The sequence below is a fragment of the Mauremys mutica genome, chromosome 2 (genome assembly GCF_020497125.1).
Source record: "Mauremys mutica isolate MM-2020 ecotype Southern chromosome 2, ASM2049712v1, whole genome shotgun sequence".
NCBI classification, from domain to species: domain Eukaryota; kingdom Metazoa; phylum Chordata; order Testudines; family Geoemydidae; genus Mauremys; species Mauremys mutica.
In genome coordinates, this window is record NC_059073.1 from 235,099 (window position 1) to 307,187 (window position 72,089).

At 43.1% G+C, this 72,089-nt stretch overlaps 2 protein-coding genes across 4 annotated transcripts in view; one reads left to right on the top strand and one right to left on the bottom strand.

Annotated features, from left to right (window-relative positions):
- LOC123365044 (isopentenyl-diphosphate Delta-isomerase 1-like) overlaps window positions 1-8,255 on the top strand; it is an 11,100-nt gene extending 2,845 nt beyond the window's left edge. Inside the window, exons 2-4 of the mRNA XM_045007666.1 lie at window positions 373-499; window positions 4,526-4,656; window positions 5,865-8,255. Of these exons, the coding sequence (XP_044863601.1) occupies window positions 373-499; window positions 4,526-4,656; window positions 5,865-6,182 (576 nt within the window). The 3' untranslated portion in view covers window positions 6,183-8,255. The remainder of the gene's footprint in view (window positions 1-372; window positions 500-4,525; window positions 4,657-5,864) is intronic.
- Window positions 8,256-10,334: 2,079 nt separating this feature from the next.
- LOC123363575 (GTP-binding protein 4) lies at window positions 10,335-37,239 on the bottom strand. Of its 3 annotated transcripts, none has more exons than XM_045004708.1 (17): window positions 37,217-37,239; window positions 28,587-28,757; window positions 27,084-27,187; window positions 26,868-27,004; window positions 25,402-25,502; window positions 24,883-24,975; window positions 20,254-20,445; window positions 20,099-20,164; window positions 19,203-19,292; window positions 17,481-17,591; window positions 15,993-16,070; window positions 15,816-15,867; window positions 15,087-15,187; window positions 14,392-14,589; window positions 12,981-13,046; window positions 11,386-11,529; window positions 10,335-10,602 (listed from the first exon to the last, which is right to left on the bottom strand). In XM_045004708.1, the coding sequence occupies exons 2-17, from the start codon at window positions 28,662-28,664 to the stop codon at window positions 10,450-10,452; spliced, it is 1,764 nt and encodes a 587-aa protein (XP_044860643.1). In that variant the 5' UTR covers window positions 28,665-28,757; window positions 37,217-37,239; the 3' UTR covers window positions 10,335-10,449. The 3 variants fall into 3 exon arrangements, with proteins under 3 accessions (XP_044860643.1, XP_044860641.1, XP_044860642.1); XM_045004706.1 differs by lacking the exon at window positions 37,217-37,239 and adding an exon at window positions 31,083-31,232; XM_045004707.1 differs by lacking the exon at window positions 37,217-37,239 and adding an exon at window positions 30,601-30,630.
- Window positions 37,240-72,089: the final 34,850 nt, after the last annotated feature.

Genomic DNA, 72,089 nt, shown 5'->3' on the forward strand with positions numbered 1-72,089 from the left:
GTTAAGTTTGGGATTTTAACAGCCTGTCCTACATTCTCTCTCTCTCATATAAAATCTCAGGTAATGACTAAGCCCTGGTAGTGACTTGCCCAAACATGCCATAGATAAACTTGCTTCAGAGACATTGAGCTTAATTGCAATAATATATTGGAAGCAGATACTTAGAGACGTGTGCATGTTTGGGAATAGGAAAAGCTAACATTTAACATAAGTCAAAAAACAAAATCAAGTGTTTCTTTTTTTCCACTTCTTACTTAAGAAAAGTTTCTAGCACATATGATTGAGGGAAAAAAACCTTTAAAAGATTAACCTATTCCAGTTCTGTGATCTTTACTATTCTACTTGCAGTTCTTTTTTAATCTTTTATTTCAGAGACTTACACTCATGGTTCTTATGTCTGTTTTAGGATTATTGCACCGAGCTTTCAGTGTTTTTTTATTCAATACAGAAGATAAGTTGCTATTGCAGCAGAGATCAGATGCTAAAATTACTTTTCCAGGTTAGTATGTAAACATTTCATGCTAAGGTAAAAAGCTGTGTTTGTGTCCTTCTCTCATTTCCCACCATTACTTCCTCTACAGACTTTAAGATCAGTTTCCTTGGGGAGAGGAGAGAGAGTTAATTTGATTTGGGCTTTTCCAGGAGATGAAATCAATGTATAGGCACATCAGTTTCTTGCATTAGAGAATAATTATACCATGGATTAGAGGCTTGTAGGGAGAGATTGTCCTAGGACATGTTACAGACATGTTTATGCAGGTGCAGAGAGTGTAATTAACTTTTCTCAGTAGAGAAGAGCTAGAAAACAAAGTGGGAAAGCCATGCAACTACCTGTACAAATGGAATTTGAGCCTTTAGATTCCACTTGGAAAGAAGTGCAACTGAAGTCTCTCAGGAAAAAAATATTTAGCTGTTGGAAGGTGATCCTGAGTTGAATCTAAAAACTGACTCCTTTTACCTGACCCTGCTGTTTTAGTAGTTCTTTTTCCACCCCCCACCCCCACCCCACAAAGTAGCAAAAATACTGCTTTTGATGAGAAGGTACAGTGCCCCTATCACACTGTCTAGAGTGTCTCACAACTGAGTGTGCCTATCTCAGGGCAGATTGTCAAAAATAGAACGGACATCCCAGACTGTTGGTATGTACTATAATTAGATTTCACCAAGCCAGTAACAAAAGTGAACTCCTGGATCACTATATCGGTGTTACCATGGAGTCACAGTCCCGTTAGACTGTTCAGTCTATCTTGCCGTCCAGGCGAGCTGGACTTAGTGATAAATGGTCACTTACACCAAAATATTCTAGTTGCTCCCAGTTCCAAGAAGCCAGTCACTTACCCCAGATCAGTTGGTACTCTAGATCTCATGTCAAAGACAATACCTGAAGGCAATTCTGTAACAAATTAACTAAAGGTTTATTACCTGGGAAAAAGAAGTAAGCGTTATTGACAGGTTAAAGCAAGCAAACATACCATATATACTCGATCTTAAGCCAGTTCGTTTATAAGCTGACCTCCCCAAAATGGATAAGTAAAAATGGAAAATGTTTATAACCCGTTCATAAGCCTACCCTATAATTCAGGGGTCAGCAGACTTTGGCTCCTGGGCCAACAGGATAAGCCGCTGGAGGGCAGAGATGGTTTGTTTACCTTGAACGTCCACAGGCACAGAAGTAAACCTAAGTAAACAAAGGGTCCCAGTGCGGCAGCTGCTTACCATGACGGGCCAGGACAGCAACTGGTGGGGAAATTTTTTTTGGGCCGGGGGGAGAAGCTGGGAGTCAGGGGAGTAATCCCTGTGACCACCCCCCCACATGACCCCACCCCTAGCCTGGGACCCCCACACTCTTCCCATCCCTTCCCACCTTATCTGGGGAGGGCCAGGGGAGGATGTCTCTGGCCTGGCTGGAGCTGTTCCGGCAGGCTCGGCTGCACTGGGCCAGCCAGGCAGCATAAGCGCAGCATGTTCCAGTTGGCTGGGCTGGGTGGCGTGGCCGCAGCGTGCTCCAGTGGCGTGGCCACAGCCTGCTCTGGGGGGCAGGGCTGAGGCCGAGTGCCAGGGCTGCAGCCTGCCAGCCCCAGAGCTACAGCTGCTTCGGAGGCTGTGGGGAGAGCAGTGTGGCCAGAAGCGGAGAGACTCTGGCCTCACCTCTTCCCTTCTGGCTCTGCTGGCTGTGCTGCCTCTCTTTGCTCCCTCTGTTGGGGGGAGGGGCTGTGTCCCACCTCTCCCTCTCTATACCCGTTCATAAGCCAATCCCCTTCTCTAGTGCTTCCCTTTTTTACTAAAAAAATTTGGTTTATGAACGAGTATATACGGTATATATGCAAATGAGTTGCAATCTAAATCCTAAGAGTGACAGAGCTGTAGTGATCTATCAATTCAAAGTATCTTTCAGGGTGGATCCAGGGGTAACCCCTGCAAGTCTCTGGCTTCAGTTTGGTATCTCTGGCCCTGTGAGAGTTCAAACAGCAAAAAGAGAGAAAATTTTCCTATATCTTTGTTTTATTTATTTCATTCAGCTTCCAGGTCCATCGGATGAGTTTCCTTGCACATAGAATTTCCAAGGTGTTATAGGGCCCTTCACCAATCCTTTGTATTGTAATGTTCCTTGATGTACCATCTGATTTTGATAGTTCTTCTGGGTCGGCAGGAAGAGACACTCTTCCCATCTGAGTTCAAATGTAGAGCAAATATTTTCAAAGTTATCAAGCAAAACTTATATATTTCCTTATAGCATGAAATACAGACATTACAAATAAAATTAATGCATGCAGCAACTAACAAACATACTCTAGAGTCTAAGCCAGGGATAGTCAGTAGGCGGCCTGTGGGCCAAATCCAGACCACCAGATGCTTTTGAATGGACCACAAAATCTTTTTATTTACTTAAAACTATTGTGGTGGTGGTGGTGTGAAAAGTGTTTCTTTGTAGTCTGGACCTTGACCAAGAAATTTGAACTTGTCAAAAAATAGACTAACCTTGGTGTAAGCACTAAATACATTCTTATAAGACTAATACTGATTTTGAGCAACACTTAACACATAAGTGAAATGGTCCGGTCTCTATAGCTGTGAGTTTGTCAGTCCTTAGCTAATGCCTGTAGCTTTGGCAAGAGCTAGCACCTGGCTTGCCAGCGTCACAGCCCCCTTGCAACCTCCTTCTTTTTATCCTTTCATGCTTTGGTCTGTTTTCTCAGAGTCTGGTTCTTTATTAATGTCAAAACAATAGGCAAGACAACTTACAGAGAAACCTAAATATGCCTGTTTCCATTTAGAACTCTGAAACCCATCTTAGACTTGAAAATGTCTAAATCTTGTCTGCTCTAGAAAAATCTCATTGTATTATGAGACTACTGCTTCAGTCAAAGCACTCAGGCATGTGATTTAAATCCCATTCAGGTCAGTAGGATTTAAGCATGTGTTTAAGTGCTTTGCACCTGGGTTTTAATGATTATTTAGACTGGTTTGGTCAACTCAAAGCATTTACCAACTCAAAGCATTAATCGGTAATTAATGTGAAAACATTCAGTGCAGTGTGTGGGTGCTCTTTTCTACCAATCTAAGGGCTTGTCAATGCAACTGCTTAGTTTGCTGCAAGCTAGGGTGTGACTCTACTCCTGCCATGGATTAAGTATCTATATGGACCCTGGTGCACCTTGATCTAACTCACTTTGAACTAGAGTAGATTAAAATGCACTGGGGAAATTTCAGTGTGCGGCACATAGATACTTAGAGTGCAGCAGGCTAGCATGGGGTATATTTACCCCCCCAGCAAGCTAAGGACTTGTCTTCATTACCAGGGTAAGTCGACCTAAGTTACACTACTCCAGCTACATGAATAACTTACTTTGGTGTTTTCGCTGCGTTGACAGGAGACTCTCTCCAGTTGACTTACCTTATTCTTCTCGGGGAGCTGAAGTACCAGAGTTGACCAGAGAGCGCGCTGCTGTTGATTTAGAGGGTCTTCACTAGACCGGCTAAATTGATACCAGCTGCATCAATTGCAGCAACGTTGATCAGCCAGTAGTGAAGACAAGCTCTAATTTTGTATAGGAAAGCCCTAAATAAGCAAGTAGCATTTGCAGTTCGTACTCATTTGTCCTGCCTCTTCAGAGCTGATTTGCACCATCTGCTGGAGAGTATCCTTTGGATTCTATTGTTTATCAAACTTTCAAACACTCCAGGTAAAGTCTGCAGGATTTTGCCTGCTGATCTTGCAACACTGGATGAGATCCTCTGGTGGGACAACATTTGTTATCCAAGGTGATACTGCAGCACAAATAAGGCACTAACATGCAAAGTCAGGTTAATTCTAACTTCTGTTAGAAATATTTGATTAGGGGGAATCTCTCTTTTTTGTCAAATAAAAACAAAGGGAGCAGGAATAGATGCTCGAGGTTTAAGGTAGAGGGTACTGCAGACCTTTTTTTCAAAACATGCTGACTGGTGATGCATTAGTTCTATACTGGATTTCTGCAACATATATTACTGTTCTGAACATTGACTGTACACAAACTTCTTACAGATTGTTTTACCAACACTTGTTGCAGCCATCCACTGAGCACCCCACTAGAACTGGAAGAAAATAATGCCCATGGTGTTCGGCGAGCAGCACAGAGGCGATTAAGAGAAGAGTTAGGCATTCCCCTGGAACAGGTAATAGAGGGTGTTGCTACAGATTATAACAGGGTTCGGCAACCTTTCAGCAGTGGTGTGCCGAGGTTTCATTTATTCACTCTAATTTAAGGCTTCGTGTTCCAGTAATACATTTTAACATTTTTAGAAGGTCTCTGTCTATAACATATAACTAAACTATTGTTGTATGTAAAATAAATAAGGTATTTAAAATGTTTAAGAAGCTTCATTGAAAATTAAATTAAAATGCAGAGCTCCCTGGACCAGTGGCCAGGACCCGGGCAGTGTGAGTGCCACTGAAAATTAGCTCGCGTGCCGCCTTTGGCACATGTGCCATAGGTTGCCTACCCCTGGATTATAATTTACCTGAAGAAAAATTGTTGAACAGTAAATAGACTTTTGAATTTGGCACAAAATAACTACCAACTAGGACTTGTATGCAAAAGCTTACACTGAAGAGGAATTAGACTTTTTAACCTTGTAGGTCCAGTTGGTTAGGGATATATGTAAATATTGGTGAGTCAATTGGCACAAGTGTGTTCCAGATTCTAAAAATCTTGTCTAACTGCCTACTAAAGGATCCCTCATGAGTACTTAAGTTGTACATGAGTACAACCTAAATATAAGGCAAAATGTAAATAACATGGTACAAAGTAGGACTTCATCATTTCAGTTTAAATCCTCTAATGTTTACTAACATGGGAAAGGACATTTAATCACCAACCTAAGTCACCGCACAGTATTTCAGTGATTTTAAAAATGCAAATTGGCAATGAGGGGTAGGGCTTCTGTACCTACTCAATTATGAAAGTTAAAAGGAGTAACAAGTAGGATACCTGCCCCTGAGTCCCCTGGCAGTGCTGGATTTTTTTAATTACTTAACTATTTAAAAATATTTATTCTGTTTCCATGTAGAAAAACCCACACAAAATGAGAGCGCATACTGCTGTATAGGGAAACAGTGAAGCCAACTCGAGTGCTGTCACGAGCACCAAGTTGGACAAAAAAATTAAGCATTTTCTCTCTATTTGTGTATTAGAAATAAGCTTCAAACTTTTTTCCAGACCAAAAAGGTATGTTGGAGTGTTTTTAAACTGACAGTGTCCCTTCAGAAAGGTGATTCATAACTGTTCTGTTTTTTCCACTTCCAAAATATATTCATTAAAATATCTCGGCTGTATCTCCCCATCTCTTACTGCTGATTAGTTAATTAAGGATTTTGGTTATAGGTAACTCCAGAAGAAATCTGCTATTTAACGCGAATTCACTACAAGGCCAGCTCTGATGGGATCTGGGGAGAACATGAAATTGATTACATCTTGTTTGTGCAGAAGAATGTAACACTGAATCCTGATACAAATGAGATCAAAAGTTACTGTTACGTGACACAGGAAGAACTAAAACAACTCTTGGAAAAAGCATCAAAAAATGAAATCAAGATTACTCCATGGTTCAAATTAATTGCAGAGACTTTTCTTTTTAAATGGTGGGATAACCTGCATAATTTAAATAGATTTGTGGATCATGAAAAAATACACAGAATGTAAAAAGCTCCAAGTAAATGTAGTGGTGAAGGATAACAGTAGGATGCTGCCTTAATAGCAGTAAGGTAACTTTTAATCCTTAAGGTTTTGAATACTGACAGAAATGGTACATCAGCAGTACCTGTTGTAGGAATTTTTGTACCTATGCATAGTGATGGTGTGGCAGTTGGGTTGGGGGTTTTTTTTTAGTTAGTTTACAGCTGATGAATGGTGCTGGCTTGACAGCATGGGAAACTTAAGTCATCTTTTCAGAGCAGGCAAGCTGTGGTGTTACCCAAGTGCTGAAAAAAGTTTTAAATGTAAAGCCAGCCTTGATGACTAAGTAAATAAGAGTAGGTACAGTATGAACTTGTTTGGGGCTTAATGAATACTAAGATAGAAAGCCCCTGTAGAAAAGAAATTATAAACCTTTATTTTGAGGGGCACTGAAATACATTTAATGAGGCTTATTTGTAGACATGAGTTTTGTAGAAGGAGACAGACACAAATAGGCAACAGCAAAGTAAGCTTCCCTGCATTGCCTTCCAGTGCAGTGCCTATAACATGACTGGGAGTGATTCTCTCCAATGAATGGAGGATAATCCAGTCTCTAACTCTGTTTAGTTGTCTCCATTGTGACTGTAAATAAGTGCCACTTCTGATGTAAACACCCACCCACTGGCAATTAATCTGAGACTTCTCCTTCCACACACAGTTAATGGAGGCTTTTGGTAGTTAGGTTAATTAGAGGAATTTTGTCAACTTGTATTTATACTAGTTACAGGACACAGTATAACTAGCATCTCTTCATCTTTCATCGGGGGGGGGAGGGGAAAAACAGATTTACTAAGTAAATGTTATCAAATGCACAAAGTAAACAAATCACAAACTTCACAGCTGTACCAGTCTCAGTAATATTTAGAAGTTGTAATGAAAATTTTGAAGTAGGTGTTCCTCTGAAAACGTAAATTACATAAAATCATAGCTAAGTTATATGAAAATCACCTGCAGTGACTGGTTCCTGTGCTCTTTTGTAAAAGGTTGAAGTAGAATACTCATATCACTGAAGACTTCCACTAAGTTTAATATTTTATTATTATAAAGCAGAAAATGGAATTTCAACTTAGATGTTTTCGTACAAGGCAATTACAACTAAAATGGAAATCTGTTTGTTTTTGCCTAAAAAAAGTGACTGACAAGGCTGTTAACTACAGTCCTTAAAAGGACATTTAGGAGCACAGAAAGTGCAACATAACCATTGTTAGAATGCAAATATAAGAACCTTAGTAATTCACTAAGTTCTTTGAACTTAAATGCACTTAAAATTACTGGTGGTCATGTGATAGGAGTCTGATACAGTGGAAAAAAGTAAAAATAGGTTGAGGGTTCTCCCTTAAAATCAGAAAGTAAGGAAAGCTGTATTACCTTTTTCTTGAAAGGTTTAGTTAAAGGTAACACCTTGTGACCACGTGACATCTTTTCCCTTATCATTAATGGAGCACCCTGGAAGTGTTGTAGAGGATTAAGTAGCTTCATTTCTAAAATTCTTTTGATGACAAAAATAATTTACGTGAACCTTTGAGAGTGGTTGTGTTTTGGGTCGAGCCACAATTGACACTGTTCTTCACATCTAATTTTAGACAACTGTTTTCCTGGTTCTTTAGTTTCCTCCTCTTCCCCCCTTCAGTTTACATTGTGGACCCCAAAATGGAACTGCCACCCCCCAACACTGAGCCTACTGTGGTTACGCAACTCTCACACTTTGTACAAGTGGATCATGGTGGACTATCAAAACACTTAAGATCTGAATTATTGAGAGGTTCTAAGGACAGCTGTTTTGGCTGATACTGTACACTAAAATAGAGCCATGTTGCTATAAAGATGTGTATATTAAAAGCGTTTGAACCAAAATATTGTTTATTCAGGTACTAGTTTTTTCAAACCAAAACTAGATGACGATAAGCGTTTTTGCTCAGTGTGATCTGAATTAAGACAATAAGTGTAAGAGCTCTAAAGGCATTGAAAACTGAATGCTAAATTCTGTCTTCTGTGAAATCCATTCTGCTTCAATAAAGTCAAAATAGGAGCATAAGAAAATAACTTGTGAAATTTTATCACTGTTTCTTTTCTCTATCTGACCCTGATGGTCACATTGGGTAAAACTCTTGGCAACCACTCTAGGATAAAGCTGACAGTTTATGCAATTGCCAGTTGCATTACCCAGTCTGAAGTTTTGCCAGAGCATTGGCAAGAAGACAAATTCCCAAGAAGACCATTAATCTTAACATTGGTCAGGGCTTTTGTTACAAAAACAGCTTAAACACTTTTTATAAACAAACGTGAACTCACTTTACAATTACCTGCACTTCTAGGAAGAGCACTTAAGTGCTGTATTAGCATAGCTGCAAAAAAAATCTATTGCTTTTCATAAATGAAAGAAATACGTTTATGTATAATGCACAACTTATCTCACCAACATTAAAAAAAGAAGAAATTCAACAGTACAATCACAACTAGTGCTTCACTACTGTATTGTCAGTGAAAGCTAATCATGTTCTTGCACATTAAAACAGGAACTGAAGTATCCGTGTAAAGGACATCTGCTGAAATTGCATTTGTGTACGTCTAGAGACATTTCAATGAATACCTCATTAAACTAAAGAAATATTTCACTAAAACTGTCCCATTAGCTGCTTTTGAAGATTTTACACAGTCTGATTATCAGAATGAAATCAGAAGACCATTCTACTCCATAACAGAGGGACGTTGCAATAAACTGACTATAAAAACAGTTCAATAATGGAAAGTGCATGCTGCTTATCTGATTCATTAAATAGATTAAAAAAATACACCCCACTCATGCAAGAGTTCCCATCCCAATTCAAATGAAGGGATGAAAGGCACTGTCAACGACTTAAAGACAAGATTATCTCTTTGGCATAAAAAAATGGCAGATTCAGCAATTGGGAAAGTACACCTTGCCTGCAACAAATACTGAAAGCCAAAGAGCAAAGTTTCAACATGTTGAAACAAAAGCACTATAGCTAAACTTGCCCTGACTTTGGCCAGAGTGCAAAAGGCAAAGTTCTAGTCTCCCCTTTCTAAACATTATACTCCTGCCAGTTTTAATCAAATTCTTATGCCAAAATATTTCCTTATATTAGTGCTGGAGGTTTTAACATCTGCTTTTTTCTTACTTTATACTATACATAATGAGGCTAGTGTGGTGGTGGGGGGGGGGGGGGCGGGATGTGGCGGGGAAGAGGGGCTTGGTTGTCAGAGATGGCCAGTATCACTCAGCCCTTCTGACCATCACCAGTTTTCCCAGTGCCAGGAGAAAATATACTTGCTAGTTTATTTTAGGATTGTAGAGAATTAGCACTGAACTCCTCTATAGTTTGGAAAGTCTCAGCATAAGCTCTCCAACATGAAGTCTTTAATAGTTTGTTTTACGTCTATTACTGCAAAAAGTATCTCATGTTAAAAAAAACAACACTTCTACGTTACAGTGTAAATTAAATTAAGTGCCCTAACACAATGGATGAAACAAGCTCCTTCTGGGCTGAGAACAAAGATAACAGATCCCATTGATTTACTAAACAACATGTATTCCTGCCTATTTTTCATTTATAACAAGTCATATGCAAATTAGGTATAGAAACAAGCAAATGTTTCAGTCACAACCATTAAAAAAACCTAAGTGCTTGACAGCATTGGATTTTTTTTTTTTAATTTAAGATAGTATTCAAATCTCCAGCTTTGCATGTGCTGAACAAGTATGTAATCTTATATAACAAGCTATTTGTAATACTGTGCATAAGGCATAATGCTAACTATTACTGTTATTTTGTTATTGTTAATCATGTATTTTTTAAAACCACTGTGAGGTAAAATATCCTTAAGACGATTTTAACTGGCCAAGCTAATGTGAAGTTTCTCATTACAGTAATTTTCTTATGACAACATGCCAAGTCCATTTGGGTTTAATACCCTCAACTTCTGTAGTTATTCAGATGGTTCATCTGGATCGATGCCAATCTGACATCCATTCAAAACTCTGGTTCTAGTGGTGAGATAGTCATATCCGTTTCCGATGGCCTTACTAACCCACTTTGGACTATGGAACCAAAACGTCAAACTCTCCTTCTGTACATTTAGATCTAAATAGTTACCAAGTTTCTGCATTTCTTTAATAATTATTTTTGCTTCCAGATTATATGATCTAGTTTTTATTGGGTGTGTGGGGGGAAAAAAGCAGGACAGCAAAGTAGTTTTAATTCAGAAAAATGTTTTATCTTCTCTGTGTTGTACCAGATTTCCTTTTGCCAGACAGTAAATGTTTGGGTTTAAGGTCAAACACATGCCTATCTGCCTCTCCTTTCTTGCCCAAGCGATTCATTTTCTTTTGAGAATTCTTCATGATAGTCTTAACCTTCTTCACCATCTATTTGAAACAGAAACAAACATTTAAGAGAAATTCTCTTTCTTTCTTCTCCTCAGCAAGAAACTTGAAACAAAATTCTAGTTAAAAGTCTAGCAAACCTAAATTGCAGAATGTCAGGAAGAAGATATCAAAACAAAAGGTCAAGCACAAACCATCATCTCTGCAGTTAGAGCGGATTTTCAAGGCCAGGTGTAAGAAAAAGTGACAAAGGGGAAATGAATCTCCTTTCCAAACAAAGTCAGAAATTACAAAGTCAGTCAGAAATTCCTTCTGTGATAAAAACTCAGGCTAGCATCCTATTTCCAAATATATTAAGAGCGACCTAATGATATATCTTTGGGAATCTAAACATTTAGACACAAGATTTAAGTGTCAGATTATGAGATGTGTGAAGTTAATAATGAATTCAATTTCAATTTAGATTGCCTTTCCTTCTCAGGTGTCTAAAAATAAATTTATTAAAATCTGAGTGTTAGCAAGTGTTTTGTGAAAAGCATTTTTAAACCATTTTGTATCACTACATTTTATCTTTACATGTTGTCATTTTTCAGTGTGCATAAGGAATCAGAGCAATAACTGACTTTAAATCATGAAGAGAAGACATATCCCCTCCACAAAATATATACTGAAAAGAGACCAGAGCAAAGTTTCATTGAAGATCATTTGAAACTTTGTACAAATAGTAAATCCTCATCTATATTCTATTAAAAGTATCTGTAAATGTGACCACATATTGTAGCAGTTACCATAAAGTTTAGATAACGTTAATGAACTAAAACAAACCTTTGCATCTCGCAGACCGGAAGTGTCACGTGGTGTGCGAGAGGAACTGCGACTGCGTGCTGCAGACTTAGGGGGTTCAGATTCTTCACGTTTACGTTTCCTAGTTACACTCCTGGATCTTCTTGCTTGGACCACATAATGTGCCTGAAATACACAAAGTAAGCATTAGAGCTGCTATTGTCTATTTCAAATAGAATAATTTAAAAATCATTGTAAAAAGACCTCCTGTGGCTTCCTTTGATACAGCACTCTTGGCTCTTCCTCGTTAAGCTAAAGACCATTGGATAAAGTCCTTAAGTCAACTGTTGATCAAAATTCTCTGCTGTATTTCCAACAATTCTTATGCAAAAGATCACTAACATGCACTTAGTATCACTCATTCAACATTCTCATACTGATTCCCCTAAAATACCACGGTGTCTAGCTTTCTGCACCAGAATTTTGAGGTAGATGACTTTAAAATATATCATTCAGAAAAGTGAACAGATAATAAAGATTGCAGCAGCTCAGCACAAACAAACAAAAATAAACTTTGCACAGTGGGGAAACCCAGACTAAGGTAACTACCAGTAGCTTTATATGATAAAGCACGAAAAGGCTTCAAAGTCACGACAACCAGCATCACTCCACACAAGTCTCAGGCTCCTTCCCCTATAGAGTCTGGCTGAGACAGCAGGCCTTTGGGAAGTATGGCTCCTAAATAAACTTGGATTCCAAGCTCTGCAGACCATAAGTATTTGCTTCAAATGTATAATGGCACCTCTTATTATTCCTAACATCCCAACCCCTCATTATCTGAAGGCTCTGGGTCTCACGTGAGATCTCTGTATATAGTTGTGCTACATTAGGAGTATAAAAAGGGGTGCTGGGATCTTGTACTACAATAAAGTGGACCCCAAAATCCAGGGATAGACAATTTACTCCATGACTGCATTACCTGCTAAGTACTAGTCAGGCACTTAACGTCACACCTGAAGAACAGCTCTGCGTATGCTTGAAAGCTTATCTTTCCCCAGCACACATTGATCCAACGAAAGATATTACCTCACCTACCTTGTCTCACTTAAAAACCAGTAATTTATGGTGCTGCTGTGTGATGAGCCTGTTTAATTTGTCCCTGTCTTTAAGCCACATTTTTAATGGGCATTTATCCTAATCAATATTATGTCCTCAAAAATTAAACATACTAAAAACTGTTGCTCCTTAATTCTGTATCCCCAAAGTTGACTCTTGTACATTAAGCTTATTCCGGAGAGCTGGAATCCCACCCAAATCCACATGAAATGTTCTAGTATAAGACAGCGGTGCCAATACAAGTATATCATGCTGAAAAACGATGGCAAAGAAATCTTTTCTAGGTAACTAGCATGGCATAACTGCATAGCTCAGTCAAGCCAGATAAAGGAACAACAGGAGATCTGCATGTCCATACATGAATTAATGGTCCCTTCACTCAGTTTATCAACTGTAGATGTAACTGACATTTTAGGGGGATTTTCAAAGGCATCCAAAAGGAGTTCAGCACACAACTCCAATGGGATTTCCAAACCCTCACTCTTCAGACATTTGTAATACTTAATTAGCAAAAGTCTTACTTCATCTTTACCAGCCATGTCAAGACCAAGACTGCTCATCTCCTTCTCTAGTATCTTCCGTTGGACCTTTATAAAAAAAAATAATAATAATAATTAAGAGAATGGTTTTTTTTTAAGAAGGTGTTTCCGTATGTTTTCTTGATCAAACAAAATGTCTATATATTATACATACAACAAATTGAAGAGCCATGTGATTTATCATGAGCCATGAATTTATCATGCACTTTTGATCACTTTACTGGCTCTCTGCCTACTAATGCATCTTCATGGGATTATTTTAATATTCCAAACTCTACAGTAACTTCAAATAGCTGCCAGGCTTTGCTGTTTGTTTTTTAAATCAACTTATTACATAAATATTTCCTTCTCTTCCCAAAGTGTGCAAAATTCCCCTCTTTTACCAAAATTACATACCCACTATTGGCAACATTCTAACGTAGGACAGTAAGAGTTTTCTAAAAACGTCACAGCTTTACAACAGGACTTCTTGCTACCCTGTTGGGTTAGACACAGCTGCTTTATATAATTAGAAAGAGAGTTCCCTGAACTTTCTAAAGGGAACTAGCAATCACTTCAAGCCCAGGAATTATCTAAAATAATAGACTTTAAGTTAGTGACATTTTTATGTATACATTGCTATTCTATATAATTGCAAGAGGTGTTCACAGCTCTCTCCAAGCCACATACAGTTAGACTCATGACAACTAAAGAACACTGGGTTTGCAGGTGAAGAGGGAAAACGAAACCCACTTCTAAAATTTTAAATAAATTCCTATGAGTTTTTCTATAATATATATATCATAAGGTGACATAATGTGATGGTACTACTGGCATTTGTTTGGCATGACCTACGTAACTCACTAAGTAGGGTTTTCAACACAACAGGCCCAGAGGTAATATATAGAGGAGAGAAGGTAGGGAGTGAGCAGCAGGAAAGAAGCGAGAGGGGGCAGAACAACAGGGAAGAAGCCATGGGGGAGATCAGTTCCACCTGTTATATAACAGCCAAACTTAGGTTTATGCTGCCATAATTCTGTTTTAGCTTTTCAATGTTTTTATGACATCACCAGATCCCCTTAATGGAATTACAGCTCAATTATACAGTTTGCCAATTTCTATTTAATAAGCTAAAAGATCCAAAATGCCAGATCCATGTTTTATGGAGGCTCCCACCCTTTCCCTCATATTTCCACATCTCTTTACCTATCACCACAGTAGCTATTCCTAGAGCTCCAGTGGCATTCTCTGAACCTGTTTTTGGCAAGGAAAGGCAGGGTAGGGTAGGGTACAGAAGAAAGTGCTACATTGATTGGTAGAATCTTGTAACTGAAATCACACCTAATAATGAATCATTTCCATTTGCATATTATCCATGAAGAAGACTATATTACTGACGGTATTTTATACTTACCCTTCTAGCTGTCCTAGGCATTTTTGGACCTTGAGTATCTTTTTCCTTGGATTCCAGAATTTTTAGTTTCTTTTTTTCTCGAATCTGTTGTGCCAGTTGTCTGATTTCCATCATTTCCTCATCTTCACTTTCTGGTTCACTGTCATATTCCCCAGCAGCTTGCCTCAGCTCTTCCTCTTTCTCTAACTCTTCCAGTTTCTTAAAATGTAAAGAGATCAAATGAAAAACAAGTTGTTAGTGTCACAGTTCAAGGCAACTGCACCTGTATTTCCCTGCAATGACCCATTGCTGGAGGCCTGTGTCTCACTCCCGTCTGATCAGAATATTTCCAGGCTGCATAGTCCGACAATATCATGTTATCTCAGCAGAGACAGGCTGTCCAAATGGACCTGCTTGTTTTCTCTTCAGAGATGGCTAAAAGTGGGACTGACACAGTTAGTTACAGTTACCACACAGCTCTTTTAATCCAAGTCTATTTTATTCTTAAAGTAACAAGCACTACAGAGAAAACATTAAAAATAAAAGAATTTACATTCCTGCTAATAAGCTAATCAGAGATCACCGCAACCTAATGTTGGTTCCAGCAGAAGCAGCCCTCCAGATCCCACCCAAAGGGTTTCCTTGTGGTTTCAAGTTCATCAGCATTCACCACCAGAATATCCTCAAAAGTGTAAAACAAATAGCATAAAGCTCACCCTCATGATATCTGGATCAATATAATCAGCTATATTATGTCCTTCCCAGATCTCAGGTATCTTATCATATTTTTCAGATGAACTCATTAGATCCCAGTATTCTAAAAAAAGAAATTAAGCAAAAATTAACCAATACTTTAACTCATTGAAACTTTTTATAAAAAAATCCGTGATGGGAGAAAACATTTGTATTTTATATTAGGATTCAAATCTCTCTCTAAAATGTAAGCATTTGATAACATACAGAATCTGTGCCACACAGAACTTTACACTGGAAGTCTTCTCAAACAGTGATGATGCATGTGACACACAAATAATGAGCAAAAGTAATATCAGTGAAAAAGAATACACCAAATTATTCTCTCCACAAATCAATTATTTCCCTTAAGACAAGGATCATGTAAGAATATGTATCAGATATGTCCAAGCAGGACAAAAGAAACAGAGCTGAGTCATCAAGCCATTCATTCTGTGTCAGTAGTTCTACAAACTGGAAGACACTCCAAATTACATCACAACACAAGTGAGAGCAGAACGCCAATTTTTACAAATTTGGAATTAGAGAAAAAGTCTGTTAGTGTTCACTAAAATATCAGCAAGGACACTTAAGATGGAAATAGTTAGGATAAGATTTTCCTCCTTGAAACTTTCTGCTACAAACACAGAAAGACAACGTCAGCCCAATTTCACTTCTTAAAATAATTATACTGAGACTTGAATAACACTTACTCTGAAGATCCAAAACATAATCATCTCCCATTTCCACTTCAAGATCTCTCTCCTGAAAAGACATACGTAGCATAAATATTGTACTTTTCAATGATCACTCTTTTGTTTTGATTTTTTTAAATTTCGCTACTGATTCCTCAATTCAAGGGTGTCAAATCTGTTCGGTAAACCACTTACCCTCTTCTTTTTAGGTACATCTACTTCCATGCGTTTCTTACGTGTTATTGCTCCCTCAGGAATGAAAGGTGGCCTTTCCTGAAATTAATGCAATATAGTGATCACAAAAGCATGCAATTCTTTTCTTTTTTAATGTAATGTGGAAATCCCAAATTTTCTGTAATGCAAATAAAACATTGTCACTATCCATTTCTCTGTAAGAAAAATTTTCAATAATCTTAACTGATTATGACAGTCTGTATCCCTATGTTCACGCTTTTTACAAAAACTATAATGGATTTTGTCCAAAATATGCCTTGTGAGATATCATCTGAAAACTCAGTGTGCCGATCATTTTGTCCTGGTAAAATGTATGTGGCAATATTGTATGTAAAGTTATAAGATTCTATTGTATAACATTGAGACATATTCCAAGTTTAGAAAAGCAGGCACAAACTGCTTCCTCAAAGTCAAAAGGCAAACTGATGCCTCAGCCAGGTTTCAACAAAATTAAATGGACTATCCCTGGTGAAGCCACCACTCTTTGGCAGGAAAAAGGAGGTGAGCAAGAAATTTACATCTTGGCAAAAAACAAAACACACAAACAGCTGGAAGTTCCTGTCCCACAGACTTTGTCTCTTGAATCCCAGCTGGAGAGGATTCTCAAAGAGGATGAAAAGATAGAAAAAAGGAGAACAGATACCCCAAATTATCTCTACTCACAGCATCAACACCACCTGAAGGACAAGGAAATTAACACTGAACTGGGGGAGTGGTCCTGCCTGAAAGGATTCCAGACAGTAAGACTTAGAAAGCACGTGGTAAAGCAAAGGTTTCTCTTGAATTCATTTATCTTAAGTTAGGAGTTAATTATGTTCTACCTTTTATTTCTTTGCAACCAACACTGACTTTTATGCCTCATTACTTGTAATCACTTAAAATCTACCTTTCTGTAGTTAATAAACTTTTTTTTATTGTTTTATCTGAACCAGTCTGTGTCTGGATTGAAGTGTTTGGGAAACTTCATTTGGGATAACAAGATTTGTGCATGTTATTTTCTATTAACAAAAATGACGGACTTTACATGAATTTGTATTGTCCAGGAGGGTGCTGGGCAGTACACTATGCACATTTCTGGGAGGGGAAGTCTGGCACTGGGAGTTTGCTGGTGTTGCCCTGCAGTGTAAATCATCAGTGGCTCGCTATAGCACTCATACAATATAGCTGGGAGTGATTTGCATGCTGGAGGCTATGTGGGGGAAGACCAGGAGTGGTTGCTCTTACAGCAAAGCAGCATAAAAGACACCCCAGTTTGGAGAACTGAGGGGACACAGCTATTCATCTGTCCAGACTGTACCCTGGGTAATGTCACACTAATTCACTATGCCAATACATTAACTGAAATCCTGAAATTCACAGGATTCCAACAAAATGAATCCCCACATTAAGTCAGCAAAAAAAGGATTTTCAAAGACTACTGAAAAATATATCAAAATTTTAATAACCTACCTTATTATCTCTTTTGCTTGGTACAGCTAAATGTAGTCGGTTCAGCACTTCATTCACCTTATTTCCTTTCATTTTGGTATCAACACGATGGGACAACAGTCTGTCACAGGCCTAAAAATGTACAAAGTGTCATTAAGTATTGTCAGGGACGGAGAGAAGGCTGTCTGATTTAATGCACTAGCTTTTCACTTACGGAGACCCGTTCAAATCCTATTTTAAGTCACTGTTTCCCCTCCCCCAAAATACTTGATTTTTTTTTATTTTACAACTCAATACAAGAGCAGTTATGTAACAATATTCATATTTAAACCATGACACTGTAGGAATCTCCTACAGTGAGAATCTACAAGCAATACAGAAAGAAAAATCAGCAACAAAGGCTTATAGAAGAAAAAAATCTCAGTCAAGTTTTTTTTGTTTTTTTTTTAATTAAAGAAATCTGGAAAATCATGCCAAGGAAGTGTGATCAATTATAGTTAAGGATCTGGTTGTCATATTTGTTCAATCTTGGATATGGAGTTTGAAAATAGTTTCCAATGTAAGGCATGAGTAATGTCTGGAAAATGGTTCCCAAAAAACAAACTGTCTTCAGATTTATTTCTAGAAATACACAGGACCTTTTCAAAACTGAGCTTTTGCTGTTCTGTAATATCTAGTGGGAGTGTTTTATTTTTAGCTGAGAACAATTCTCTGCTTGCCCAGACCAAAAGCAGGGCCAAATTAATGACTATCTTTTTTTATCCCTGCTAACAAAAAGTCTGATGGGACAAGAGTTCAAAGTAGATGGAATTTCCTCATGTGTTATTTCTGCATAGCAAGAGAGACACTGGTCTAAGAAATGACCAAACAGCCTCTGAACAAGTAGTCAATTTAAGATTAATATCTGAAAGACAGTGGAGAAGTTCCCAGTACATAGAAATTCCACCAGGATTAAAGACACTGCATAGAATTTATATAAATCTAACCAATGATTCACAGGGGTTCTCAAACTTCATTGCACCGCAACCCCCTACTGACAACAAAATTACTACATGACCCCAGAAGCGGAGGGAAGGAGCCCGAGCCCCACCGCCCCGGGTGGGGGTGGAGCTCAGGCTTCAGCCCTAGGCCCCAGCAAGTCTAATGTTGGCCCTGGTGACCCCATTAAAATGGGGTCACGGCCCACTTTGGGGTCCCGACCCACAGTCTGAGAACTGCTGGATTAGAGTTAATTTTCAAACAGTAACTCTTCAGTCCAAATTAAGATCCAGGGTTTTCATAGTAATGTGTATAGTTTTTTCTGCCATTTTAGATTTTGTGACCTACAATCTATTTTACTTCTACTGCTTTGTTATATGCTGGGACAAGAGAGGGTGGCTATCATCCCCCTGGGATCCTCAAAAAATGCACTAATTTTCATAAAGCCATTTCAGTAAGCAAAACTGTACAATAAATATGTCAGAAGTAAGAATCATACTTGCTTGTCTCATCCTAATCTCCACTTATTCACATCATAGAAAGCAAAAACAATTTTGCTCATCTGGCAGTATCTGTCCCAGGTGAGACCCAAAACGTGAACATGAGAGTGTCATAGTTCCTCAGACACACAGGAAAACTTGCTTTATCTGTCTCAAGCCAGAGCACCAGTCCACTACTTTAATAAAGACTAGATTCACAAGCAGTAAAACAAAAGTTAGATATCTATTTGGAACAAAATTTGTGTAAGTGAAAGAAGAAACTCACCTCTGTTTTAACTTTAATCACACCTTCTTCTGTTAGAGTACTTGTCTCTATGACAGGAAATCCTTCTGCTTCTAAATTTTCAAACATTTTCTAAAAAACAAACAGAACACACAAAAATAAAGTACGTTCTGATTATTTCTTAAAGATCACTGTTTCCATCTCATTAAACTAAGTCAAACTTCTAATCTCATCTCAAAATAAAAATTTCTTCTGACATTATTGAACAACTGTATTATTAATATATGTTTTTCCTAAAGAGGAACTACAGAAACTTTGCATAGACTAACTTTTACACATAAATACTTTATGGATATCAGATGTAAACAGTAAGTTAAGTAACAAATAGAAAAAAAATATATACATTAGATAGGTGCTCAGAACTTGTGAAAATCAGGGTAACCTGTATGCATATGAAAATCAGGCCTGTGTGTGCAGATACTACTTTATACATAACTTCCATTCAGACAGTTCAAGACAGTGTGCCTCACACTAGTACTCAGTTGTCTCTACCCAGAAACTGTTGGGTGAGGTTCACTGGCCTGTGTTATGCAAGAGTTCAGATCAGATGACCCTTTCTGGCCTTACTATCTATGAAATCAACAGGAACTATGGGTGCTTTGCACTTATGAAAAATCAGGCTAATCTCTCTCACACACGTACCCCCCATACATGGAAATACACAAACACACACCTTAGTAGGTATTCATGATTTAAAAAAAATAAAAATAAAAAAAATCAAGACTCAAAGACCTACTCACTCTTCATCGGATTATTAAACTGTCCGATTAACAAGTTACACAATGAAGTTCACCTGTGCACGTTATAACATATATTATTCCACAATAGAGGCATATAATGCTTTTGTAAATTATGAAAAGAAGAAAAGGCCTTCTAACCTGATTTTCTTCAGGAAGTTCAGAAATCCTCTTCACATCACACTTGTTCGCTACGATTATAAGAGGCTAATAGAAAGAAAGTAAACAATATTATTCAGCTTATTGATTCACATTGTGAAAAATTAGATTTGACTAGTGTTGTAAATCAGATCTACCTTATTAGCAAATAGTGGTTTAATATTTCTGAAGAGTTCTAGCTGCTCCTCCAAGCTATGCCCGCACTGCTCAGACACATCCATTACAAAAAGCACAGCAGCACGAAGATGTGCAAGCGCTGTTATAGCCTGCATCTCAATGGTATTCCTCTCTTCCAAAGGATGATCCAAAATACCAGGGGTATCTACCACCTAAAATTTAGATTAACATAATTAACTCACACCTTAACATAAATTAGCCACAGAAGTAATAAGATTGTGGGGGTTAGAGATCAATCAATCTTTCACAGTATGTTTGTGCTTATTGGTTGGGAAAGAAGCAAAGCAGAAACATATCAAACCTGCCCTCTGCAACATACACTGGCTTCCCATAGAATATCATATTAAGTGCAAGGTCTCAGTCCTTATCTTCATAGCCCCCCCATGACCAGGCCCCAGGATATCTAAACAATCATCTAAAGCTACAAGACAAAGACAGTGATCAACAACTATTACTCCTGAGAGAATTCTGCACCAAAAAAATAAAAATTCTGCAAACAGTATGTTAAAATCCTGCATATTTTATGTGTCAATAAATAAATGTGGACGCCCCAAGCATGGTAGTGGGGAGCACAGGCCACTGGCTGCACGGAGGTGGAGGATCACCCTGGCAGCCCTCCCTTCCCCCCAGGACATGGACTTGGCGGTGAGGCTGCATCCAACCCTGACACAGCACAAGGGCTGGGCCTACCCCAAAAACACTCTGGGGCCCTGCCCCTCCACAACTGCTGCACCAAGACAGTATGCAAGAGGAACAGAGTCCCTCATGCACACCCGCCCTGGCGCCCAATCCAGATGTGTTGAAAGCAGGCTCAGCCCAGCAAGATCCAAGTGTGGAGGGGCTTCATGTGGGGTGATCGGGTTCTGTGTGGGGCAATCTGTGTGCAGGAAGCAAGGTGGGGAGTCCAGGACTCTGCAGGGGGTCCAGGTGCAGACAGCTGGGGCTCAGCAGAAGGGTCTGGGTGTGGGGAGATGGGACTCAGCAGGGGGGTTCCAGGTGCTGGGGAAGTGGAGCTCAGTGGGATGGGGCTTCAAGTGTGGGCAGGCTGGCTGACTGCAGGGGTGGGGGTATGGATGCAGGAGGGTGGGGCTTGGCAGGGTCTGGATATAGGGGGTCCAGATGCATGGGGTTAGGTGGATGGGAGAGCAGCTCCCTGCACACTGACCCCTTCCCCCAAGCCTGGGGAGCCATGGGGTCATGAAGTGGCGGAAGGGAGGGGTACGGAGCTTCCTGCATGGGAAGGGTCTAGGGGTGGGTCTGGCACAGCCCCATCCTCCTCCATCCCCAGCCAGGACTAGCAATTGAGCCCAGAATACGGTAGGAGCCACTGGCCAGGGCGTCTCCAGCCCCACAGTGATTTACCTCTCCGCCCACTGCTCCGGGCACCCAAAATGATGCGCCAGCGCTGCTGGGGTGGGAGGCATGACTGCTCTTACAGCTTACCTATGCTTCCCCATCATTTTCTGCAGGGAAGCAAAGAAATCTGCAGGGGACATGAATTCTACATGTGAGTAGTGGTGCAGAATTCCCCCAGGAGTAAACTATGCTCTTCTGGCACAATGGAACTCTCAACAATAAGAGTAAAGCTTGTATGTGCATGAGAGCGCACCTTCTCCGGGGGCAGTCTGAGACTGTGGAATGAACAGCCCAGGAACTTAGGGTACGTCTACACTACAGGACTATTCCGAATTTGCATAAACCGGTTTTGTAAAACAGATTTTATAAAATAAGGTGCGCGCGGCCACACTAAACACATTAAATCGGTGGTGTGCGTCCACGGTTCGAGGCTAGTGTCGATTTCTGGAGCGTTGCACTGTGGGTAGCTATTCCGTAGCTATCCCATAGTTCCCGCAGCCTCCCCCGCCCCTTGGAACTTCCGGGTTGAGATCCCAGTGCCTGATGGGGCAAAAATCATTGTCGCGGGTGGTTCTGGGTAAATGTCGTCAGTCACTCCTTCCTCTGGGAAAGCAACGGCAGACAAGCATTTCGCGGCTTTTTTCCCTGGATTGCCCTGGCAGATGCCATAGCATGGCAATCATTGAGCCTGTTTTGCCTTTTGTGACTGTTACCGTATGTGTAATAGATGCCGCTCACAGAGGCGATTCAGCAGCGCTACACAGAAGCATGCTTTTGCTTTTGCATGATAGCAGAGATGGTTACTAGCCATACTGCACCATCTACCATACCATAAATTGATAATAAGATGGTCATGGTTACCAGTCCTTTTGCACTGTGCCATTTGCTGCTGTCATAAGTGCCCCTGGCCGATCAGCCAGGGGCGCAAAAGCCAAAATTGGGAATGACTCCCTGAGTCAATCCCTCCTTTTTGGTATCTAAAAATAGAATCAGTCCTGCCTAGAATATGGGCAAGTGTACTAGAGAACCACTGTATCATAGAGCCAGAGAGCACAGCTGCTCTGTGTCAGATCCCACAGAAATTATGAGCTGTATGCTATTCACAGGGGGTGCTCCTGCAACAACCCCACCTGTTGATTCCGTTCTTCCCCCAGCCTTCCTGGGCTACCATAGCATTGCACCCCCACTTGTGTGATGAATTAATAAAGAATGCAGGAATAAGACACAGTGACTTGTTAGTGAGAAATGAGTGGAAGGCAGCTTCCAGCTGCTATGATAGTCCAGACAGGACAGTAAGGAGTGTGGAGAAGAGGAGCCCAGCATCCCTCTACTAGTCCAGGGGCAATTGAATCTTTTCTTTACACATGAAGGGTGGGGGCTGATGGAGCTCAGCCCCCTGTTGCTATTATGAGGATGGTTACCAGCCATACTGCACCATCTACAAGGAAAAATTAGGGCCAGGCGCCCTTGATTGACCTCACTGATGCTAGTCGGCATGGTTACCAGCCCTTTTGCACTGCCCCATGTGCCAATAGACTGATGACGAGGACGGGTATCAGTCGTATTGCACCATCAGCCACCCATGGCGGGGGGGGGAGTGAGGATGTTAGTGTTGACGGCTGCAGCATCGCGTCTATCTGCAGCATTCAGTAAAGATAGGGTGACATGTAAAAGAGTCAAGAGAGGATTGTTTTCCCTTTCACTTCTGGGGGTGGGTGGGGGGGTGCGTAAATTGACGAGCTATGCCCTGACCCACCGCGGACACCGTGTTTGACCCTAGAAGCATTTGGAGCTCAGCCAAGAATGCAAATGCTTTTCGGAGACTGCAGGAACTGTGGGATAGCTTGAGTCCTCCAGTCCATGAGCGTCCATTTGATTCTTTGGCTTTCCGTTACGCTTGTCACGCAGCAGTGCGCTGAGCCCCTGCTATGGCGTCTGTCTGGAGATTTAAAAAAAATGATTTTGAATTTCGTCTTCTGTAACGGAGCGCTGATAGAACAGATTTGCCTGCCCTTACAGCGATCACGTCCGCATGGTCCATGCGGGAGCTCTTTCTTTATTTTGATTTTTAACTGCATCGCCACATGTGCTGATCGGAGCTCCATGCTGGGCAAACAGGAAATATTAAAAACTTCGCGGGGCTTTTCCTGTCTACCTGGCCACTGCATCCGAGTTCAGATTGCTGTCCAGAGCGGTCAGTGGTGCACTGTGGGATACCGCCCGGAGGCCAATACCGTCGATCAGCGGCCACACTAACCTTAATCCGATATGGTAATACCGATACTAGCGCTACTCCTCTCGTTAGGGAGGAGTACAGAAACCGGTTTAAAGAGCCATTAAAATCGATATAAGGTGCCTCCTAGTGTGGACGGTTGTGGCGTTAAATCGGTTTTACACTCCTAAAACCGATTTAAACGCCTAGTGTAGACCAGGCTTTAGGAACCTCACCATTTTCTGCTTCAAGTGCAAAGCACGTTTCTTTTGACCTGCCTTCTCTAACAGAAACACATAGCAACAAATATATTTATATTAAAGAGAGAGCGCGCGCGCTCCAAAACAGGACATTCTCTCATTCTTTCCCCAGAGAGAGAAGCATGTGCAGTAGAACAAACAACATAAGACAGATGTGTAGTTATGTGGCTTAATATACTACTGGAAGGTGCTCAGATACTATAGTGATACGCATGGTATAAAAACCTAAAAGAACAGATGCTGACAATCGCAACTATATATATAGTTTCCTTTCAGACAGGAGTTTGTAATTTCATTCGAAGTAAGACCATGAAAAATGAATAAAAAAACAATAGTATTCGTGTTAAAATAAGATGAGACTGAGTACTTCAAATTATAGTCAGAGAAAAGAGTATCACAGTAATACAAGGAAAGACTACCTGTAGTTTGTGTGCATTTTCACTTTGACTGAATCAGAGGGAGAGAGACCTGCCCTGACCTGATCCAGTCTGGAGATGAATAACTCCTGAGTAGTAAGAGAAAGTGATTCAAGTGCCCTGTCCCTCCCAGCAACTGAAAAACCCCAGGATCTACATTTTTAGAATAGCTTCTGATAGCTGACCTTACTCAGCACATTATGTAGAGAGATCTTACACAGCAGTTCTATAGGCACAGTACTTTAGAAATAGCCATCAGCAAGCAAATGGTATTCTCAACAGCAACAGGATCCTAACCAATTCATTCCTGTGGAAACAGAGCGGTAAGTTAGCAATAGCTCTTACCTGCCAACGCAGATACCTATAATCCATGTGTCCCACAAAGAGGGATTTTGTGGTAAAGGCATAAGGCTGCACTTCCACATCTGCTCTTGTCACCTTAAAACAAGAAAAATCCCCAAATAAAGATTTTTTCATTTACTGAGATAATTATTTTCCTGACAGCAGCAGGTCAGACTAGATGATCATAATGGTCCCTTCTGACCTTAAAGTCTATGAGTCTATATCAATTATCATGTACTTCCTTTGCTACATCAAAGTAGTTATTCTCAATGGTTTTCTATAGAAGGTTAATACACTTTTTCATCTATCTGGGAGAAAGATTTTACCACACTGGGGAAGCTTATGATACAATACATTGATTTAAAAATAAATCTGTTTTTCATTTCCTTCTACAGCCCTGAGATTCATACTAAATCCCTAACCTTGTACAGAGACCTGCTAGCTAAGATCCTTGGGTAGAGTCCCAATAGTTCAAATTATTTAAACTTTGAAGTAATATTTTTTTACAACAAACTCACAAACCTTATTTATAAAGCTCGATTTTCCAACATTTGGGTAGCCACACAACAGAAGAGTTCGTGTATTGGGATCAATAGTTGGCAAACGGGACAAATGTTGTCGCACTGAAAAGTTTAAAAAGCTTTAATTAATTACATGGGTGATAAAATAAAGTTTAAATGTACTAAAACAGAAAGGAAGAGATCTTTCTTTGTAGATGGGAAAGCTTCTGATTTTATTCAGAAACAACATTATTCAGAAACCACATTTAATTTGGACCTATTTTTGCATTAAGTTTCCGTTTGTAAGTGGTTCATAAAGTGTTAATAAATTATTAATAAAGCATGTTACAAGAATGAGTTGAATGTTATAGTTATACGTACATCAGTAGAAGGTGTTCTAGATGGTTATAAACAACCTATTGGACCTTTAACAATTAACCATTTATGAAAACATTTATTAACCTGGATAATCTATTTACAAATGGAACCTTAATATAAAGTGTGCCTGATTCTTGTAAATATTATATTTTAATTAACACATCACCCCCCCTCAATTAGCTATAATGTGAACAAGAGGCAAAAAGGGCCACAGAGAAGAACGTATAAAAAATATTTGGCCTCTATTAAATCAGAGGCAGGGAATTGATAAAGATAAATAATGACCGCCTATATCATTTAGTCAAAGTAAATCAAATACTAGGAAAAATGCACTGTACAAATGTACTTAACTGTGAATGCAATACTTAAGACATGGTCAACAAGGTGGGTGAGATAATATCTTTTATTGGACCATCATCTGTTGCAGACAGACAAGCTTTTGCGTTTACACAGAGCTCTTTCAGGTTTGGGAAATGTATTCAGAGTGTCTCCACTAAATAAAAGGTAGAACAGACTGTTTAGCAAATGTAGTTAACACATTTCAAGGGATCATTATGCTAAACAATCTGTTCCACCTTGCATTTAGCTATGACACTCTGAGTACCTTTCCTAGACCTGAAGAGCTCTAGGTAAGCTCAAAAGCTTCTCTCTCTCTCACCAACAAAAGATGGTAAAATAAAAGATATTACCTCACCTCCCTTGTTTCTCTGATATTCTGGGACCCACAGGGCTACACCACCACTGCAAATAACAAGAAATCTAGTCAGTTTTGAAGTTAAGAATACTTCAAGGTACTTAATCTTTCAAAGGCTCCTGCGCCAATTATATTTTAACTTTTTTTTTTTTTAATGTTTTTCCCTCTCCTCTTGCCATGCAAAAAATCTCAGAAAAAGCAGGTGTATTTGACTGACTAGTCAGGAGAAATAGTGAAACTAACCACAAAATGTTGATAAATTGAAAAAAGAAAAAATTGTTTTTCCTCAAACCTTTCAGTTAAAGTAAGGTTAGATGCTATTTATAAAAACAACTGGTAAAAAGTCTTCATGCGCAAGTCTGTATTTCAAATTCTCTCTTCAAAATTCTTCATTTTACCATATTTGCAATACATACCTTGTTCCAAATATTCTAAACTTTGCTTCTGCCTTTTGATAATTGTGCACATACGTCCCAGAGCTGCCCGTTTCAACTGTTTGCATCGATAAAGGGAATCACCGTATTTCATCAGGCGCACATAATCTTTAGAAACACTATTGCAGGAGGAAAGAAAAGGTTAATCTGTTGTTATGACAAAAACAAGCCACAAAAAAATAAGTTAAGATATCTTACTTGTCAATCAGATTCTTGGCAATATTAATCTGTCCTAAGGCCAACTTGTAATGATCTTTGTCATAGAGAACATTCATCAAATCTGCATAAAAAGGATGGATATCCTAAAAAAGCATAAAATAAATTAATCAAAACCTTTTCTGGATGTTTTCTTTCATGAACGTAAAGACTTCTTACTACTAATTTGAGCTTTTTCATAGATACAAACCAGTGGTACAGCTGACAAGTACAAACTGAAGACCATTTTCCATATCTAAAAATCTCTAAAGAAAATAATCTGCTTATCCATACATTTGAATGTTTTTTCCATAACTTTGATTTCCTGCTTTATATTTCATTGGACTGAAGCTAAATTTCTGCTTGTGCCTTTTTCTTTGTAAGAATATTTTTTGTTAAAAAAGAAAAAAATGCAAGATTATATTGTACAGAGGGAAACTGCAAGCATACTGTATAGCGGCAGCCTTTTTTCTAACATACTTCTGCTACTGTGGGAACACAGCAAAGTAATTCCTCTCTTTCACTGAACCCTAAATTCTGTAAGATTCATCTCTTTTTAGGCAGACAATTTTTCATGCCTGAATAAACTCATCAGCATATGAAGAGTGCACCTTCTTCACATCAATTCTTTTTGAAGAGAGTTTACAACACATCCCTTCATCTCTGTGTAAAAGAATCAGAGAGAATATTTTACCCATCTACATGCTTTATTTTTAGAAACTTAACCACATGACATAGATACCAAACTAGTTAAGCAAATACAGAAGCTGTACTTCAGAACTCTGTAATGGAGATCAGCCATTAAAAATAGAAGTCAGAAAAAAACCCACGCAAACTAACATCTCAATTCTGCATCGGATTAAGTACAGGCAGATTCATGTGCATACACAAAGCCCCAGTCACTGAAGACTGCACATCTGCAACTGCAAGATCAGTGCATTAGACTGTAAACACACTGATCAGACCTATATTTGGATGCTCATTCTTTCCTACAAAACATCTGGATGGCAATAACTGTGAAAATAATATCCTATGTTTCTTTAGCACCTTTCACTAGAAATAGGAGGTCAAAGTCCTTTAACAGCCTATATTTCTTTACCCGTCATTCAACTGAAGTTTCTATCAAATTTAAATGTATCTAGAAGTTAGTGCTAAAACTCCCACTCCTGGAAAAAGTGCTGTGAAACCTTTAATCACCACTGGTGGTTAAGACTTCGATTTTTTACCTCTCGTCTACAAGACGTGAGCTCCTGGAAAAAGTTGCCCTAGAACCCTGTTCGAGCCCTGATTCAGAACTTTACTCAAAAGAAATAGAGCCACCTGAGTTATCAATACCTCTTCCTGCAGATATAATTTTTCTTCCAAAGTCTCCTATCCAAGTAATAAGTCAGCCTGATTTTGCTTAGCCAACAAAACCTCACAAGACCACAATTTATAGTCACAGCATTAGATCTGATGAATTTAAGGTACACTTTCTTTCACTTATCAGTTGCCAAAGTCACTTACATCTAATTTTGGGAAATCTGTTAAAATCTGGGTGAGTCTGTCATGGTAATTTTGCTGGGTGTATTTAACTTTTCTCATGTAAAACTGTCGAATGCGGTGGATTTGATAATGCTTATGAATAACTGTCGGAGTCTTTCGCTGAGTCTTCGACAATGTCAGATCTATGAAGTCCTGAAAGAAAAGTACAATTATCAGCAAAGACTGTATTACTTATTACTAAGAACCAATATTCTAATATGAAAGTTATTTAGAAAAGGAAAACAGAGCAGTCAAGTGTTTTAAAAAGACACCTAAGCAGTTATTGAAAGAATCAGTACACACTTGACATTTCACACCACACTTTTACCTGCAGTTAGGTTGATAGAATACAATGCAGCCACTTTCTATCACTGTTGTGGAAGTTGAGAATTTTGCATTGTGTGGGATAACCACGTTTTTTTAAAGAAAAAAGCTGTTGTGCAGCTTCAAAGGCATCAGTAAAAAACATAGATAGCATGTCACTCCAATTTTAAGATATCTAAACAAGTCCTTCCATTAAATTAAGTTCAGACCACCCAGTCCCATGCACCACCCACAAGTTTGTAAGCAGAACCTTTCATTCTTTTATCCAGTGTTCATTTCAGCTATGTAAGAGACAGCCTCCTTTTCCTACATTCTTTCAGGGAACTGCCATGTATCCACTATCAGTGCTAGATCTCGACTGATTGCGGTGGGCAGTAAGGTGTTCAGTTGAAGGCCCAAATCTCTACAGCTTCCTCCCCCTCTGCTGGCCTGTCAGAGTCCAAGTTTGGTGAGGCACAGATCATAATGAAAGGCTTCATTTCCTTCCCTCCACCCCCGACTTTCGACAATGTTAAATAGGGGGAGAAGAGTTGTTTGGGTTTTGTCCAAGTATTTTATTGACCCACTCTGAGTTGTGTACTGAGTTATGTGTGTGCAGCACCTGCATACTTTCACAATAGATACTATATGAAACAATAAGTTATTGTGCATAAAAACATTTCTCTATATTTTCCTGTTGGGGCAATTCCTTATAATATGCACATTACTGTCCTTTCTCCAACAATCTGACCACCCAGCTCGGGCTTTGAATCCTGATGAAACCACAAAGCCAATTTCAAACCATTTTCACAGATTTTAAGCAACTGTCTCTGAAGAGGGGTAATGAAGGGTTGGGAGAAGAGACAGCAGAAGTCTGAAGGATGCAGGCACTCATTAGAATTGTCATTGGTATTTATATATGCCTCTGAAAATGGCACAGAACTTCTGAAGCTCAAAATAATGATTGAAAGCAGGCCTGTTCTGCATTTAGAAAAGAGAAACAAAAGGTGACTGTCCTGAGAAAACCAAAATTTATAAGCTCTTTTGGATGTAATCACTTTATATAGAGAGCCTTTAGGGAGAGACTTGCTATGTTTAGTCACAAGAATGTACCTCTTTTAATCTTAAATTTGTTGAAGTCTTTTTTAACAAGGACAATTTTCACATTTCAGACAAGAGTAACAGGTCCCATTGAGGGAGCTCTGCACATTCAGGATTACACACATAGCAGTGACAATAACTCAGATTATCATAAAACAATGAATTTCTTATAATAACCACTACTTGTGATAGTATCTTATGTCTAGTCATTTACCCTTTGTGTGGCAGATTTTCATTGTTTAATTTCTCTCCCTGTAAAACTTAATACTGAGCACTTACATACTAAAAATAGTATATAAATATTAAATAGAGTAATTAATCTTTGTCAGGTAACTAAATATATTACAGAAAGGGAAACTGAGGTACAGACAAGGATTTGTTTACGGCCAGACACTAAATCAATAAGAGTCAGGATTACAATTTAGAAAATTCCTGCCTGTCAAACCATAGTTTGGTTTAAAGACTAACAAGCTCCAAGTTTCTGCTATGTAGGAGGGCCTGTTACAGAAAATGTGTGCTTATGTTTAAATTTGACGAAGACTTTGGTAGCTCCTTGGAAAAGCACAAGACAGTGATATTTGATAACCATCACCTTTCCCCAGTACATTTTCACATGTGTTCAGGCTGGTTTCACTGAAGCAGTGTTTGCACTGAAGCCACTACGCCAAGGACTAGATCTGCTTTTGGGCTGAAGTGGTTTTCACCAGAGAGGCACCCCGCTCTTGTGCTAATTTCACAGGGCAGAGGTGCCTGTGACATGCACGCAGCCCAATACTCCACTTCTCCTCCTCCCCCCCCTCCTCTGCTGAGCCCCCGCCCCAACTCCCACTCCTCTGCTGGGCCCCCGCCCCGTGCCGGTCCCCTCATCCCGCTCCCCCGCCCCGGCCCGTGTGCACGGCCGGAGGCTGCCCGGGGCAGGGAAGGTCCCACGCGCTGGGCCCGGGGCGGGGCAGCGCCCCCGGCACACGTGGCTCCAGCTCAGCACGAGCCAGCGGCCGGTAGGAGAAAAGGGGCGCGCGCCCCCCGCCGCTACCCCTGCGATGGCGCTGACGGGGGAGGGGAGAAGCGCTTCACCTTGGCGGAAGGAACCACCATAATCTTCTTAAAGTTGTAGAGCGCCATGGCCGCAACCTCCGCGCGTGTCTGCCTGCCTGGCCGGCCGGGTCCGGAACAACCCTGTACAGTCTCGCGAGACTTCCGACGAGATGCTCAGCCCGGGACAAGAGTTCAAATATCGGCCCTTTGTCAGCCGCGCGCCTTGGGCACAGCGCCCCCTGCCGTGGCGGTCTGAACTGCAGCGCCGCCCTGCGGCCAGACTGTGCCGCCGGGAACGGAGCCCGAGCGAAAGGGTCCGGGCAGGGACCGGGGGGCGGAGAAGCAGAAAGAAGCGGCAGGAGCATCTAGTCTGACCTGCTGCCTAGAGCTGCTGCCCGCAGCCGCCTCGTCTCTGCGCCGGGCTCGACTGAGGCGGGCAGCTGGCTCGAACCCTTGGGAGGATGGAGCCCCCCATCCCTGTGTAAAACACCCCCCGGACCCAGCACCCCGCGGGTAACTGTGCGCCTGGGTGCCCGCCACGCCGCATGGATCCGGCTTCAGCCCCCAGGATGTAGGGCTCTGGCGGCTGGGCTGGGACCAGGATTTAAAGGGCTAGGGGCTCCCCTCAGCAGCAGGAGCTCTGGGCCCTTTAAATCCCTGCCCCGCAAAGCTCGGGGTGCCGCTGGAGTCCTGGGCCCTTTAATTTGCCCCTGAGCCCTGGGGGCTCCCAGCCACCCTGGTTGATTTAAAGGCCCTGGGTCTCCGGACCCAGCCAAAGCTGGTGCCCCGGGGCCTTTAAATCTTGAGAGGCCGCGCCTCTTCTGGATGAGGCCGCACCTCTTCCGAATGAGACCACACACCCCCTCAGGATTCCGGCAGTACAGATAAGTCCTGTAAATTACTTTCACCCCTGCCCACCATTCTGTGCCAGGCTGGCAGGCTCCTTGGCCAGCGCGGGTCTAGTCACGGCTGAACCCTCACTTGGGTTAACCATCGAGCTCCTGCCCGGAGATGTTTTCTAACCCTTTAGTCACACCCTGCTGGTTCTTCTCTGCTCCCTCTCCACTGGATCACCTCCTTCTGCAGCACCTGGCCCCAGCATTCCAGCAGTGGGCACACCAGGTGAAAAAACCTCTCTACTCCGACCCGAGATCCAGCTGTTTATACAGCTGAGGATCGCATTCACTGCATTTGGGTCACAGACATGGTCAGCTGATTATCTACTATGACAGCTTCCAAGATCAACTCCCGCATCCTGTATGTAGGGCTTACATTCTTTGTTAACCATATAAAAAGGCATATTTTGGTTGCTTTGTGCCTGGTTTACCAAGCAATCCAGATTGCCCTGCATCAGTGACCTATCTTCACTACTTATCCTTCTCCCATTGTTTGGGTCCTCTGCAAACTTGATCAGTGATGATTTTATGTTTACTTCCAGGTCATTGATAAAATTGTTAATTAGTGTAGGGCCAAGAACCAAGACCTCTAGGACCTCACTAAATGCATACCTGCTCCTTGATAATTCCCCATTTACAATTACATTTAGAGACCAGTCATTTTTTAAACCATCTAATGTGTGCCATGTAATTTTTGGCTCATTCTAGGTTTTGATAAAAATGTCACATGGCACTAAGTCAAATGCTTTACAGAAATCTAAATATAATTACATCAGCACTAATATCTTTATCAATCAAACTTGTAATCTCATCAAAAATAAAGTTAGTCTAACAAGATCTATTTTCCATAAACTCAGGTTGACTGGCATTACATTGCTCTCCTTTCATATCAGTTGTTCCATTATTTTTCCCTGGATCAGTGTCAGGCTTATAATTATGCAAGTCATCCTGTTTACCCTTTTTCAATATTGGCTCAACATTAGCTTTCTTCCAGTCTTCTGGAACTTCTGCAGTAGTCCGAGATTTATTGAAAAATTAACATTAATTGTCCAGCAAGCTCCTGCTCTTTTAAAACTCTTGGATGGAAGTTAGTGGGATGCAGTGTTTTCCTCAGGAACTGAAATTAGTGTGGGTGTTTGAATTTATGGGGGCGGGGGAGGGCAGGGCCAATGAGGGGTGAGACCGTAAGGGTGAAGATGGGCTGTATGGCACCATAGTAAAAACTGAAAAAAAATTAATGATCATTTTATTAGATTTAACTCATGTTTTAAAATCATCACACAAATTAAAGTTGGCTACTCAAGCCTTCCATGAAGCACTACATCTACATCCTTCTTGGTTTCTTGTTATAATTTTCCACAACTCTGTTAATGAACTTCTTGAATGCAAATGCGTTCATCTTTGGTGGCTTCTCTTGTGTCTGGTACTTCCATTCCTTCACTTGATATGCTCTGTAGTTCATTCACATGATCAGGCAAAAGCACAAAATTCAAAGCACAAAATTCTATTAAGTGATGAAAAAGAACGCTCAGCTGTAGCTGTTACTGGAGTAGCAAGAGATGAATTCCTACTTCTTTCATCCCAGGAAACATAGCATGAAGATTGGGTCGAGCCACTAGTGATGATAAAAAGGAAGTTGAAGTCAAATCTTCATTCATTTGTCATATGATATTCCATTCTGTGTTCAAATTCTCTATTCTGTCCTGAGCACATGGCAGCCCCATTGCTGGTAGTGCCTTACTCCACTCAACTGTTGGTGTTTTATAGGACAGGGATCTATAAAAGCTACAGAGAGGTTGAGTAGAATCTAGAAGTCGCGGTTGTAGATTTTTAAAAACCAAGTCTGTGTACTTTTTCAGTTGTCTTAACAAACACTTCTTGTCCTCTTCACTTAAGGATTCAATATAAATGCCTTCATTAGTCAACTTCTTGATTGAAGTCTTTGCTTCTTCCAGTACTTTTTCAATGGATAGCTCTCTGATTGATCCAAATGTAGCTTCTATTGCTGGACAAAGACCTACTACTGTTGTAGCAGATGCCTGGATGGCATTGTTTAATGACTCAAGTGGTTTCAAAAGAGAGAATGGCAATAGTCTTCTCTGAACATAGTAGCAAAAGTAATCCACCAGCCTCACTACTTAGATCCATCCCATCTTGGTAGATACTTTCCAAAGCCAGTAATAACAGCTGGAGTAATTAAGACAACAGCCAAGGATCGCTCATGAGAAAGCCAGAGGGTTTTCCCAGGTTGGACTAATTTGAACTTCAGTCCCAGTGTATCTTCTATATTTTCCAAGATGTTCAGTCTTTTTGGACTCTTGCTGAAAAAATAATATAATGAAGACATTAAATTTATAGCTTTTTTAATGTCTTTTGAAGAGTCTGCAGCTCATACTAGTGCTAGTTGAAGTAGATGGCCTCTGCAGTGTGTATTGGAGAGATTACAGTTACACTTTTCTCTGAGAAAAGCTTGTACTCCACCATGTCTTCCAGAGAAGTTTGCAGCTCCATCAAATGCACAAGCAGCCATCAGTTTGGGGTCCAATTGACAAGCATTTAACTCCTTCTAAGATGTGGGTTATCACAGATGCAGCCGATGTGTCTTCTATAACTTGAACAGCTACAAATGCATCTACTGGCCTACCACTGCCATCAAGATAATGTACACAATGATTTAATACTTGATGCCCATTTGCCTCGGTGCATTCATCAACCATTTATGCAAATTTTTTGAACGTGGTGAGAGAGTTCTTCACTTTTTCAACTGTTGAGTCTTTACATAAGAACATAAGAAAGGCCGTACCGGGTCAGACCAAAGGTCCATCTAGCCCAGTATCTGTCTACCGACAGTGGCCAATGCCAGGTGCCCCTGAGGGAGTGAACCTAACAGGCAATGATCAAGTGATCTCTCTCCTGCCATCCATCTCCATCCTCTGACGAACAGAGACTAGGGACACCATTCTTACCCATCCTGGCTAATAGCCATTTATGGACTTAGCCACCATGAATTTATCCAGTCCCCTTTTAAACATTGTTATAGTCCTAGCCTTCACAACCTCCTCAGGTAAGGAGTTCCACAAGTTGACTGTGCGCTGCGTGAAGAAGAACTTCCTTTTATTTGTTTTAAACCTGCTGCCTATTAATTTCATTTGGTGACCCCTAGTTCTTGTATTATGGGAATAAGTAAATAACTTTTCCTTATCCACTTTCTCAACATCACTCATGATTTTATATACCTCTATCATGTCCCCCCTTAGTCTTCTCTTTTCCAAACTGAAGAGTCCTAGCCTCTTTAATCTTTCCTCATATGGGACCCTCTCTAAACCCCTAATCATTTTAGTTGCTCTTTTCTGAACCTTTTCTAGTGCTAGAATATCTTTTTTGAGGTGAGGAGACCACATCTGTACACAGTATTCGAGATGTGGGCGTACCATGGATTTATAGAAGGGCAATAATATACTCTCAGTCTTATTCTCTAACCCCTTTTTAATGATTCCTAACATCCTGTTTGCTTTTTTGACCGCCTCTGCACACTGCGTGGACATCTTCAGAGAACTATCCACGATAACTCCAAGATCTTTTTCCTGACTCGTTGTAGCTAAATTAGCCCCCATCATGTTGTATGTAGAGTTGGGGTTATTTTTTCCAATGTGCATTACTTTACATTTATCCACATTAAATTTCATTTGCCATTTTGTTGCCCAATCACTTAGTTTTGTGAGATCTTTTTGAAGTTCTTCACAATCTGCTTTGGTCTTAACTATCTTGAGTAGTTTAGTATCATCTGCAAACTTTGCCACCTCACTGTTTACCCCTTTCTCCAGATCATTTATGAATAAATTGAATAGGATTGGTCCTAGGACTGACCCTTGGGGAACACCACTAGTTACCCCTCTCCATTCGGAGAATTTACCATTAATTCCTACCCTTTGTTCCCTGTCCTTTAACCAGTTCTCAATCCATGAAAGGACCTTTCCTTTTATCCCATGACAGCTTAATTTACATAAGAGCCTTTGGTGAGGGACCTTGTCAAAGGCTTTCTGGAAATCTAAGTACACTATGTCCACCGGATCCCCCTTGTCCACATGTTTGTTGACCCCTTCAAAGAACTCTAATAGATTAGTAAGATCTTTCACTGTTGCACAACATGCTTCTAGCCAGTCAGTTGTGTTTCTTGCAGAAAGATAGTGAGCATTTGCTGGTCTTGTTCAGAACCAGTGTTCAGCTTCAGGATGAACAAGTGACAATGCACTTAACACTGGCCTCCAGTTTGTAGTGTGTGTTATCTCTTGCTTAAATAAAAATATGATGCCACAGCCATGTTTGTTCGCATGAACTGTGTTGTATCTCTAGCATTCTTAACTGCCTCATTAACACTCGCCGGTGTTGTCCTTGGTCAGTGGAGACTCAGAGTTCAGAGGTGCTTTCACATGAGTTCACGTCCCAAGTGGGGGGGCAAGAAGGCACCTTGCTCGTTCCTCCAGCTGCTCACTATTCGCTCTGGCCACAGTTGTTCATTGTGCCACCGTTCACTCCAATCGCTCTGTTGCCAATAGCCCTGCTCCATCACCTTCTGCTGCCACCTGCCACTGTGACCTCTGCGAGTTGGTCTCTTGAGGTTCCACCCAGCTCTCAGTGATTTCAGCTGAGCTCTCAGTGGGGGAACCCTGCTGCTAGTGCAGACTGGGCCGTCTCTTCCACAGAAACACTGTCCCACTGTAGGTCTAAGCACTTAGACCATCAGTGATTTCAGCTGTGGTGGTCACTAAACAAAACAAAACAAAAGACTATCTATGGAGACTAATCAGCTCTGTCTTTAAACAGTGGAGAGGGGCAGGTCAAACAGTACTTGTGACTCAAGCAGACCATCAAGCAAAACACCTGTCCCCACCCTTTCTCTTGATGCCCTCGATCAGCACCAGTCTAAGTACAGTTCTACTGCCCTTTACTCATACAATAAGAATAACAACATTTCATGCATTAAAATGATTTGTAACCCAACCCCAGCCAAAATCTACCACTTGGGCAACGCAGCTCTGTTTGCTGGATACCTAGGTAGATTAGGTGTGAATGTAAATACAATCTGGTCCTGAAACCTTTCCCTCCAGCCCCCAGCTCATCACTAGCTGTCAGAGAAAGCTCATTTAGACTTTGCTGCTGCTGCTGCTGCTTCTTCTTCTTATTCACTCCCTGTGGAGCATAAGGCACCAACCACTCTCCTCTATTCATTTTGTTCTTGAGCGAGACAGCAGAGTTCATCCCACTTCATTCCCATACCTTTCATTTCCTCTTCAATGGTCCTTCGTCACGTCCCCAATGGTCTACCTCTCCTCCTTCTTCCTTGAGGTGTCCATCGTAGGGCAATACGAGGGTGTCTGTCAGCATCCATTCTCAATACATGCCCCAGCCACCTCCATCTTCGTTGTTTGGCTTCATCCACTATATTGTTTACAAATCATTATTTGAAATTATTAGGTTGGCCAACATCATCAAAATGAATACACTGACATTGTCATAAAAAACATCAGCTGTATAAGGAAGTTAGTCTATCTTCATATTTTTCAAATCTATTATACTTTTTCAGATACACATTTTATCATACACTCTATATGCTTTTAAAGTGTGCATTAATGTTTCAATTTCAATTCACATTTCCAAACAATCACTAAACTGGCAACACTGCATGTAACTAGTTCACAAAACTGAGGGGTGGGGAGAGATGTTGGGGAAATTCGGGGGGGGGGGGAAATCCCTGGTGGGTTGTGCTGATTTAACAATGTGTTCCTTCAGCAGCTGCAGTTAAAAAATCCTCCTGAGTCATGATGGGAAATGGGAATGGAAAGTGTATCAACAGCCCATGATATGACATCAGTTTCTTTCCCAAACACAGAACAGAAATATCTATGGTACGCTTCTGCTTTTTCTGCATTAATAATACTGTTTCTATATAGTAATAGACAATACTGTTAGGATTCTTTTTGTTCCTAATATAAATAACTCATTGTCCTTAACAATGCTGGTCATAGGTTTCTTCTTGTCATTGTTTCCATTATCAATTTTCTACAGTTCCCAGCTTCTGTTCCATATTCATTACCTTCAGCTTCCCCTTTCTTCCATTTGCTATATACTGTTTTTATAGCCACCTTCACTTCCCCTCTAAACCAAATTGGGTTTTTTAACCAGTGTGGCCTTCCCTCAGTTGTGGGATTATGGCTCTCTTGGCATTTCGTAAAGTGTTCTTAAACACTGCCCAATTGTCATACACATTTTTCTGTTTAAGTTCTTCCTTTCAGCTGCTTTGGCTTGTAGTTGTTTTCAGCTTTGTGAACCAAGTAAATATAGATTGCTGTGATGCTTTCTGGGGGCGTCCAGAACTGGGAGAGTCATCTTGTTACACCTCTGCCTCCACAAGAGAGAGATTTGTTGCTGCTAAACTATGTCAGCTCCCTGAGACTGCAGTCTGCTAGCCAGCCCACTGTCACACCCCAATGGTCCCCTCCCTCAGGGAGTCCCTGGGGAAGGCAGATCAGCATTGTATGTGGCTAACGCTGTTGCAAGTATTGCAAAGCATTTTGGGGAGGGTCAAAGGTGTGTAAGTGGGGAATGGAAGATTCCTTTGCAGGAGTACGAGAGGCCGGCGGGAGGGAGAAAGAAAAAGCAGAGAATGGCTTAACTCAGCACTTTAGCTCACTCCGTGTGGAGATCAGATGCTGGCCCCAGCCTAAGGTCATGGGCTTGACGAGAAATGTACCGACAAGAAATCTACAGCTGCCCAGTCGTGAGAAGAGGAGAACTAAGTGGAGCAGAGCTGCAAAGATAGCAGTGAAAACAGAGTGAATGAGGCAGCAACGGTGAAGGCCAACAGAAGGGAAAACAAATTATAAACAAAGGCCACGGTAAGCTGATTGGGACTGGTACAAAGAGCACCAGGCACAGAGGGCCCTAGATGACAACACCCCCAAAGGAACCCAGGACTTAAAAACCCTCCCGAGAGCTGGAGCAATTCGGAGATTACAGTGGATTCCCCAGACGACCTGGGCCCAGGGCAAGAACTCCCGTCCACTCCTCCCCCTCTTACATTACACCCAGGCCTGACCAGTTTTGTGTGTGTGTGTGTGTGTGTGTGTGTGTGTGTGTGTGTGTGTGTGTGTGTGTGTGTGTGTGTGTGAGCGAGAGAGAGGGTTAGGGCTTGGGGCTCTAATGCTGTCTTTCTCCCCTTGAGTGACGTGGGAGCGTTCCCAGCACACTCTGCTGTATTTTATTATTTTAATAATAAAGCTTTAAAACTTAGACCCTTGGTGTGCTTTGTCATCTCCTCCCTGAAAAGATCCTGTGGCTGAGCCTGATCAACTGTGGCCCAGGCAGATTGGTAACGAAAATCTGTCACACCACCAAACTCCTTATGATTTTGCCAGTCCTTTTCTTGCAGGTTACACTTGAAGCCTCCAGTTACTGAACGCCATGGAAGAACATTCTTCTGCAGTATCCAGCCCATCATTGGACACTTACAGAAATTACCAAGTCTGCTGCCTCTAAAGAGACAGCATACACACCAGCCTGTTGGCTCAGCTGAGGACTGAACTGAATTTATAATATAATAAGTTTATTAATAAAGAACAGAGATTGTAGTGATTCTAAGTAGAGATAATAGAAACAGAAAATGGTTACAAATAAAACAAAAAGTACAACAGAACCTTGTTTATCCAATCTAATTGGAACCAGGGCCAGATTGGATAATCAGAAATGTGGTTAATCCAGAGAATGGTAAAGTGTGAGGCTGCAGTGCATCTAGCGGCCACAGGAGAGATCACCTGCCTCTGGACGTGTGTGCACTGGTTGTTTAGTTAATACGGAGAGCCGGATAACGGAGGGTCAGATAAATGGGGTTCTACTGTATACCGGTAATCATGGTGACAGGTTTCAGAGTGGTAACCGTGTTAGTCTGTATCAGCAAAAATAACAAGGAGTCCTTATGGCACGTTAGTCTCTAAGGTGCCACAAGGACTCCTCATTGTTTTTGTATAATCATGCTTTCTGGTGATTAAAAAGTAACTCACAAGCCACAATCCTTGTCTAAGATAAGCTTCTTAACTAAAGCAACCTTTCAGTGTCACCTTCCTACATGGAAGGGGATCCACTCTTCAAAGTTAGAAAGCTGGCCTCTGCGTCTCCTAAGTGCTGGATAACCAGATGTCCTTTTGCTTTCCCCAGAGTTCATTGTCATTGTCTTAAGAGTCAGGATGACCCCTGGCAGTTCAGGCTGCAGGGTGTCCTCCAGTGTGCTGACACATGCAGTTTCCTCCTCCTGATAACTGGTGTTTACCTCATATGCAAATTAACTGCCCATTGTCTTGGCATCTCCTTGCTCAATTTACATTAGAGAAACAGGCAAAACATTCCACTGTCTAAGACAAACCTGTATGCCCCCAAAATGTATTTTATGAACATATTTCCAGCACAAATACATAACTCTTTACACACCATCTGTATATAACTTCCTACAATATTAGTGACTGGTGTGTCACCAGCTTTCATTTGATACTTCATACAACATGCTTTACAGATAAATAGTATGTCAGCAATATGTTAGGAGTTTACAGAACAGTGTGCCCTCCACAAGCAGGCACTGAGGTGCTCTTAGGGTCACCATTATTGATTTGGACTTTATTCTATTGTACCTAACAAATACGATTGGGTCGTGTACTTAAGCTACTACAATTTTTAATTCTGTGATCAGTTTCCCTTTATCTATCAAGACAAAGTCTAATATAGAACTTCTGTAGATGGGATGCAACACTTTGAGTTAGGAAACTGTCATCTATAATATTTAGAAATTCTCAGGATGTTTTAGTACTGGCAGCATGAGACCTCCAGCATGTGTCACTTAGACTGAAGTCTCCCGTGATTATGCAGCCTTTTTTGCCCTACCCATGAGAGAGAAGTGCTTAAGGAGCTTGTCATCCTGTTCCCCAGTGAAATTTGGTGGGCGGTAGCAGACACTAGCTAATACCCCCATCTTGTGCTTTATCTGTTACAACATTAATCCATAAGGATTCAAGATCATTTTCTTCCGAATTATCAGTGACTCAGAAACAAGTTATGCCATATTTGACATACAGTGCCACTCCTCCCTTCTTGCCCACTTGATCCTTCATAAATAGGCTATAACTAAGGCTAAGTTTGTCATGGAGGTTATGGAAGTCACGGAATCCATGACTTCCAGAGACCTTCCTGACATTCTCTGCTTCAGTCCCAGGGGCTGCAAGACTTTGGAGCTGACAGCCAGTCGGGCCCTGTCAGGGTTCCAGCGACAGGCAACAAAGGTGACAAGCAACAGAAAGGGCCCCTGCAACATTCCAGCAACAGGTGACAGACTCCTGAGGGGGCCCTTCTCAGGGTTCCAGCAACAGGCAACAACCTTGCGCAGGGGGAGGGGGACACCTTGGGCGAGTGGCTAGGGGTGTCCCATTTTCTCTTTGGGAAATATGGTCATTCTGCAGCTCCCAGCTGCCGTGGCTGGAGGGAGAACGCCACAGCTTCCAGCCCCCCATGGTGGCGGGGAACACCATGGAGCTGCAACAGCAAAAAGTCACAGACAGGTCACAGCTTTTGTGAATTTTTCTTTATTGCCCATGACGTGTCCATGACTTTTACTAAAAATATCCATGACAAATCTTAGCCTTAGCTATAACCATTGATTGTTCACATTCCAATCATGTGAATCATCCCACGAGGTTTCAGTCATTCCAGCTAGATCCAATTTATGCTCAAGTGAGCAACTCCAATTCTTGTCTGTCACTCAGGCTCCTAGCACTGGTATATAGACAATTAAATAATTTCTTCTCTTTATGTCCTTTGGTTTCTTGATTATTTTTGTTCTCACCACCTGAGTTGTGTGTTAAATAAATGCTCATTTCTTCCCTTTTTACTCTCTCCTTTTGTTGTTAGTTTGAGGCCTTTCAAAACCTCTCTACCTTATCCCACTTACCTAGCCAGCTTTTCACTTCCAGAACGTTCTGCCTCCTTTCTTCCTTTGCTCAGGGGACAGGAATGATCTCCAAGAAAATCACTTGAATATTCTTCTATCTCAGCACCCTTCTGAGCTCCCTGAAGTAGTCCATAATCTGAGAGATATTCCGTGACACAGTGTCATTAGTACTGATATGCACCGTCACCCATGGATCCCAGTCCATCAACGTCAGTAGCCTATCCAGTTTTAGGGAGGCATCTCTGTGGTGAGAGAGCACACCATTAGCTGTGGTGAGACAGCACACCATCCTGTTTCCCCCAGGTTCTGAAGAATGGAGGGAGGCTGTGGGTGGGAAGTAGTGAGTTGGGGCACTGATTTGGGAAAATGAGGACTCTGGATGGGGAGCAGTGAGCTGATTTAAATATCATCCAACACAGGGTGTTAATGAACACGTTTTGCTAAACACTGCTCATTTATTAATCTAGGCAGGACTCAGAGTGGAAAATCAAGAAAAGCAAAGAGAAAATTACAGACACAGGACAAGCCTACAAAGAGCAAACATCAAGCCTAGCAGACGCTCGCCACTCATCCTGAGGCTATTGTATGGCCACTACCTCCTTGGATGGAAGCTGAAAGCCTCTGCTCCCCCAGGAGACCCGGGCAGCAATGCAAACTGGCAGCGTACCCTGATATCAGAGCTTGCACTTCATATCAGCACCTTTGACCCATCCTGGTGCAGCTAAAGGACACGCTGTAGACATTTAATGGTCTGTACTTCTTGCTACTATTCCTCATCTCTCCCCTCCCTTTCATTTTTCCTTTCCCATACATAACAGTGCAGGAAAAAAATAAATCAATTGATATTTGAAAAAATATATACCTAGAATGGATGGATGTTTGAAAGAATGTTAAGCAGAAGTCTCACAAGAGTCTGTGACAGTTGGACCCTCAAGCCTGGAGAGCTGGAGATGTCAGTAACTTGATGTAACTGAGAAAACTGCTTAAACAAAGATTGTAACTTGCTAAAATTAAGTTTTAGTCACTAGAAAGCATGTTTTGTTTTGTTTGTAACCCAACTGTCTTTTTCTCTTGCTTAATATCACTTAAATCGCTGTTCTTTGTTGATAAACTTATTCTTAGTTTTACTATAGACCAGCTCAGTGCTGTTATATTGAAGCAAATCTAACAAGCTGGTGTATGCACGGTCTCTTTGGAGACAGCAAGCTTGTGCGCGTCCCTTGGGAGGGACAGGATGCTATAGAGAGAAGTCTCTGGGGGAACTCAGGAACTAATTCACTAATTGTTATCTGCAAGGCAAGGGTAAGACTGTGGTGGACAGACTGGTGTTGCAAAGAGCTGACACATGGTCTAAAGCCCAGCATAGCTCTCTCTCTCTCACACATGGTTTTGTATTCCCAGAGGAGACCATCATACATGCCACTAAAATACATTTGTTTTAAATAAATTAAAATTTTTCTTGGATATTTGGACAATGAAAACTAGACTAAAGATGAAAAATATTGTTTGTTTTTGTTCCTTGTATCATACAGAAAGTGAAACCTTCCACCTGGGTGTATAGCCATGGTGTGTAATATTCTGTCAGAATGCATTTTTTTCTACAATACTAGGGGTTTGTTTTTAAATAGATTATTCCTTCTGCATTTTCCTCACCTTGTTTGTCTTACTGGTTTTGCTAGGATGCTCCAAGCAGATGTCAATGCACTGGGAATTTCAAGGTATTTCAGCAATAATAATCCATCAAATCTGTGGAGTCACCAGTTAATCTTTTCCGCGAGTTAACTTCAGTAATGAATATGTGAACACTACTTATTGCAAACATGCTAATAAAACCACTCAAGACTATTTTACAGTTGCACTATTATCTTGAGGCATCAGCAGCATCGCTCATTGGTCATTGGGACACCATCATTGATGAGCAATCAACCAATTGTCTCCACCCCTGACGATTGTGTGTCAGTGCTTGAGTCTCCATGAAGTCCATTCCTGTCCACTCTTTTATGTTGTCAATCCATCTTTTCTTCTGTCTACCTCTTCTTCTCTTCCCCTAAACTGTCCCTTGGAAGATGATCTTGATAGGCCAGATGATCTTGTTAAATGGCCGTACCACTTCAGCTTGCGCTTCTTCACGGTCATCAGCAGGTCTTCATATGACCCAGCGCATTGGATGATGATGTTGCAGACCTCTTCAATAGTGATGTGGTTGAAGTAGGAGATGCCCAGGATTTTATGGAAGTATCGCATCTCTACTACCTTTATTTTCCATTCAAGTTCTGCCATAAGGGTCCATGTCTTGCACACATACAGAAAAATGGAGATGACCAATGCATGCAGCAGTTTCAGTTTGGATTCTAGGGAAATGTTCTTATTCCTCCAAATTGACTTTAGCTTTGCCACTGCTGCTGTTGTTTGCGCAGTTCTTGCCCAAATTTCTGCCTTGGATCCTTCAGTGATGACTGTCCCTAAATACTTGAAAACTATTTCACTGTCTCCAGTTCTTGTCCACTGACAGTGATATGTGAGCTGATCCCATCACGTTTATTTGTCATCAGCTTGGTTTTCTCTGCACTGATTTCCATGCCATATTTTGTGGAGGTTTCATCCAATCGTTTCACAAGGTTGGCAAGTTCATCTTTGCTGCTTGCCAGGCCATCAATGTCATCAGCGAACCAAAGATTTCAGATTGTTTGCCCCACAGTGCTGACACTGCATATGTGATCTTCTAAGGCATCAGTCATTATGCGCTCCAAGTAGATGTTGAACAGTGTGGGCAAAAGAAAGCAGCCTTGCCGGACTTCAACAGTGGAGTGAAACCACTCTCCTATTGTGCCACTGACGAGAACTGCATTGCTGGCCTTGGCATACAGTTGCTTAATGGTTAGAATAAGCTTACGACCAACATTGCACTTCTTCATGGTTGCCCAGAGAGCTTCATGCCTTACTCTGTCAAATGCTTTCTTGAAGTCAACAAAGATATAGTAGATGTCCTGCTGGTGTTGTAAGTACTTCTCACATAGAGCATGAAGGTTGAAAATCTGTTCAGTGGTACTTCTTCCAGCACGAAAGCCAGCCTGTTCTTCAGCAATGATATTCTCTGCTTGTGGCTTCAATCTGTTCAATATGACTTTCAGTATCGCTTTGCTGGGATGGCTAATTAAGCTTATGGTCTGGTAATTTTGACACAATTGCAGGTTACCTTTCTTTGGCAGAGTGATGATTAGTGATGGGTCCACATGGAGAGCCACTCACCAGTCTGCCAGATCTTGTTGCAGATCTTGGTGAGTACATCTATTACTATTTCTCCTCCGAATTTCATCAATTCAGCTGGGAAGTTGTCAATACCTGTAGCCTTTTCATTCTTGAGTGATTTCACAGCTGTCTCCACTTCTTCACATAGTATTGGAAAGTCATCCTTCTCTGTTGAATCTGGGCTGTCTAAAGATGTCCATTTGTCTAGATCAGAGCAGTAGTTTGATCTATTGATATATTGACGATGTCCCTTTCTTCTGTAAGACTGTTCCCTTCTTTGTCTTGAATTGCATTAGCTTTGGTCCATCTTTCCTTCATCAGCTCTTTTACAACCTGGAAGGCTCATTTGCTATTTTTATTATTGATACACTCTTCAATTTTAGAGCATTGTTGTTCAATCCTTATCTCCTTGGCCACCTTCATTCCTTTCTTGATCTTTCTGCCAACCACTCTGTATTTATCAGCTCCCTCAGTTCTGTTCTTGTCTCTCTTAAGTTCTTTTCTAATATCACACATTTGTAGTATTTCATTTGTGACCCATGGTTTTGTCTCTTTATGATGTTTCCCAAGGATGTCCATTGCTTCCTCATTCATTACACCGTTGAAATTGCTTGTCATTGTTTCTGTCTTCCTCTAGAGCAAGCAGCGGGGCAAATTTTCAGCTGATCATTGCTTGGAATGACTCTGCAATGTTTCAGTCTCTGAGTCCTTTGAAGTCAAACTTGGTTCTGGTGAACTTTGGGCTGACAATTTTCCTTAGCTGCAGCCAAAAATTTAGCATCACAAGGTCATGATCACTTCCAATATCAGCACTGGGAAAGCTCCTTGTTTTAGCTCTGTTAATCCCAGAAAGAAATCAGTTTTGCACCATGATGTAGTCAATCTGGCTGTGATGTAGACCATGAGGTGCACACCATGTTGATCGACTGGAAGCTTTATGTGCCCCTAATGTGTTTGCAAGAACCACATGGTTATAGCTGGCAAACTCCAAAAGTCTCAATCCTCTCTCGTTGGTTACCACATTACAGAAAGAGCCACAATAATCTCATCAATCTGCCTGTGCGTCAGTACCCACTTTAGCATTCCAATCTCCTTGTACAATCAGGATATCTTTCTATCTATCTTGTGGCATGCTGCTTCATAAACATTTTAATGCAAGTACTTCATGTGTTCTTGAAGTGGTGAGAATGTTCAAGTGGCCATTTTTATATATAGTTCTGGTTGCAAGAACATTTTTAATTATCTTGATGGAATGCATATAAGTTGTTCTCTATATCATGCATACAAAGTGAACAAGATGGTGGGTAAATAGGTAAATAAAGATAAGTCTCAAGATCTGTCACTTACAGTGGTGTAATGCCACCGAACATTAGCAGATTTAGAATCATAGAATCATAGAATTCAAGATCAGAAGGGACCATTATGATCATCTAGTCTGACCTCCTACAAGATGCAGGCCACATTAGCCGATCTACCCACTCTTTTAGCAAGCGACCCCTGCCCCATGCTTCGGAGGAAGGCGAAAAACCTCCAGGGACACTGCCAATCCGCCCTGGAGGAAAATTCCTTCCCGACCCCAAATATGGCGGTCAGCTGAACCCCGAGCATGAACCTCTCCAGCCATACCCTCTGAAAGAGGTTAAGAATATCATATTATTGACCCAATTTGACCCAATTAAGCACCAGTTTGGCACTTAATTGACCTATTGACTAAGCCCGTTATCCTATTATACCATCTCCTCCATAAACTTATCTAGCTTAATCTTAAAGTCATGGAGGTCCTTCGCCCCTACTGTTTCCCTCGGTAGGCTGTTCCAGTATTGCACTCCCCTGATGGTTAGAAACCTTCGTCTAATTTCAAGCCTAAATTTCCTGACTGACAATTTATATCCGTTTGTCCTCGTGTCTACATTAGCACTGAGCTGAAATAATTCCTCTCCTTCCCTGGTATTTATCCCTCTGATATATTTAAAGAGTGCAATCATATCTCCCCTTATCCTTCTTTTGGTTAAGGAAAACAAACCGAGCTCCTCAAGTCTCCTGTCATACGACAGGCCTTCCATTCCTCGGATCATTCTAGTGGCCCTTCTTTGTACCCGTTCCAGTTTTAACTCATCCTTCTTAAACATGGGAGACCAAAACTGCACACAATACTCCAAATGAGGTCTCACCAACGCCTTATATAACGGGACTAGCACTTCCTTATCCCTACTAGAAATACCCCGCCTAATGCAACCCAAGACCGCATTAGCTTTTTTAACGGCCACATCACATTGCCTACTCATAGTCATCCTACGATCAACCAGGACTCCCAGGTCCTTCTCCTCCTCCGTTACTTCCAACTGGTGCGTCCCTAGCTTATAACTAAAATTCTTGTTAGTCATCCCTAAATGCATAACCTTACACTTCTCACTATTGAATTTCATCCTGTTACTAATACTCCAGTTTACAAGGTCATCCAAATCTCCCTGGAGGATATCCCGATCCTTCTCCGAATTGGCAATACCTCCCAACTTGGTGTCGTCCGCAAACTTTATCAGCCCACTCCTACTCTTGGTTCCCAAGTCAGCAATAAATAGATTGAATAAAATAGGACCCAAAACCGAACCTTGAGGAACTCCACTGGTAACCCCCCTCCAACCCGACAGTTCCCCTTTCAGTACTACCCTCTGCAGTCTCCCCTTTAACCAACTCCTTATCCACCTCTGGATTTTCATTTCGATCCCCATCTTTTCCAATTTAACCAATAATTCCTCATGCGGTACCGTATCAAACGCCTTATTGAAATCCAGATATATTAGATCCACCGCATTTCCCTTGTCTAAAAAATCTGTTACTTTCTCAAAGAAGGAGATCAGATTGGTTTGGCACGATCTACCTTTCGTAAATCCATGCTGTAATCTATCCCAGTTGTCATCGGCCTCCTGCTCCTTAACCACTCTCTCTTTCAAAATTTTTTCCATTACTTTGCATACTACAGATGTTAAACTAACAGGCCTGTAGTTACCCGGGTCACTTTTTTTCCCCTTCTTGAATATAGGAACTACATTAGCTAATCTCCAGTCCAACGGTACAATCCCCGAATTTAGAGATTTATTAAAAATCATCGCTAACGGGCTAGCAATATCACTCGCCAATTCCCTTAATATTCTAGGATGAAGATTATCCGGGCCCCCCGATTTACTTCCGTTAAGCTGTTCAAGTTTGGCCTCCACCTCAGATACCGTAATGTCTACCCCCATATCTTCATTCCCATCGGTCCCTCTATCACTATTCCTTAGCCCTTCATTAGCCTCATTAAAGACCGTGGCAAAATATCCATTCAGATATTGTGCCATTCCAAGATTATCCCTAATCTCCACTCCGTTTAAAGTTTTAAGCGGTCCCACTTCTTCCTTCTTGGTTTTCTTCCTATTTATATGGCTAAAAAACCTTTTGCTATTGGTTTTAATCCCCTTCGCTAGGTCCATCTCCACCCGTCGCTTTGCCTTTCTCACTGCATCCCTACACCCTCTGACCTCAATAAGGTAGGTTTCTTTGTTGATCCCTCCCATTTTCCACTCCCGGTACGCTTTCTGTTTTTTCTTAATGACCCCTCTAAGACGCTTGGTCATCCAGCTCGGTCTAAAACTGCTACCTACGAGCCGTTTTCCCTTTCTCGGGATACATGCCTCTGACAACTCCTGCAATTTCAACCTGAAGTAACCCCAGGCGTCATCTACCTTTAGATTCCTAAATATGTTGGTCCAGTCCACTTCCCTAACTAGTCGTCTTAATTTAGTAAAGTTAGCCCTTTTGAAATCGTAAACCCTAGTCTCAGATGCAATATTGATTATCCTCTCATTAATTTTGAAACGAATTAGCTCGTGATCACTCGAGCCAAGGTTGTCCCCTACAACTATTTCCTCAACAAGGTCCTCATTACTCACCAAAATCAGATCTAAAATGGCATCCCCCCTCGTCGGTTCAGCAACCACTTGATGGAGGAATTCATCAGCTATCACGTCTAGGAAAAGCTGAGCCCTATAGTTATTACTAGCATTTGTTTCCCAATCTATATCTGGGAAGTTAAAGTCTCCCATGATCAAGCAGTTCCTATTAGTGTTTACCTCCTTAAAAACATTAAAGAGCTCTCTATCCGTCTCCAAGCTAGATCCTGGCGGTCTATAGCACACCCCAATCACTACCCCGGGTGAGGCTCTGGTAGTTTTCTTCCCTAATGTGACCATTGCCCACACAGACTCCGTATTAACCATTGCATTGCTAGTTATTTCATTACATTTCACCTCATTATTGATATACAATGCTACTCCCCCACCTTTACCTTTGCATCGGTCTTTTCTAAACAGCACATACCCTTCCATACCTGTACTCCAGTCATGGCTATCGTTCCACCATGTTTCGGTTATTCCTACAATATCCGGTTTCAATTCTCGGACCAGGAGCTCCAGTTCCTCCATTTTATTACCTAAGCTTCTCGCATTGGTGAACAAACATCCTACCTTTTGCTGTTGGGCTCCTCTCACTCTTCTCACCCCGCTCGGTAGGGACACAGTACTACCAGTATGACCTGTCGATCTAGTATCTGTCCCCCCCCTCATCCTTACACCTAACCGTCCCCCTCTGGCTATATCTGTTGTTATCTTCTTGTTCTCACTCCCAATGTATAAGTTTGGCGTGGAGTGCACCAGGGCCTCTCCCAACCGTCTCCCCCCAGTGTCTAGTTTAAAGCTCTTTTAATCAGATGAGCCAGCCTCCCTCCTAGAAGTCTACTTCCTTCCCTACTTAGGTGGAGCCCATCCCGTGAGAACAGTTGTCTGTCCCCAAAAGCCTCCCAGTGCCCATACATCCCAAAGCCCTCCTTGTAACACCACTCTCTCAGCCAACTATTAATCGTCAGGATTCTCTCACCCCTTTGGCGCCCTTCCCTAGGGACAGGTAGGATCCCACTGAAGATCACCTGAGCCTCAATTTCCTTAAGCGTCTTACCCAACCTGGCATAGTCTCCCTTGATCCTGTCTAGCGAGAATCTAGCAGTATCATTCGTTCCCACATGAAGGATGACCAAAGGGTTCTTACCTGCTCCTCTTAGGATCCTTTTCAACCTCAGGTCCACATCCCGTATTTTAGCGCCCGGTAGACAGCACACCCTTCTGTTCTCCGGATCGGCCCTGGTCACAGGCCTGTCCAACCTTCTCAGTATGGAATCCCCAATCACGTAGACCTGCCTTTGCCTGGGGACAGTGCGGTCCTCTAACCTATCCCCCGTTCCCCCTGGTTGCAAGCTCCTTCCATTCCTATCTTCCCTTGTGGTTCCCCTTAAGCCATCCTGTAATCTCCCCTGACCCAAACTTGGTGTTGCCTCCATAGACTCCTCCCCTCTATCTATGGGACTGGCCGCTCGTCTCTTTTTATGAACAGGTTACATCATTGTGAGGTGAAGCAGTTCCACTGTTATGAACAAATCGCATCGCCTTTCATGAGAAAGAAGGCATATTTGCTTGAAAAGAGAGAGGACAATGGTAGCAGGGTGTTCTCACTGAAGAACCTTAGCTCTGGAATTCACTTTCTGACAAAGCCTGTGTTTGTAGAATTTCTATCTTGGTTTATCAAGATCTTTTCTCAGAATCCCAGAGGTTGGCAGCTCGAAAGAGTCTTTTCTGCTTGTAATAATTAAAAGCAGAGTTACATATACATGCACTTTAAGATTAATCAGTTATATTTTATAAATGAAGATAAATGTGCAGATGACCACTAAATGGCAAAGTTTAAACAAAAGAGAAATGTTTATGTATGAAGAGTGAGAGTCATCTTTTCCCATCCACAGCAGCCATCCAAAGAAGAGATTTTAGTGAGTTTTAGTTTTCTGAGTGAATACAGTCTTTACAATTTTTTTATGTTACAAATTCATCTCTGATGCCATGATATCCCAGCTTTTCAGTACTTCCCTCATAAGGAGCCATTACATTAAGGGACCTCCAAGGTTGTCTCAGGTACAGTTTTACTGTCTTTCTTAGAATGACAGAATGATTGCCCTAAATTCTGGGAACTGTAGTTCAGGCATTTTCCTATCTACCCAACTAATAGACCCAGAATAGCTCCATTATTATGCATGTCATAATTCACAATAATAATAATAGAAAGAATTCTTGCACAATATTTTAAAGCAGTGGAATGACCTGTGTGTGCTTGGCAGAATTCAATACTCCCCACCCCCCAAACATATAGCATTACAATTTTAAAAAGCTTAAAAATAATCAATTTAAATTTATGGAGGGGATCAGACAATTGTTTAACAGTAGATATTGAGATTCAAAAAGTTAAAACGAAAACCATTAAATCACAAGTTGTCAACATCACATCAAAATATACAAAGTAAATATCCTTAATTCAAACTCTCGTAAGTTCTCACACAGCATTTTTCTTACTTTGCTTATCTGTAAATTTCAGTCATCAATGGAATTTTTTTTTGTTGGTTTGTGTTTGTACAGTGAAGTCATTTACCGACAAAAAACTAATCCTTCCTAAATGCAATAGACAGTGAACTATCTATGGTTTTACCAGATAAATCTAGTGCAAGAAACCTGAAGTCCCGGTATAGATATTGTTTTGTAAATGTGGCCCCTTATAAAATCGTTGCAACCACTGAGGATATGACGGACAACTCCTGAGACTGCAGCATCTGTGAAATGTAGCTTCTCAAAAGAAACTTGTAACAGCCCAACATCTCTGTGCATTCCTGTCAAATGAACACCTGTTAGTGGTGCTGCTTTATTTTGAGACTGATGCTGCCATTTCCTGGGAACTATTCATGGCTTATTAATGGTTTTGGCTCCAGAAAGACTCGCAGGCATGTGTGTTATTTCCACAAGAGCAGTTGTTTTGTCTGTGTTTATGAAGAGAATGGATCTACAGAGATTTCATTTTCTGAGCCCTTGGACTAAATTGGAGATTGCATCGATTTAATACCCAATACAGTCTCTAAGATGTCAGCTGAAGATTTCAAAAGCAGCCACTGGAAATGCCTTAGGTTACAGATGCCCAATTTGGGACATGTTGGCTGGATCTACAAAAGGGACTTAAGAATTGCAACACTGAGCTTTGCAATGCCTAATTTTAGGCACCTAAAAAAATATCACAGGAACAACACTGCAGTCTACACAGCCTGAGTTAGGTGCCTAGGCCCCCTATACAGAGCATGGGAAGAGACAGATGCCTCTGACCGTGAGCCACAAAAGTCAGCACACTAGGCAGGGAGCCACCTAAGCTAGGTGATGGGATAGACCAATGATATGTATGTGCCCCCTCCCTCTGATGGAGCCAGGAACCTAAGTTTGGGCTGCAGGGAGGTCCCTATTTCTGCTTGTGAGCCATAACCTGGGGAGAGATGGCTGCATCACCACCTAACTTGGATGTGGGGCCTGATCCAATAAGCATGCTTAGAGGCCACCTAACTCCACACAAGACATCAGAGGGGAGGAGAAGAGGCTAAGCTGCCTTATAACCTTAAGCCCAGTGGTTCAGGTATTTACCTGAGATGTGAGAGATGACCAGTTCAAGTTTCCCTTCTGCCTGATGAGAGGAGATGAGTACAGGACTCAGCCACCTCTCAGCTGAGTGCTCTAACCACTAGGCAAGAGAATAGCCTGACGTGGGGCTCCATCAAATCTCCCCTATTCAAGTTGTTCCACTTTAATTGAATAATTAAGTCTTAATTGAGCCAAAACAATGTAAGATTCCCCTCTATATCCTAATGGTTAGAGCACTCACCCGAGACTTATAGATCCTTGTTGAAATCCCTTCTGTTCATCCGGCAGAAGGGGCACTTGAACCAGTACCTGGGACTTGGCAGACTACCCTCTCTACTAGGTTAAAGGTTATACAGGAGGGCTGCCTCCTCCTCCCTCCCCACCGGCTGGTCTGAATTAAGTGGCCTCTGAACAGATTTACTGGATAAGAGCCCAACACCTATCTTTCCACCCCAACTTGTGGATTGCTTTAGCATTTAGGCAGGAGATAGGCATCTGGGCACCTAGAGTGAGGCAGCAGTGCACATGACCAGAGGCAGTAACATGGGCACCTAGGGAACTTGTTACTACAAAAACGTAGGCAGTGAATGACTTTAGGTGCCTACAGGGTTAGGCAGCAGCCAACTGGGAGTGTTGTGGATCATGGTGGTGCATAAAAATGGGATTTAGGCCCTTAAGTATCTTTATGGATCCATGCCCTTGAGTCTGATTGTCTGAGGTGCTTAGCACCTGTCTGTCCCATTGATGGGAATGGAAATTGTAGGTGCTCAGCAAGTATGAAGGAAGAGGCCCAAAGTGTCTCAGTAGGATATCCAAAATCATCACCACTTCAGAAAATTTTGGCCATCCTGCCCCAGCAGATGGAAAAGACTTAATGGCCTTATAGATCTTTTCCATTTGATTCTAGGAGGCCTGATCTAAATTCAGATATCTCAGTCTAATCAGGAGTGGCTCCAACTTCACCAGAATAAAAATGGCTTAGCAGGTGTCAGAATCAGCCCTTATGTATGTAAGCAAGACATTCGTTTCATTTCATTAATCTGTGTCAAAATATTTAAGCTAACCTATAAACACTGACTGCAATGAACTTTGCCTACATGAAAGTCCTAGTCCTGCATTTCTTTATCAGAAAAGGGCACTTGAACCCCGTTTAATTGATGAAATAAGGAGACTCAGAAGACTGGCAATGTAAAGTGTGAAAGGCTCCCTAAGGTGTCACCAGTCTGACTCAAACCCAGAATTAATGACCAGAAGAGACAAAAAGAGATTTATGGTGCCGGTCAGATTATTAATGATCAGATCACAGAAGCCATCACACAAGTTGGCAGTGTTGTTTCAGTCTTACTCCTGAGGCCCCTGCAGTGTCAAAGACCAGGACTTGAGTGGTCAGGCCCAGTGGTTAGACAAAGAGTCAGTAGCCAAGAATAGGAACCCAGGGTTAGAGCCTGAGTCAGAGCCAAAGTCAGGAATAGGAAACAAGGGTCAGAGCTCAGCTGGTTACCTGTTGCAAGGCAGGGCTAGGTCCTAGGCAGAGGGCAAACAGGAACTATCACAGCCCTGGGTAAATACTTTGAGCAGCTGAAGGGCTTAAGAGCCAGTCTGCTGATTCTTCCCACCAGTCAGTAGGGTTGCCAGGTGTCCGGTTTTCGACCGGAAAGTCTGGTCGAAAACAGCACCAGACAGTGTCCGGTCAGAAACACTGACCAGACACCAAAAGTCCGGTTGCTGCCTGCAGGAGCAGAGGCGATGCGTAGGGGGAACATGCAGGGGCAATTGCCCCTCCCCCCCAGATTGGCCTACCAGGGCAGGGAGAGGGGCTCTGTCCTTCTCCCACTGCTGCTGCCACCGCCCACAGCCAGGATCTCTCTTTTGCAGGCAGCCGCCAGGCTGGCTGGGCAGCTGGGTTCTCACAATGACCCAGAGCAGAGTGTCCAGAGGGAGAAGTAGGTGGTCCCACCCCTTCCACTCCCCACCTGCACCCAGCTGCCAGAGTCAGAGGCTGAGTGAGCTGGAAACATGCTGGGGAGCAAAAGTGGGGGGACGACCACACACTTCTCCCACGAGCCACTCTGGGTCGACATGAGAGCCCAGCCACCCAGCATGGCAGCTGCACTGCCTGAGAGAGAGCCTGGCTGTGGGATGTGGTGGCAGGCCACCCCCCACCTGAGCCCGGCTGAGGCAGGTGCAGCGGGGATGAGAGAGCCTCCCTACCCCGCAAGTAGGTGGGATTGGGAGAGTGCAGCAATCCCCAGGTTGGGTGCAGGGGTAGGGTTGCCAGGCATCCGGTTTAGACCAGAACGCCCAGTCAAAAAGGGACCCTGGCAGCTCCGCTCAGCACTGCTGACCAGGCTGTTAAAAGTCCAGTCAGTGGCGCAGTGGGGCTAAGGCAGACTCCCTACCTACCCTGGCTCTGCGTGGCTCAAGGAAGCAGCCGGAATGTCCCCGTGGCCCCTAGGTGCAGGGGCGATCAGGGAAGCTCCACACGCTGCCCCCAGCGCGCCGGCTCCACAGCTCCCATTGGCTAGGAAACGCAGCCAATGGGAGCTGCAGGGGTGGCACCTGCGGCATGCACAGCACAGAGCTGCCTGACCACCCCTGCACTTAAGAGTTGAGGAACATGTTGCCACTTCCAGGGAGCCCCCCCAAAGTAAGTGCCGCCCAGAGCCTGCTCCCCACAACTCCTCCCACATCATAACCCCTGTCCCAGCCCTGAACCCCCTCCTTCACCCAAACTCCCTCCTGGAACCCACACCACCTCCTGCACCCCAACCCCAGCCCTAAGCCCCATCCCACACCCAAACTTCTCATCCCCGGCCTGACCCCAGAGCCTGCACTCCCAGCTCGAGCCCCTCACCACCTTCCTCACCCCAACCCCCTACCCCAGTCTGCAGCCCCCTCCCACACCCTGAACCCCTCATTTCTGGCCCCAGCCTGGAGCCTGCAACCTCTGCCATAGCCTTCACCCAGGGCCGTCCTTAGGATTTATGGTGCCCTAGGCGAGATTATTAAACTGGTGCCCCTGTGCCTAATCTGCTCTTAGCAACACAAATATAAGCATACAGTATTGGAAAACTTGCCACATTCACGTTATTAAAACCAGTTTAACTTAATTAAGCACACTGTAATGCTGATGCACTAGCACTAAAGAAGTAGCCCTATAGAAAAAATTCTGATTTGACAGAATGATGGAAATAATATAATTTTTTTAATTTGTCAAAATTTTATTGGAAATTTATATGAAGAGGTATTGAAACAAAGATTTGTTTTTAATTAAAAGCAATCTTTCTGGCTTTTTTGGCTGCAAAATCAGTTTAATAAGCTGGGTTTCCAAACAGTGGGAAAATATAACCCTAGTTTTACCGCTAGGTAAAGCACAAAGTGACCAAAATGAAGTCAGCACAGAATCATCTCATCTAGATTAAGGTAGCACAGAAATGTTACAGAAGTCCTATTGTGCCTTATTTTTGTTTGGAAAGACATTGGCACTAGCAGCACATTCACATGATAAAATACATGATAAATCACTGTCTCAAAAGTTCCATCAAAAACTGACATTTTCACAGCTCTAGCATGATCTGCTTTACAGATTCTTCAGAAGGAAGTGTCCCTGGCCTTTTTAACTCATATTAACTATGTATTTACTTTATGAAAGTTGGAGAAAACATTGTGAAAATGTAAAACATTGGCTGCCCAACTTCTGGGCTGGCAAAAGCTATACTGACTCACAGGAAAAAAAAAAAAAGCAGGAGAATCTTAGTACAACATATGGTCAGTCTATACCAGGGGTCGGCAACCTTTCAGAAGTGGTGTGCCAAGTTCACTGTAATTTAAGGTTTCTCGTGCCAGTAATACATTTTAATGTTTGTAGAAGGTCTCTCTCTATATCTATATTATATAAATAAACTATTGTTATTATCTGAGGTCCTGCTCAGGCCACTACCAGCTGAGTAAATGGAACCCCAGACCGGCAGCGGGCTGAGCGGGACTGGTGACTGGAACCCTAGACAAGGATCCCAGGCCCTGCTCAGCCCGCTGCTGGTCTGGGGTTCTGACCACCAACTCCTGCCACCCAGGATCCCGGCCGCCAGGGATTCTGCTCACCCAGGCTGGCAGGAGGCAGAGTGGGGCCGGTGGCTGGGCTCCTGATTGGCAAGGGGCCGGCAGCCAGAACCCCAGAGTAGCAGTAGGCTGAGTGCTGCCGGCACCCCAGACTGGCAGCAGACTGAGCCACTCAACCCCCCAGCCCGCTGCCGGCTGAATGAATGGAACCCCAGGCTGACAGCAGGTTGAGTGGTTCAGCTGGCCTGCTCAGCCCTCTGCCAGTCTGGGGTTCCTTGGGGGTCCCCAGGCCAGCAGCAGGTGCTGAGTGCGGCCGGCGGCTGGTATCCCAGCTGGCAATAGGGCAGCAGCCGGAATTCCAGAGCAGTGATGGGCTGAGCCGCTCAGCCTGCCGCTGTGTGCCATCAAAAATCAGCTCACCTGCCACCTTTGGCGCGTGTGGCGTAGGTTGCCTACCCCTGCTTTATACACTAGTAAGGAGATGAGCATATTACAGTTGTTGGAGGGCTCTTATCAGGAGTAACAGGCTATAGGAAAGTCAGTCAACATTTTTTGTTTCTCTGATGAAAACTGGCCCACTCCCTGCCTCAAACCAAACCTGTCACTAATAATTGTCAACAACTTAATTTTCTGTTTTTGGCTAAGATATTAATTTAAAAAAATATATTGAAATTGGATTCAGGATTGTTAGCAAGAATTTTTGGCAAACAAAGTTGTTAAATGACAATCTAAATGGCAACACAGTACTGCTTTCATGCTTGGCTCACCCCCCAGCCTGCTGGTCCAACAGCTGCAGTAGACCCCAAAATCCACCTCTTGGGGTGCAGAGTGGCAACAGCAGCAGCAAACCCTCAGGTCCAATCACACGCCAATGGGCACCACCACCAGCCTTACGGACCATGGTGAAGTTAGCACAGCATCTGATCTCAGGGACAGGTCACCCATGGAGCCACAGCAGCTAATCCTGCCCAGTGCAGCTCCCCCCGGATGAGATGGATCACTGGCAGCTGCCAGCCCAGGGGAGAGGTGCTCCCCAGCTAGGGTGCCCAGATCCAGATGTCCTGATTTTATAAGGCCAGTCCCGATATTTGGTGCTTTGTCTTATATAGGCACCAATTACCCCCAACTAGAGTGACCAGACAGCAAGTGTGAAAAATCAGGATGGGGGTGGGGGGGGTAAAAGGAGCCTATATAAGAAAAAGACCCCAAAATTGGGACTGGCCCTATAAAATAGGGATATCTGCTCACCCTACCCCAACCCCCGTCCTGATTTTTCACACATCTGGCTAACCCCAGCCCAGCCCTGTGTGACATTCCAATCCTGGCCCAGGAAGTGAGTTACTTTCACTTTCATTCCTCAGCAGGCAGGCAGCCTCCTCCCCCCACCACCTCACCCAACCCAGCCCTGACGGAGGGGAGGGAGGAGAGAGAGAGGGATGCTCCTGGGGAGGAGGGAGAAAGGAGGGGGTGCTCCATGGGGCAGGGCGGGAGAAGAATGGATGTTATGGGGGACAAGGATACTGGTTCCAGAGCCGCAGAGCCTGCCTCACCTCACTTCAGCCAGGGGGAGAGTCACACTCACAGGTGAGCTCCTTCCCCAACCCCTACCCTCTCCCCTTCCCAGAGACCCCAGCAGCCAATCCCCTCCCTCAGACTGTGCTGCATTCTGCTCTCTCTAGGACCCAGCAGCCTGCTCTTACGTGCTCCACTGCTTCCCGTTTGTCCCGGCTCCCGGCAGAGTGGTGCCCCCAGACCTAGTGGTGCCCTAAGCGGCTGCCTATTCTGCCTATGCCTAAGGACGGCCCTGCCTTCACCCCCTTCCACACCTCAACGCCTTGACCCCAGCCCAGTGAAAGTGAGTGGGGGTGGGGGAGAGCGAGTGATGGAGGGAGGAGGGATGGAGTGAGGGGGGTGGGGCCTCAGGTAAGGGGCAGGGTAGGGCCTTGGGGAAGGGGCAGGGAGCGAGGCAAGGGTGTTCGGTTTTGTGCTATTAGAAAGTTGGCAACCCTACGCAGGGCGTCGCAGGGAAAAGGAGTGAGCAGAGAGCAGGACCTTGGGAGACAGGGTGGATCAGGGGCAGGACCTCAGGGGGAAAGGGTGGAACAAGGCTGTCCAGTTTCCAGAAATTGGAAAGTTGGCAACCCTACCAGTCATGCAGTGTAGCCTGACAGCCTATTACAGTCCTGCTGTACTTGTTACTTGCCCAGGGGCTGGCTCTGCTGCAGGCCCTGGGTCCTGACAGCACAAGCTTCCCAAACTGCCTATTGCTTCCTCTATTGTAACTGTTCTGTGGTTAACTAGATAACATCAGTCTAAGGGCTGCCAGTCCAGCACTGTTTCATTAATTCCTTAAGCAAAATAAAGCCATAGTCAGGCATTAGTACATGAGTTGCATCCATGTGGTATCTGAAATGTTTTTATGCTTAAAGTAATGATTTTATTTCAAAGTAGTGTCAAATGCCAGTTCACATAAGTACACACAGAGGGCAGGAAGAAGGTGTCAAGATAGAGTTTGATTCTCAATATCATAGTCATTAAATCATTACAAAGGGCAGGCACCATAATGGATCATAAAGCTATGAAGAATGCCAGTAAACAGGTAATGCATTCTAATCTCTTTGATGGTAACATGTCTGAGATACCTTTAGGATCACTCACTAATGCAGTATAACATGTTAACATGAGTTTATTGCAGTTACACCCTAGTCCTGGGAAAACTTTTCAGTTTGTTCAAGCAATGTAATAAAGATATATTGTGCCCTGTGCTGTCTCCCCAGTAGTTATTTCACTGTAAGAGCACTGGAGAAAACAAATGGGCTGAACAAAAGTGGTGAAAGGCTGGATTCTCCAGTCTGCTACGTGATTCTCCTATGCAGCACAAAGTGTCCTTATCCCAGTCAAAAATGCATTAGAGGTCAGATCAGGACAGAGATGAGATGTAGCATGGCAGAGCCAAGCTCTCCTATACCCAGTCCTTTGCTGGCATAAGGCCTTTGAGGGACATTACACGACTGGCAGGGCCATCCTTAGGCATATGCAGCTGTGTAGGGCACCATGAAATTTGGGGCACCCAAATTTCATGGTGCCCTAGGCAGCTGCCTGCTGCATACATGGCAGCACCAGCCCTGGTGACCAGCCCTATCCCTCAGCCAGCCCCCACTGAAGGGACAGGGCTATCCCTAGGGCGTGTGGGGCCCTGGACAACTCCCTCCACCCTGCCTCTTACCCTTCCCCCCTGCTCCACCCCCAGCCCACCCCCATTCCACCTCTTCCCCCATTGCCCCCTGCACTCACTGGGGGCGGGAAGCCCACTCCACTTCCCTTGCCCCAACCATGTTGCTCGGGTTGGGGAAAGGACCCGCCCCCGGCTCTCACCTGTGGTGGGAAGCGGAGCGCCGTGGCTGGGTGTTGGCGGAGTAGAGTGGGCTGAGGCTGGGCTGCTCCACTTCCTGCCACTGCCCCTCTCTCAAGCCAGGAGCTCCTGCTTCATCTTTGTGTCTCAGCCCTCCAACCAGGTCACTTGTGTTTTCTCCTTCCAGGGTATTAAAGTCTTCCAGGGCAAACTACCCCAAGGTATCCCTTCTTCACTGCCTGGCCTGTGGCACTTCCCCAGTAGCTGGTAGAAGAACCCAGTCCCACCCTCTGCTCCAGATTCCCACTCATCAGCACCCAAGTTCTGCCTTGCCACATGCCTTGCTACTTTTCCTGCAAGCCTTGCCTACTTTTCTAGTTCTCTCCCTCCTACCTGGGTTTGTCAGCCCAAACTCCCTCTTCCCAGAGAGTAACTGTAGTCCCAAATACATCTGCTAGGGAGTAATTGCAGACTACTTTCTGCAGCCCCTATTCTGCACTCAGCTCCTGGGCTTTATACAGGCCCCTCCTATTCCTGTCCACCTGAGCTTCATTTAATCAATCCCTGCTCCCTGGCTCCTCCAGGTGTAGCCTGGGGAGTTAACTGGCCCACCGCCACCTTAACCCCTTCAAGTCTTGTGTGGGGTGGACACCTGTGATGGGGCGCCTGCCTCACACTCAGTTCTAAGGGGTTAATAGAGCTCTAGGGAGGCGGCACAGGAGGCAGCCAATCAGAGAAGGGCTGAAGGGAGCAGCCAATCAGGGCCAAGCAGGCCCATATGAAAATGGGAGCTGCAGGGCAGAGGAAGGCAGTTCTCTGCTGGGAGGAAGGACTGTGTCTCTGTAGGGCTGAGAGAACTATTAGCACCCTGGACAGAGCAATGCTCCTAGCAGGGAGCAAGAGACAGTTCTGGCTGGCTGCTGGGGTTTGTAGGCTGAGGCCCTGAAGCAATGAGGATGCTGGGGCCATGGGGAAGTGGCCACTAAGGACAGTGGCTGAACAGTGGACTACAGGTCCCCTGGAAGGGGGGAGCACAGTGTGAGACACAGCCCTCTGCACTGAAAAGGATGTGGCAGTCCTTGAAGAGATGTGGGTCCTAAGAGCAGGAGTGATGGTGATGAGGCACCACCTGAAGAGGGTGCACTAACATGCAGAGCTAATTCCCATGATAACCCACAGGTGGTGCTAGAGTGATGAGTGAACCCCATTCCAACACCCCATCACACATAGGAAACTCCAACAAGAGCACATCACCTTGGTGCTCTGTGTGCTCCAATAGCTGACTCTTCATTTGTGACCTCTGTAACCCAGCAAGGCAACTTTGCTCCCTCAGAAAACTGTGTGACAGAGGCCCAGGATCAGGGGTACAATGTTCTTGGCAGAGCCCCTATTCCCCCCCAGATGTGGAATTCCTTATAATCAGATTAGACTAACCCAAGACTAAGCCATTTTTAGTCCATGAGACAAAGCCTGGTTTGTCTGAATGCCTTTCCTGAATAATGATGGTAGATATCAGCCAGGTAATGTTTTTTTTTAGTGGGAGAAGGGGAAACAGAGAAAAAAAGAACAAAAGAAGAAACTCTCTGTAAATAACAAAGTTAGCAGGTGATATCTAGGAGAGCTACTTTGGTTTAATTACTTGATCTTATACAAGACAACTGAATACCACAGAGATGGGTGCATTAAGGTACATAGACTGGATTGTGCCTTTAAGAGATGTGTGTGTAAACAATGGGGAAGAATGGAGAATCCTGCATTGAGGGCCCTTGGAATATAAAAAGAGTTATTTGTACATAGTAAGGATGAGGTTGTACCTCTTATCTCATACTTAACACACTTAGAACCTGATGTGAAGTTTCCTCAGATTTTCCACTTGGGAAATTGTGCGTGTGTAATTTTGCTGGCAAAAATAATTGCAGGCATATTTTACAGTGTATTTTAGTTTGTTCAGAAGTCAAGTAGTTTGACATCAAAATGCATCTTTAATTAGCTGTGCCACAAATCTGCACCTACAGTTACATTCTAGACACATCATTGAAAAATGTCCTTTTCAAAAAAGGAATCGGTGTCTTGATTTTCAAGTTTCTAGATGGTAGGTTTGGGATTTTATTAATGTTGTTTAACTCCTTATTAGGCTATACGTAAGAGGTAGTGGTAGTGATATTAATTAAAGGAAGTATGCTATTAATATTATTATTTGCATTGTTCTTGTAGCTGTGTTGGTCTGAGGTTATTTGAAGAACAAGGTGAATGAGGTATTATCTCTACTGGACCACCTTCTGTTGGTGAAAGACAAGCTTTCAAGCTGCACAGAGCTCTTCTTCTTCAGGTCTTGAAGTTGGTCCAATAAAAGATATTACATCACGCACCTTGTCTCATTGCTATCATTAGATGCATTGAAATAGCCAGAGAGTTACAGCTATAGCAATCAGCATTCTAAGAAGAAAGATGGAGTTTGGAAAGTTGTTGTTATGTTAAGAATCAGCAGGTGGTGCTTTTGAGTCACCGGCTTAAGTTTCCCACTGCCAAATACCGCAACATTAAACCTTTAGTAATATATCAGAAGCTTAGACATTCTACAGTATTTTTCAATCAAGGCACAAGGCACAGTAGTAACACTCTTGCTTGCTACTTTGTGAGCTATTACTGTTGTCACAATCTGGTCCAGTCCCCTTCTCTGGATGGATACCAGTCTGGCGAGTAGCACCAACTGCTGGCTTCCAAGCCCCTCTGGGTTGGGGTAGTGACTGGTCACTCTTCGTAGCTCTCCGTCTCTCGAGTGCATTCCCCAGTGCAGACCCCATGTCTGACACCCTTCTAGGGCAATGGAACCCTGCTGTCTGGCCACTTAGACCCCAGAACCAGTCCCACAGCCCTCCCAGTTGCTTAGACATGTTCCCACAGAGTTCACCTAGCTGTGGGAGCTCTGGTTTCTCTAGTAACCCTTTCAGGGATGATGTGGCCGGAAAGCAAAGAACAGAGCTTTAGCAAAGGAATTTCTTAACCACAGTGACTTCACTCTTAACAAAGGATACTTGAGAGTTACAAAATCTTTGGAAAAGAAGCACATGTTCTGTGCCCTTAGCCTACGTGGCCCTTCCTTCTCCTCCAGCCCTTTTCTTCTGGCATGTGGCAGTGGACTCCCCTTCACAGAGAATATTCTCTCTTAAATATAGTCTCTGACCCCTTTGGTCAGTGATGGGGTAGACTAGACCCAGAGGTCCCCTGTTGGAGGCCTTTGGGTCCTGCCACACTCATCTCAGGAAAGGAGCAGTGGAGAGGTCCTCCAAGCAGCCTAGAGTGGCTGTAGGGGAAGCAGCCAATCAGAGGGGCTGCAGGGTGTCCAGTCAGAGCCCAGAAGGGACCTAGAAAAAGGAGCTCAGAACCAGAGAGAGGCTGTTCCTTGCTGGAACCAGAGGAGTGCAGAGGGTGCTCCTGGTTGGTCAAAGGGCATCGCTGGACAATAGACAGGCCCTAGGGGAGTGATAAAGAGCTCCTGGCTGGCTGCTGGGCCTGAGCTTGGAGGAGCCCTAAGCTCAGGGTAAAACCTCAGGGAAGGTTGGGGTTGTGGGGATGTGGTCCAGGGGACTGAAGGCAGTTTTTCTAAGGGGACATGGTGGTGCATAGCTGCTATTCTTAGGGTCCCTGCGCTGGGATGTGAAGTAGTGGGTGGGCCTGGGTCCCCTGCCATAGGTCAGTGGGGAAAGGGCCCACAATTGGACAGCAATAAACTCCAGAAGGGGACTGAACTGTCAGGAGGCCCAGCTGGGTCCAGAACAGACTAAGAAGGTGAAATCATTGTCTTCAGGGAGGAAGTCCTGGGGGTATGGCCTGATACCATGGCTGGGTCTGATTTAAAGACTGTAGACACATCTGACCAGAAGGGGGTGCTTACGAGAGGTGGGTGCCATGCTGTTACAGCTAGCAAGAGAAACTGCAGATCTCTCAGCCATGTGCTTCTGCTGAGGGACTTCCAGATCCAGGCCCTCCAACACCCCCACCACCAACCTTGTCAACTTGTGCCTAGACAGTTGTTCTTGCAGATAAGCTGGTAGTTGAGACACACAACTGATGGCCCTAGGTTGCTCTGTGCTAGTGTCTCAGACAGTGATTAAAGTAGGTGTCTTGTCCCTGCCACAAAATGGATGCTCTTATCTACAACAGAGGTTGCAATATAGCATGAAGGTAACACTCAAACATAAAAGTTACAATACAAAGTGGAACCCCTGAGACCAAAGGAGGTCACAATTTGGCACAGACATATACCTAATCTGTTACAACTTGGTCCTAGGAGCAGATGGAAATTATCTTTTTCCTACTCCAGTGACTATGTGAATGAAGGCTGGATGTGAGGTGTGTGTGTGTGTATGTTGCCTTGTGTTCAGTTTAATCAGTGCCTCTCCCAGCCCCAGGTTTCTGCAGCTCGGAAGAGACTGATTGAGGAACAAGCTAAAATTACAACTATTAATTAACTGGAGCCAGTGCTTTAAAGGCAGGGACATAAACAGCTTACTTTGGGAGGAGCTAAAGTTAAAGACAACAGCTGTTGAATATCACTTTAATGAGTAGTTTTATAGTATTATGAGCTGGGTTAATCCTCATTATAGGTTGAGTTAAAACCCTTCACTTCAGATAATCTGTAAGAAACACCTCAGGGGCCACACCTACAACAAGGCCTAATGGAGTCTGCCCAGAAACTAGCACCTGGAGGGTGTTGTGTACAGGGAGTGAGTATGAGACAAACTCAGACAGACAAAAAGCAAGAAAGCCAAGAAACAGCCTATGAGCGCAGTATCTAACCCTGGAAAATGTGAGAGATTTTATATGTTCATTGTAAATAAACAAGAGAAATCAAGGAAAATACTAGACTATCAATTTCTATCCCCAGCTGAAAGATTCCCCAGCAATGGCAGAGCCAGGCTTTGCAACTCAGGGGGCAGGCAGTAGGTAATAATGAGAGAGTGAGTCCACCCTGCACTCACCCAGCAGCATCTGTTCCCATCGCAAAGGGCTGGGCCCAACTCACCACTCCAGGCAGCGTGACCTGGCTCTTCAGATCACAGCACCATTCAGGTTTGGCCCAACTGCCTCTCCATGATGGAGTGAGTGGCATTGTGACATGGTGTACAAGCTCACAGCACCATGTCACAATGCCCAGAAGGGAGCCAGGTCCAGCCTCACAAGACAGGAGCCACTGCTGCTAGCTGAGTGTGCAACAAGCTCACTCTCCAGTCCTGTGTGAAAGTGTTTGTCATATACCTCCTTTTGTCAACTGCATAATATGCTTGAAGAGTAACCACACACCTTTAAAGGGTGAAGTTGGGCTTAAAAAAAGTCAACTAAAAGCTCACAAAATGAAGGGTGGGTGGAGCAAAAAATGCTTTCTTCCCTTTTTGTCTTACACATTTGCAACCATAAAGTGGAAAAGGCTTTTAACAGTGTGTGCCCTAATGTAAAGGGCGTAAAGTTGATCCCAAGGTTGAAAAACACTTCAACTGTTAATTTCCTGGTCCCCAAACCACTGCAAAAATACTGTAAACTCCAATTGCACCATAAAAATAATCTACAAACTACCATCTAAAACTAAACAAAACCAATCTACCTTTCTAAAATATTTATGGTGTTTAAACACTGGGGTAGTAGTGGTGGTAGTTAAAAAAACTACAAGGTTGAATTTAAATGGTATCTGTGGGTCAAAATGAACAACTAAAAAAGAAACTTCATGGTTTAAAAGTTTATGGGTATATAATATATTTTAAAAAAACACCTTTTAAAAGGTGCTAAATGTTGTGGCATATAAACAAGTCCAAGGTTTTTCTAGTGCAAAATATTTATATTTTAGTAGGCCCAAAATAATTGATAAATGTATGTAAATAAACCCCAGCTGTTTTGATGGCAAATAACATGCAACTCCCTGTGCTAGTCCGAAGTAAGCATCTCAACCATAAAATCTTTTTTTAAAAGGTGCTTGTCGCAGGGCAGAGGTATAAAACCTTTGGGTGTCCTTCTAAAGGGCCAGCTTCCCCCTGTTTCCCTGTAAGGTGGCTGGGTGTATGGGCCAAGACCCTTAGCAGGAAGCCCAGCTGCAGGCCCTAATGAGGGCAGGTTCAGGGTGATCTGCTGAGCCTAGTAGAACCAGCTGGGTTGATGACTAGGAAGGCATATAAAGCCAGGGAAAAGTTCAGGCAGGAAGCTAGAAGGATTGGGGCTCTGTTGCTGCTGGCTGACATAAGCCTTGAAGGTCAGAGGACCCAGTGAGGGGTTGGAGCAGGGACAGGTTTGGGGAATTGGGACCGTACAGCCACTGTAAATAAAAGAACATGGTTGAAGCACCTGAAAGAGGCATTAGAGACCCTTTCTTTGGCCAGCCCAAGCACAGGGTGCTAGGGAGAAGGAAGCTGCCCTGTAACATGAGGGGGGCTCATCTGGGATTTCCTCCTAGCCACAGATACCAGTGGCTGCACTCCTGGCCCCCCTGCCTGGGGGGGTCCTTCATTACCACAAAACCAACATTTGTTGGTTTCTTCCCTCTGTTGTCTAGGAGTTCTTGCTACTTTTGGGGGTTCTATCCACCCCCCATGGTCAGGTTGAAAACAGAAGATAAGTAAATAGGTCAGTAGGCTAAGATGACAAAATTTCTGAGCCAACTAAGATAAGAGGGAGAACACCCAGGGAACTATTTACTAGGATAACAAGGGACATAAGGGACAAAATAAGTTAGAAATGAGGTAAAGAGGAAGTTGAACCATGTATAGTGCATGTTGCACAGGGATTGGTTCCTGCAAATAACCAAGCCAAGCATGTATGATGCACTGCACAGTAAATGCAATAAGATGTGTAATGTATATGAAAGGAGGGGGTGTCTGTAACTTTGGAGCTATGATGTAGCCTGCATCCATCCCCCCTGCATTTGAGTCTAATCAACTCCACGTAGCACTGCTGTATGCCAAATAAAAATACCTAAGTAACAAAGACTGAAGTTGAACTGAATTCTTGGGAAGCTGAGTGAAAACAGGTCTCCGAGGAAATCCCAACAATCATTAGGCTGGAGACAAAATTTAAACTACCAAAATCAGGAACACAAAATGAAGAGGGGCAGGAGCAAAGAGGACTGTTGTTCAAGGGGCCACTAGATGTCCCTAGCAGCTCCCCACTCTTCAAGTCACATGGGGTGGAGGAAGAGCAATACACATCTCCTGGCTGATCCATACCCTCAAGAAACACTTTCCCAGGCAGCAGGAGTTGCTGCGCAGCTTCCTTTTCCTCAACCACAGTGACATCAACAGAGCCTATATTCCATGCCTTGAACTTTGCATATTCCTTATGTAACCTTTCTGCCAGGTGAAGTTGACAGCGACAAGGGCTGGGTTCAATATCTAGGGGTTCCTTTCTAACAATACACCACAGAACCAACTCAAGCCCCCACCTCTTGGCATCTCTAAGAGGCAATACTTCTCATGCAAGTACCGAGTCTGTGTGTAGAAAAGCAACCCTTAATAAAAAGGAGACAGTAACCTGGCATTAAGTTGGGAAAATGCCACAAGCATGATTCAGAAGCCTATGACCATGAACAGAACACCCATCTCAGACTTTGCTGGGCAGTGTCCTTTGCCTCAGGTTTTCACCTTGAAATGAGAAACTCCAACAAACAAATTCCTTCAACATGGCCCTCTCCTCTCCCTCCACTGCACTCCAGTCACAGTTGTTGTCCTTGGTCAGTGAAGACCCAGAGTTCAGAGGTGCATTTGCATAAGTCCCACCTTGGCAGAGGTGGGGGGAATGAAGCACCTAGCTCATTCCACTTGTCAGCCACTCACCATGCTAGCTGCTCTACCATTGATTGCTCACTCTGCTAGCCACTTGTTCCACCATTTGCTCCACTGGTCACTCACTCTGCCATCCACCACTCCCCTGCCCTCTCACTACCCCATTGGCTATTCCACTGCAACTTCTAGGCTGTCTTGAGGTCCTACCACTTAACACAACTTTCAGCAATTTCAGTTCTTAATGATTTCAGCTGTTAGCAGGGGAAACTTCACTGCTAGTGCAGGCTGGGTAGTCTTTCACCAAAAACACTGTCCCATAGCAGATCTAATGCTTAGCCCAATCAATCTGCAATAAAAGACTCTTAACTGAGTCTTAGCTCTGTCACTACACAGTGGCAAGACTCAAATGATGTCTAGGACCCACTCAAGTACAAACACTTGTCCCTACCCTTTCCCATCGCCACTGGGCATCTTCTCCTGCTTAGTGAGTGCAGTTCTGTTGAGGGTGAACCCCTTTAATTAGGGCATGCCAAACACAGTTCTGCTTCCCTTGATCCACACAAGGATACAACACTTTATTACCCCTGCACCCAATAACAAAGTGACTTGCAATCCAACACCCACCAAAAGTGGGTCATTTGGACAAAGCAGCTTCATCATGCTGTATACATAGGCAGCGTGGGTGTGCCTATGCAAACAAGGTCAGTTCCTGAAGTCTTCTTCCTCAGTTCATCACTAGATGTCAGGGGAGAGCTCATTCAGACTCTGCTTACATCTACATTCTGCTGTTTGGTTGTTTGCTCTGACCTCCTGCCACAGTCTCGCTATCGCCAGCTCACCACAATCCTCTCCATCCTTTCCTTTCATATGGCTTCTTCCCACACATGCATGGCCATATACAACACACATTTCATTCTAGAGCAATAATGTTGCCCTTGTCAATAACATGAATGTGGCTTGGCATTATTTCTGCAGAAGAAAGAACTCTGTCCTCTAATTCTATGGCTTCAGAACCAACCTCCTGATTTAAAGTGTCAGCTCAGTTTTATGCAGCACTGGTAGCGTATTTTTCCCATCCTTTTGCTGCTTCATGGCCAAATCCTGAGGTCCTTACTCTGTTTTTATTTAATTCAGGCAAAATTCCCAGAGACATCAATGGCAGTTTACTAGAGTAAGAAGTGAAACAAAGTGAGTAAGGAGAAGGACTCTGGATCTGACCCTTAGTAGATCAAACACCGCTTTGTATTCACCATTTTTAGCTGCTATTTGTGGTATCCTTTTACCCCCTCCTTTGTGCCTATGCTGTACAAGTGCACACCAATGTGAAAAGGCGAGATGTATTTCATGAGAGGATGGGGGAAGGGAAGCAACCCCCACTCCACCCCAGTTTCTAGCTAGCTAGTCATTTATAAGGTCACCTGTCACTGTAGTATCTGAGATCCTTTTAGAGGTACCTGAAAGCCTTCACACCCCCATTGAGGCATAGATGACTAAATCCAGTAGGAAGCTTGGTAGATAAATAGGACAGCCAATGATTTCATGGTTATATATGTTGTTTTGACTGAATTTTTGCTGCCAAAGATTCGTCAGAAATTCAGGAGCTACGAACTGAAAGTTACCAGTATATTTTTCCTTCTGGAAATGTATTACCAATGAGGAATTCTTGAAGAATGACAACCTTCCCTGCATTACACTGATCCACTATATATTTTTATAACACTGTGATACGCAGCACTTACCAGTGGTGCTGCATAGTGATTAGGTACCTGAAATCTTCACTCTCTCATCTCTAGCATCCCCTGCCAGAGGTCACTCTATTACAGTGGTGATCTCCTTTCCAGTAGATAGCAACTCTACCCTCCAGCCAGGTCACCAGATGAATTCATCTCCTCCCAGAGGAAGTTAATAGAGTCCAAGAAGACATAGAAGTCCAATGTCCCCCATGAAAGGAGTCAAACTTTAAAAAGAATGTTGACAAATTAAGAAGTGTTCAGAAAAGAGTGTAACTTTAGCGCCCTCGTGGCCAAGATGGAGTCTGCTCTGCAGGCAGCTCTGGCCAAGAGACAGCGCGCGCAGGAATGCAGCAGGAGAAATCCCTTCCACCCCAGGGGCACCTGTTCCAAACCCCCCAGAGTGAACACACACACCCACAGGAAAAGTACAATGGATATAACAAAGGGAGATATTTATTTACAGAGGGCTGGGAGGAGAAAAACAACAAGGGGAAATATAGGGGGAGCAGTAAAACAGGGCTGCATTCAAACCAAGGCCCCACGGACCCAGTGGTAGCACAGTCTGGAGGGGCAGACACTAAGCAATGTGTCTGCATACAGAGTTCAGGAGGCCTGAGCAAAGTTCCAGTCCGGTGGTGAGTCTTGGGTGCTCCTGGTCGTCTTTGGCGCCAGTGAACTCTCCCCAGCAAACCCCTCCGGTGCCCTCTTCTGCCGCTCTCTGCAAAGCCACACAGAGCGACCACCTCCCCACTTAACTATCTAACAGCCTCCCTCCTTATTCCCAGTGCAGAGTCACAAGCCCCAGTACTCACAGCCCCAGGCAGCTCCGGGCAGCCGTGATACTGGGTCCAGCTCCGGCCTGTCCTTCTCGGGCGATTCCCCCTGGCACAGGACTCCTCCTGGCTCCTGTCCTGGGCTGTCCCCGATCGGGCCTGTCCTCCTCAGGCCTCCGGCAGGTTCTCTCTGCTTCCTTCTCCAGGGCCAGCCATGCTGCTTCTCCTCTCTCTCCCTCCAGCTCCAGCCCTGCCCCCTGGAGTTTCCCTCCTTTTTCTTACTCTCCCCCTCCCCCTTGGGAAAAAGATTTAAAGGGGCCATGCTCTCTAGACCCCAAAGGGGTTACACGAGCAACAAGAATGATTTGACATCTGGAAAACCTGCCTTACAGTGAGAGACTAAAGAAGCTCAGTCCTATTCAATTTAACAAAGAGATGGTTAAGGGGTAACTTGATCATGAACAATAAGAATCTACAATGGGAGAAGATTTATGATAATAGAGGACTCTTTAATCTAGCATAAGAAGGCTTGAGATTCAGTCGTTGAAAGCAGAAACTAGTCAAATTCAGACTAGAAATACGGTGCACATTTTTTAGAGTGCGAGTAACTACTAGAACAATTTACCTAGAGATGGTGGTGGATTCTCCATTACTTCAAGTCTTAGAATCAAGACTGGATATCTTTGTAAAAAGCCATCCTGTATCTCAACCAGAAGTTTTAGGTTGATGAAGAAACTACTTGGTGAAATTGTATGGCCCGTGTTACACCAGGTGTTCTGGCCTCAGAATCAATTAACCTATCCTGTTACATTAAATAACATTTAATGTAACAGAAAAAAACAGCAGATGTCTCAGAATACAGATTTGCTTGACTGAGAAGGTGCAATTTTTTTTACACGGTCATTTTTGTGACTAACTGCACTTTAACTTTAAGAATCCAAAGTTAACTAAAACTCTAAATAGAAGTACCAGCAGCTTCAGCAGGTGGATTATTTAGCGTAATGTAATGAAGCTGCTAGTTCATTACCAGGATCCTAGTTTTCGGTGATAAAAAAGCCAAAATTCTTTGATTAAAAAAAAAATCCACGATTTTCAACTATTAAGATGAAACACTGAACTTTAGTTTCCCTAGCCACAATACATATAGGTATCAGTTGAACACAATATTTTATTGATAAATTTACAATTTTTAAGCAAGTACAAAGCCTTTTGTTTTCATTTCTTTTCATTCAGTTTATGTTTAGCACTTTCCATGTGTTCTACAATTGTCTGCCTTTGAAAGTAATCTGCAGCCTTGCTGCATATAGAACAGCACAAGACATTACCGTCAATGTGAAATTTGTCCTTGCCAAAGTCAGTGACACGGTATTTGGGGTCAGGTTTCAGAGTGATAGCTGTGTTATTCTGTATCAGCAAAAAGAATGAGGGGTGATTTTTAAAGTTTTCAGCATCTTTTCATAACTTTAATTACTCACATCTAGAGGCTAAAGTGAAAATTGAGATGCATTAAAACATGAACCTTTATTCACCACTGAGTAACCTCTATACATTGGAAGCAGTTTATCGGAGTATGTTTAGCCAGTAAATTTAAAGTGCATTCAAAAATCAACCACAAGACGGGGAGGTTGCACACATTGAATAAGTGCCACTGGTACTTTCAGTTACTTTAGTTAATAGTTAATACACCTCTACCCCGATATA

Bases quoted from the DNA above. Each gene is read 5' to 3' on its own strand.
- LOC123363575 (XM_045004706.1), bottom strand. From the start codon at position 31,130: ATGGCGCTCTACAACTTTAAGAAGATTATGGTGGTTCCTTCCGCCAAG. The intron at 28,758-31,082 runs GTGAAGCGCTTC...CTTTTCTTTCAG, and splicing joins TGGTGGTTCCTTCCGCCAAG to GACTTCATAGATCTGACATT. The intron at 20,165-20,253 runs GTAGATCTGATT...TCTTTCTATTAG, and splicing joins AACCACTATTTGCTAATAAG to CCTCTTATAATCGTAGCGAA.